We start from the raw sequence: 71,289 nt of genomic DNA on the forward strand, positions 1-71,289 counted from the left end.
TGGTCTTTAAGAATTTTATCAGTAACTACCATTGCTGACTCAGTATTCAGGAGAACTGCTTCACCATGAAGTCCAGATAATGAGTATGTGATAATGACATGTGTATGGAGCTTGTGCTATGTGTCAGACCGTATAAAATCCAGGACACATTAAGAGTAAGAGCTGTGCCTGGAGAGGACACAGGGGTTAGACCCTAGAGGACAGTATATGCAAAGGAGATCTATACAATTTGAATATAATTTGATAGGTATATAATTCTATCCTAAAACTAAATTTTAAATATTTTGAGGGGAAGAATTGTTTCATCTTTTTTCTTTTCTTCCCTTCTTCCTGCTCCATAGTATTCTCCTCTTCTTTTAGACAGTTTACTTAGTACACTCTTTATGTTGATTGCCCTCCATACATAATGATATATAATAAAGTTTTACAGATAATGGGAAGTATAAGGTTTAGAGTTATTGTAAAGCTACCGAATAGAATTACATGGCCTTTCATGCTTAGATTCCTTAAAATTAGTATAATGCATAACATTTTCTTAATAAGCCTTTTATTATGGGTTTTAATTTTTTTATTTTCACTGCTTATGTATCACAGACAGACTGTGATATAAATTGCTCACCTGAAGATGATTGAGAATTGGCACTTTAACTTATTTTTAGAGTGTCATTTGTAGTCCTAGATAAAACCACATTCTCCCCAACACTTGGTATCGTTAGTCTTTATTATTTTAGTTCCTGGTATTAGTGTATCTTATTTTCATTTTAATTTGATTGTTCCTGAAAACGGATGACCCAAGCTGCTCTTTTAAGCGTTTATTAGCATTTTTGTATCTTCTTTCTGTTCAAATGTTTACCCGTTAAAAAATTGTAAAGTATTTCTTTTTTTTATTATTGATTTAAATATTTGTATATTCAACATAAGGAAACTTTGTCATACTTATGTATTACAGATATTTTTCCCCAGTCTGTGGTTTGCCTATTAATTACCCTAATTAATGGTGTCTGGGTGCGGGCAAAACTTAGATTTAACATCATAAAAGCAACAGTTAGCTTTATGGAGAATGAATGCTTAGGATAATTATTATCATTATTAACTCCATTGGTCATCTTCAAAGGAGATTTTATGCTGTTTTGAATTCATTAGTACATTGTTTTCGATGTCTGAAGACTGATTCAGGGTTTCAGGGTTTGGGATGTATCCTATGTCCTAAACCCTTATAAGCTCCTGTATTTCTCTCTGTAGTAGTAATACAATAATTTTGGATGAAAACAAGGTAACTCTAAGTATTTAAATTCCTCAAATGGTGACAGGCCATTTCCTATATTTTGTAGGTGAAACTAGTGGGTAGTATGGTAACCAGGCAGACTTTGGTCTGCCCCTGGCAACTGATGGAATTCGTTAGCTGAAAGTAGGTACTCAATTGTATTGTGCTCTTTAATGTGGTCTTAACTTACATGCTATAATTAGGTTAAGAGGACAGGATTTTCAGAAAATTGTCTTCTGTAGCAATATTCTGTTACAGATACAAGAGCTTACTCAAATTCTGTGCTTTTTATTCATTTCAGGAAAAAGTCCCTACAATCAAATCAAGTAGCCTTAAGTGGAAGATTTCTGTGCTCAAAGATATGAGGGAGTGCCATCCTTTTCCAAAGCAGGGCTAGGAACTTTGGAAATCATATTTAGAAACTGAACTTTATTTGGTTTCTGTTTCAGCCTCTGCATGAGGTCTCCTGACCTGACTATTTTAATTTCCCAGTGGGGGAGTGTGGGTCTCATAATCCAGTGAGCCATGGGAGAGTTGGTGCTGCGTCAAGCAGGAATTTATTCCAGGCTCCCTCATATCCTGGCTGCTTGACCTTGGAGACGTTACTTCACTTCTTTGAGACTTAGTTTCTCCATTGCTAAAATTCAGCTAAGATTATACCCAAACTTAGAGGATTATGGAAACATTAATTGAATTAATTTATATAACTGGTGAAAAAAATGGACACTTTATTTATTATATAATTAATAAATTAAATATTATTTCTCTATCTGTGGTAGAAATAGTATGTTTGAACAGTAACCTTAATTTTTCTGTAACCTTAATTTTTCAGTAACCTTTCTTTTTCTGGTCATGTGGCAATGGCTAATTATTTCATGTCCCTTTATTCATATGTGTTCTTATTAATTAATTCTTTAGTGAATAGGCATCAAAGCAGTTATGTCTGTCTTCACTTAGCCAACTGAGAATTCAGAGTTGTTTATATTTCTTGCCACTGAGAAAATGGCCATGCCAATTTATATGAAATACTCTTATTTTAGCTTTTTTAGTTTAGTATTTAGGCAATTTACTTGATTAAAGTAATGTTTAATATTTTTCTTAAACAGTCACAATCCATATATGAAAATATATAAAACATTTCTCATTTCTGAACAAATATTCCAACGAGTGTGGACTTTTGACCCGGGGAGTTCATCATTCATTTCTATCACTTTGGAATGAGAAAGAACCCAGTATGGCCACATCCCATTTATTCTTCACTTAACGAAGTGATACATAAGAAAGCAATTGTTGACAGAGTTTATAAGTCGTAATTTTTGATGGCTTCCTTAGTTCAGTCTACAGAACAGAAGGGAATATTTAAATGAAAAAGAGAAACAGAGAACAGAAGAAATAGCCATGCATCTATTCCTTAACTGGCATTTTAAATGATTTTGAGAAATAAAAAATGGGATTACTTGGATCGGTGTTTATTAATTGAAATGGGGTGTACTTATGTGTGTGTGTGTGTGTGTGTGTGCATATGGATATGTGAAAAACATTTATATTTATGGAGGTACTAACAAAATTCATTTCACCGAATGAGAGATGCCGTAGCTTCATCACTCATCTTCCTGCTTCTGAGCTTGCATCTCATTTTTTGTTATCAGAAAGGTACCAGAGTCCATCTAAAACATAGGCCAAGCCCTGTCACTACTCAGTTGGAAACCTTCCCCATTGCACTATGAGTAAACGTCGACGTTCTCATAATGGTCAACAAGGTCCTATACTCTGCCGTCTCCTTACCTCCTTACTCTCTGCTCTCATCCTCTACCTCTTTTCCTTCTCTATAAGGTGATACTATTTTTGGCCCCTGCTTACACATGAAGAAACAGAGTCTCAGAGATTTCTTAATCTAGCTTGCATTCAGTCCATTGTTCATTTATGAAACATTGAATTTCTACTTTGTGCACAGCACTGGCCTGTTGTTCTGGGTATAAAGGCGGTTAAAATACTGTGTTTATTCCCATCAGCTTCAAGCTAGTGGGGGAGAAGGGTGCATACATTTAATACAATCAAGTAGTACATGAGGTACAATCATGAGAAAGTGCACAGGGCATTCTGGAAACCAGAAGAGCAGAACCAACCCCAACCTAGAGAATTAGAGCAAGGCTACCTACAGAAGAGGACCCTGAACCACTGTTAGGGAGGAGTAGAAGTTGACTAAATTTGGAGTGGAGGAGGGCATTCCAGGGAGAGGGCATGGTGAGGACACAGGCACAGAGTACGAAACAAGGTGATAAATGGACACTGGGAGATGGCGGGTGTTTCAGGACCATAAACTTAACACAAGGCAATAAGCGATAAACAGACCGTATCGCCTCTTCCACCCTGGGAAGCAGGGTCTGGAATGAGTTTTACTGTCTCAGGTCCAGGGAACTGGGATGAGCAAAGACACCAATTCCTGAGTATCAAGCTGATAACCCACCTCTACAGTGTGACTCGGCACTATAAAGTCACGTGCTACTTCATTTCTGAATTTTATTCCAATTCTTTATCAGCTCTAGTGTCCAAATCTAAATCCTATTGCATTTGGAAGAGGCCATGACAATAAAAATTATTCCCCGGTAGGTGCCCTTTTCCCTTCCTCCCGCCTCCTCTTCTCCCCACTCCACGTCAAAGAGCATCTGTATATACGTGTAACTTTCAGACCAATGATAGCAGGACACATGCTCCCGTCTCCCTGAATAATATCATTGCTGCCTGACGTCTTCTTGCTGGGGGCACTTAGGACTTCCAGACAAACCCCCAAATATTGGGTGTAGTTCTGATTAGATTTTAGTTTACTGTTTAGTTTGTTCTTTATATTGTTTGCATTTTCAAGCTCTAAGCTCTGCAAATAATTGCCCTAAACCATGTTAGTAATGTGCACTCAGCCTAGGGACAATTTCATGTACATCCCACTAAGGCTGCTTCTTGAGGATCTAGGATGATTTAAGTGTTCTGAAACACAGAAAGTACTGGTATTAGAGGGTGTTTGCTGTTTTGGAGCAGTAAGCAAATCTCTTGCATCTTTGTGGTTATATAACAAAATTCATAAAGTTTTGAATGGACATTACCTTTTTTTGTTATTTTACATAACCAAGGTCAGAAAAAAAATGCATAAATTTTTGTTGTTATAATTGCTGTTTTCGTGTAAGGGAAGTTTTCTCGTTTACCTGCATCCAACTTGCTTCATGAATATTCAGCTGTTGATGGAGCTGCAAGCTAATATCTATGGAAATGAACTCATTAATAGTATTTTCCTGGCTCCTACTTGGTTCATGAAGTATACAGACTATTTATGATATTTCCTATTTCATTTTCCTCTTGGCTTTTGAAACATAGTGGGATTATTGATAATAATTGTTATCTCAGATTTTCAGTTATTTTTTCTCATATTTCTTGAGTGCATAAGCAAAATCTTTCAGATATTTGCCTTTTTAAAGATTGTTAATGTATTTTTACAAAGCAAATTATGAATAAAAATTATAAGTGGCTTAAAGACAAAATAAAGATATTTTACATATTTATACATATATGATGCTAATCCTGCTGTTAGTGCATTGATTATCACATGTTGTATAAAAAACTGATTCTTCTTGAACCTTCAAGAAGAATTAATTAGAGATTAAATGTACTGTTATTTAGAGATTAATTTAGAGATTAATTAATCTAATTTAATCTAATCTAATTAATCTAAATTAATTTAGAGATTAATTAATCAGAGATTAAATGTACTGTATTTAATGAGAATAATATCTGGCAAGTATATTTGGTGATATAAAATAGGAAAAATTAGTAGTTCTAGCTAACAGTGATATATTGGTTTTTGATGTAATAGTTGCTTCACAAATATTAATTTATTTAACCTTTGCATGAAGGCTATAAGAATAAATACCATATTATTCTCATTTTACAGATATTGGGACTGCATCAGGGAGGTAAATGTACTGGTGAGATGTCTTGTATCTAGCATTTGGTAGACCTGGGGTTTGAATCCAGGCAGACTGGCTCCAGAATTCAAACTTTAAACCGCTTCACATTCTTTTTTTTTTTTTTTTAAGTTGACAAAGTCTGCAAACTGGACTGTCTGTTGTCTCAACACCTGTGCATTCCTTCCCCACTGATTGAAAGTACCACGTGCTTCATGGGGCATCTGGGGGGTCAGTTGGTTAAGCCTCAGGCTCTTGATTTCGGCTCAGGTCATGATCTTAAGGTTGTAAGACTGGGCTCCAGTGGGGCTGTGGGCCAGCATGGAGTCAACTTGAGGATTCTCTCTCTCCTCCTCCCTCTGCTCCTCTCTCCTCTCCCCTGTGCATGCTCGCAAGTGTGCTTTTTCTCTATAATGAGTAAATTAATTTAAAAAAAAAAGCACCACTGGTTTCAGATACAGAATTCCCTCCTACTCAGAGTGTTTTCTGGGCTCTTTTCTGTTCCACTGAAGTGTACTAGCCCCAAACTAACTGTTAACATTACTATACTTTAGTTCCTTTTAGAAGTAGAGTTCAAATAGAATGAAAATGGAAAGGAAACAGAACTACAGACTGAGAAGTGGATGGTATGTTGAATATCTAGACATGAAGAAAGGAGAGAAGGGCGTATGGTAAGTCAGAAGGGGCAAAAGGATGTTGGTAGAAAAGTCATATGTATCTTAAGGATAGGAATGAACAATTTTAGGAGTTCTGAAGAAAAGGTAAAATAGATACAGAAATTTCTAAATAACAAATTTAAATTTAAATTTAAAATTAGTTCAAGCATATATGTATCATGAAGCAAATTTAAAAAACCTTTCTTCTCTACCTTGTGGGATTTTTATAGTGAGCTAGAACAGAGTGTGAAAAAAAAAAAGAGGTCTGGATACCAGGCAGAGATGAATCCTTGTGTTGGGATCCTTAAGTCATTTCTCTGGGTTGTTTTCCAGCATTAAATACTTTTCCTTCCATCGCTGCTACATTTCCTTTTCTTTTCTTTCTTTTTTTAAAAATATTTTATTTATTTGATAGATATCACAAGTAGGCAGAGAGGCAGGCAGAGAGAGAGGGAAGAAGCAGGTTCGCTGCTGAGCAGAGAGCCCAACGTGGGGCTCAATCCTAGGACCCTGAGATCATGACCTGAGCTGAAGGCAGAGGCTTTAACCTACTGAGCCACCCAGGCGCCCCAGCTACATTTCCTTTTCATGGGAACTGAATTCTCAAATAACGACTTAAACAGGAATAGTGTTCTGCACTTTAAATTTGGGAAATGACCAGTTTCCTGTGCCAGAGAAAAATTTGTGCTTGAGAATATAATCTATATAGTGTGCTTTGTACTTCCTGCTTAGCCTTTTCTTTCATTGTGCTATGTTTTTTAAGTTATCTGATATCACTGTGAATTCCTGAGCAGCACAATGTGAAGTATTATATTAGAACCACAATAGTCTCCTGGCATCTCTGACTAAATATTTGTGCAATATTAAAAATAAGTTAATTGAGCCGACATTTTATTGAGGAAACATTTTCACCAGTATGTTCGTATAAGCTTATGAATGGCCCTTGGAAATTCATTTTATCCCATATCGATCACCAACACCGGAAACATACTTTTATCTTATTAAATGGCACCCAAAATTCTGAGATATTGGAAATACCCTTTTTTGTTATTAATTCAGAATGTAATGAAAGGTTCATTATTTTCATCTGACTTTGAGCTCTTTTACAAATATTATGACTTGTAATACATAAAGGAATAGATTTTAATTTTTGTTCTATAATCTCGCCTAATGCACCACATTTGTTTAATGGTTCTCTTGGTGCTATAAAGAGTTGATAGCATTCAGAAGAGCTAAGGCAGCTCCAAGGATATTAGTCTTCTTTTCTGTACCTGACTTTTCTGTAGAACTTTTTTCAGATTGGCCTGTCATTTTACTTTATTTTAAACTATTAAATATTTTTGTAATAAAGTGACTTTTGGCAATAAATTTCTCTTGGCTTATATATTCCAAGTATCATTTGATTCATGATGATCTTGTGTTCCTTATATTGTTTTGGGTGATGTCTTTTTCCGGAATGGTCAGTGATACACCAAACTTCAGGAAAAAACCAACTAAATAAATAAGATTAAGAAGTGCCCAATGTTTATAGTCTGCTTTTTTGAAACCCCTCAGAGCTAATCCTCCTCAACACACCTATAAACACCTACCACACACCTATGCAGATACAGGATGTCTCATAGGCAGGGAATGCAGCCAAGGCTCTGAGCCTTGGTTTCCTCACACATTAAATTAGGTTAATAATAATAGTACTTTGGGATGTTTGGGTGGCTTAGTTGGCCGAGTCTCTTCAGTCATATTTTCTACACATTTCAGAAATTTAAAAACTAACAAATGCAAAGAAGGTAGAAAAAATTAATTCAAGACCAAACTGTAAGTGTTTATAGAGACTGCAGCCCATCTATCATCCTTGAGAGGACTTAGAGCACAAAGTACTAAGAAAAGTTGAACAATGTATGTGGAGTAAGGCCACACTATGGCTTTGATTTCAGTGATGTGCTTCATGATCTTGGTATGGACAGAACTCACACAGGCTGATAAAGTAAAATGACAGGCCCATCTGAAAAAAAAAATGTAAACTTTATGTTAGAATTAACATCTAATATAATTGTTAATGCTTTGGAAAAACAGACGTTAAGTCAATAGGCTCCAGTTTACTTCGTGCTTTTTCTTCAAGCTTTTTCTCTTCTCATTGGGGGAATTTTTCACTCTAATACTTTAAGACCAAGTGCCATTTTAAAACTTAGAACTCTGGGGGCTCAGTCAGGGGACCATGCGACTTGATCTCAGGATGCTGAGTTCAAGCCCCATGTTGGGTGTAGTGATTACTAAAAATAAGCAAACTTTGAAAATAAAATCAAATAGAAGTGTGGAATTGTAAGGGCCTGGTTGGCCAGAGAGCGCCATTTCCTTGTGGGCTTGGGTTGACCCTGCCCCTCCCAGAGGAACTTGCTTGCAGGCCCCGGATATGGGGGCGGGCCAGGTTGGATGGAGACATCCAATCAGTGTGGTGCACATATATTTGCTGTGGTGAATTGGGATTCAATTGGCCACCCCTATTGCTGACTCAGGGTGAATGTGCAGTTTTCCTTGTGTGTTGCATTCTCATTGGCCACCTGTGTGTAGGCCGGGCTCAAGCACCTCTATAAAGGTTAGTCTGTGAGGCGGGGGAGTAGTAATAGTCTTTGGGGTAGTAGTGGTAGTGTGGTAGTCCTCGGGAGCATGGGGTCCTTGGGACCAGCATCATCGGGAGCATTGTAATCCTCAGGAGCGGAGCGTCATGAACCTCGTCTGGGAGAGGCCTCGCCGCCTCCTTTGCTGGGGAGAGGCCTAGCTGCCTCGCTTCCCCGCCTCCCTCGCCGCCTCGCCGCCTCACCGGGGAGCGGCCTGGCCTGGCCTAGCCTTGCCTCATAAGAGGAGCAGCCTGGCCTCGGCTCGCCTAGCCTTGCCAGGTAAGGGGAGCGGCCTGGCCTCACCTCGCCTTGCCTCGCCTGGTAAGGGGAGCGGCTGGGCCTCGCCTCGCCTCGCCGCCTCGCTGGGTAAGGGGAGAGGCCTGGCCTGGCCTCGCTTCACCTCGCCTGGTAATGGGAACCGCCTCGCCGTGTAAGGGGAACCTCCGGAGTCGGTGTCCTTGTTGTGGTCGCCTCTTTGTAAGAGAGGGCCCCCACTGGTTGGTTTGATTTTCGATGCTTGGTGGAAGTAAAGCTTTGCTTGACTTTCACTTTGTGTTGGTTTTTGTCCTTTGATCCCGGACCCTAACAGAATGATTACTATTAAAGAAAGCTTTATAAAAGGTAACAGGGCCTTGACAAAACCTCAAGATTATGTGCTGAAAATTTAAAGGGCTACAGAGATTTCTAAGTCACAAAAATCAGTAAAATGAATTTTATATAAATTAGATGACAATATTAGTGTTGAGAATAAAAAACAATTGCCGTTCAGTTTTGGTCTGGGGCTAACAGGGAATAGTGATGACTGCAGCGGGTGAAGGGAACTAACTTGTGGTTGCTTTTGCTCCAGGCTATTGCTACCATTCAGGAATGTGGAACCTGGGTTGATTTTTTTTTTTTCCCTAGCATTTGAAGAGGGACTGTAATGATTGATTTTTATGTAAATGTTTTTATTTCCTTAAAGGGTAGCAGTTGAAACAATATTTTAACCAATTGTGTTACGTTCAAAATACCTCTACTGCTTTCTATCTCCGCTTTAGACTTAACTCACTGCCTTAAGTCAATGGAAGTTAAATATCCAAGAAAGATGGCTATTATTAATCTACTTTCATGGGCTGAGCGGTGAGGATGAGATGTAGGAATTGAAATCACAAAAACACACAAGAGAAAACCAAAAACTTAACAAAATAACAAAAATTGGCAAAAAACACACTTCAGAAAAGCTTGGTATGCTTTGAAATCACTTAATAAGTATTCTGATTCTTACTCTCCTTTCCATTTTATGCATCTCCGAGATTCCATTGATCATGGTTTTGGTTTTTCCTTCATCCTCTGTCCATTTTCACTAGTGGCTCTCTAACCACCTATTAACCATCCTTGAAATCTTGTGCCTTGTATGTGGTTAGATTACTGATTACATGCTGATCCTTCATGAATTCTTGCCCCTGAGAAGTCCTGAAGAGCACAATTCTGTCATGCTGCCTTTTAACACATTGAGGTCAAACAGAAGACACTAAATAATGTTTTAATTATCCTCAAATCCTGAAGAAATTTCAGCCAAGGAAGTTTAAAAAGTATCATTGTATGGTGAAAAATGATCTTCTTCTAGATGTTGGTGATGTTAATTTTGAAATAATAGTTGTTTTGAGAAAGAATAAAACATCTTTTCGTGGGAAATTGAGTACATATTGACAGGCTCTCAACAAATAGGACGTAATAAATCCTTTTGGTTCTGAATCATGAAAAAACACCAACATTCCAAGATTTTTTCCTCTGGATATTGTCTGGATATTGACATACTGTTTGGTATCCCTGTGATCTTTTTAGGCATCTATCTGAGTAACCCAGGGTGACATGTATTTTCCTTTAATGGTTTGTAGAGAGATAGATGCCCAAGAGAGAGAGAAGCAGACTCGCCGCTGAGCATTGAGCCCGATGCGGGACTCGATCCCAGGACCCTGAGATCATGACCTGAGCCGAAGGCAGCGGCTTAACCCACTGAGCCACCCAGGCGCCCCTTGTCCCCAAATTCTGAAGGATATATTCCCAGGGAGAAACTACTGTGAACCAGGGTTTCACCTTTTACAACTAAGCTATTATTCTCAGGAGTTACTGGGTTTTAAAATTCTGGTTTCCTATAAAAAATTTAGTTCTAATCAACACCTTGTTATTTTATTAACCTAATGTTGCCTTCACAATATCTTTTTTTTTGTTTTTTTTTTTTCATGCAGGTATTCTTACACTGAATGAACCAGTGTGCTGCATCAAAAATTGATCAAAATATAACAGAAGAAACAGTGAAGGTGAGAAGAGGCACAGTCTGCCCTCAACCCAAGCACACATTCCCTTTTAGTTAAAATTTCTTCTGTGGGATGTTACTCTAGGCTCTTGAGCTTCTCCTCAGTTCCACTATAAGTTCTGTGCCAGTCACTTGTGTGGACGACCCTGAGATAAAGGGAAAGAGGGTTTGGGAAAAGAAACAGAGTGATGAGGACGTAGAGGCGTAGAAGACATGGAACAATTTTTTGCTGAGGCCTTTGGGCAGTTGGAAAAGAGGAAGAAAAACAAACACATGACCAAGAACCTCAGTGTCTGTGAGCAGGGGGGAACAGAGCCCTAAGTGGGAGCATTGCCTGAGGTGGCTTAGGAAGCAAGATGTGGACAAATGTGACTTCAGTCTTTGATCACCAAAGAGTAAATGATTTGGGTGGTTCCGTGGTGCAGAAAATGTCTGCATAATGTCTTCAACTCAGAAACACATGTATAAGCCTTTCCTTTTAGGCTGCAGGAAAGGAAAATAATGAAGAGTTTTGTAAAGGGGGAGGAGGTAAATGAAAATTAATTGCACTACTGTTATTATTCATTTAAGCTGCCTAAATTATTATTGATGTTTATTTTTGGTGCTGATTTGCTGTTTTATTTACAAAAAAAAAAAATTCCCAAGGATTTTTATAGGCTCTTCTATTTTTTTATAAATTAAAAATGAACTTTTAAATTCTCTTACCATGGGAGCATTTTAGTTTGTGTGCTTTTGGTCCCGAGCAATAGACACTTATTATTCAAACAAGTTGAAGACACATCAGCTCTCATTTGGGGACTCCAGACAGAAGAGACGGTTCAGGACTTGTGACTCAGGGAGGTCGATAAGATTGCCAGGTTCTGTCTAGCTCTTCACTTTCATCCAGGTTATCTGCTTTGCCCCAGGGCTGGCTCTTCTCATCCCTGCAAAATGACCTTGTAGCTGTCCAAGCTATCACTTCCAGACACAGAACCTTTCCAGAGGGGAAGCTGTCCATTCCAGGATACTGTTCCAGAGACCAAAGAAGCCTTTGCCCCCAAAAGCCTGCCAGCAAATCTGCCTGCACTATGTTACCTGCTGCCCATTCTCACTAATGGGTTGGGGACTGTCACGCTTGGATTTAGTTATTCAGGCTTTTCCTGAGAGCCAGGAATGGGTTCCTGGTTCCCAGAGCTGTGTAGGAGTAGAAAGGATGTCCAGACAAAATTGGTCCTCTGCCCTCTGCGTGGGTAGAAAGGATAAGCATGCCCTGAAATTTTCAGCTTGCAAAGAGAATACTATCCTCTCATGGACTTTTTTTTTTGACCTGCTTCACTATTGCACTTATTATATTTATTTGTAGATGCTGTTCTCAAATATTGAAGGTATCCTTGCTGTACCTAAGGAATTTTTAAAAGGCGTGGAAGAATGCCTGCATCCAGAACCTAACACTCAACAAGAAGTGGGAACCCGCTTTCTTCACTTTGTAAGATCAATTTCTGTTTATTTTAGAAGCTCTGCCCCATCCCCCAGATTTTAAGGTTCAGCTTTTGGCACAGTAGCGTGTGAGAACTCAGTGTAGAAGTAAAATGTGACACCGAAAGTTTGGGGTCTTTTAAGGCCAATGAAATCTTCCACTGAGAGCCAGGAAAGGGGTGAGGTCCTCACATCATCCATTTTATTCAGTGAAGAACAAACAGCCTTTTCTTTTTTCCAGCAAGTTAGTTCTTGGCATCCTCTGTAGCTTTGAATCCTAATGAATATTCAGGCTGTTCATAATGAATGGATTTTTATGTTTCCCCCAAACATAGAGCATTTCCCTTTTGAGGCAGAAAATCCTTACTCTTACAATGGCGTGATGAGCCTTTTGTGAGTCAGAATGTTGCCTTGTTAATGGGCTGGTAACAAGCCTGCAGGTGAAGGAGCCCTGTCACTCTAGGTACACAGATGCAGGAGTCTCTTGTTTTTCAAGGGTAATTTCTCAGAAGGTCTTACTGAGTGGTGCAGAAGAATAACCAGTCAGTCCTCTGTTGCTTCAAATTACACATCATGCTCGTGTAATCATTTTCGTCTCTTTGGACAGGATAGTTGAAATTATTTGTGCAATTGATTTATAAAGAAGTCACCTATAAAATGAAAATTATTTTCAGAACTGAAGGGCATTCATAGCAAAAAAAAAAAAAAATAGTGCTGCTATTTATAGCATTCCACTGATGCTAATTTTCACCCACCTGAATTCCTCTCTGTACCAAAATGCCATAAAATTGATGTTTTATTTAAAAATGCAAAAGAGTATTTTGTCACAGAAGTCAATTTTTGTTTATTTTTATTTCTATTTAGCCTTTAGAAAGTTAACGGTAAGTAATTTTTAGGTCTGTAATTCTGTCTGGAGTGGGCAAAGCTGCATATGTTCTTTTTATAATCAGGAAATATTTCATAAAGGTACTTAATATTAAATGGAGAGAGGCTCCTTGGCGCAGGAAGATCAAGCCGTACTTTCCTTGGGTATGACTGGAAACCACGCATGTTTGTGTGCACTTACTGCAGACTGTTCCTCTTCATGAAGGAATTCACATCTTCAGCCAGCTGGAGCATCAGCTGCCTTAGTCCAGGGCCTCATAGGGGAATCTTGCACTCTGACATCCATTTCCTCAGTAACACACTATGAATCTGTCATCCATGTATTTAGCTAAACTATTTCTGAAGCGTATTTCCTTCTGGGTCATACCATCTCTTGAAATAAGTAACTCAATATATTTTTTGCTGGCTATATAAAATAGCACTCAGTGTTGCTTTCCAAATGTATGTCATGGAAATTCCAGAGGGTGTACTTTGGTTCTAATATTTGATCAATACATTTTCTGTGTCTTCCTCTTATTGGAGTTGCTTTGGTAGATACTAATCCTAGCCGCTGAGAGAAAAATCTAATGACAGAAGGAAGCTTAGAGGTCATGATGGTGAAATTACTCCCTTTTTGAATGTACCCCTTCTGTGGCAAATACGAAGGTTATTTATCTTGTTCCTACTTGATCTCTTTTAATGAAAGCTATAAACACTAGAAGATCTTTATGTTAATCCTGAATCTGCCTACCACTGCCCATTATGGATTGCCCTTGCAATGTCCACCAAGTGGTCTTAGTTTTGTGTTTTGGAGCTACACAGTGTTGTAAGTCCCATTACACTATGACAGCTGTCTGAAAGTAGCTACCATTTCTTTACTTTATTATACTAACAAATGATTCTACTTGAAATGACCTCTCATACTTTGTCACAGAGAGTCTCATATTTGGAGACTCTAAGTCCATCATTATCTTAGTCACTTGTTGCTGACTATTCTCTTGTTTGTCCATGTCCCTCCTAAACACAGCTGTCCAGATTGGTGCATGTGAACTGCAGGGTATTAGGTCCCTCTATTCCTGCATGATCAGGCACATGCTTTTCCCTGTTCCTAAAATGCTTTCTTCCCTCACCCTGCCTGGGAATGATGCATTCATCTCTCTGAACCTTGCTCAGATACTACTTTTTTTTTTTAAAGCTGTATCTGGACCGTCTCAGGAAAGCTAAGTACTCTCTTCTCTGTAATTTGCTACCATTTGACTCATTTACTTAGTATTGCATACCTCATATTGGACTCTAGTTCATATAACCTTTTTTCCTAGATGATTCTTCTTGAATCAGATAAAATTGGTAAATGAAGTGTGCTTAGATACATGCACGGAGTAGAGCTCCCAAAATATAGTAAACGCTTTGGACACATAAAATATGTTCACAAACATCACACAGGTTGATCTTTCCAAATAGGTATTACCATGACTCTAACTTATCCTTATTCAAATTCACAGAAAGACAAGTTTGGTATCTATGATGAATATTGTAGTAACCATGAGAAGGCACAGAAATTGCTTCTCGAACTTAAAATAAGAACAATCCGCACATTTCTTTTGGTAAGTATATATATGAGTGTTACTATACGCTGTGATTTGTTGCTAGGCTCTCTAAGGAACCAAGAACTAGTGTCAATGTGGTGCAAAAATTACTCATGGGACAATGCTTTAAATGTGTCTGGGCTAGGAGACTAGAGTCCCAAAGGACTCTAATCGTAAGAAGGGAGAGTTGGCAGAAGCTCATGGATGGGAAATCACTGATAATGGCCTCTCCTGGCTGACTATGAATTGTTTGTGAGAACCTCAGATTCTTAGTGAGAGAAGATACTTATGCCAGAGTTCATCATTGCTTGTATATCCCTCAGCTCCCTAGGTTTCATTTGCTTTTGCTAAGAGAGCTGTAAGTGGGGCCATCACAGGAAGGAAGCGATTTGTGGGTATAGTAGAAAAGAAATTTAAAGATTGAACTTTCTCCTGCATAAGTTCCTTACTCACTTCACTTTATTCACAGAAAGAATAAGAATATATGTTTTTTTTAAAGATTTTATTTATTTATTTGACAGACAGAGATCACAAGTAGGGAGAGAGGTAGGCAGAGAGAGAGGGAGAAGCAGGCTCCCTGCTAAGCAGAGAGCCGGATACGGGGCTTGATCCCAGAACCCTGGGATCATGACCTGAGCCGAAGGCAGAGGCTTTAACCCACTGAGCCACCCAGGTCCCAAGAATATATGTTTTATTTCTTTAGGATAGCACAGAGAAATGCATATTTTGGTAGTAATTTGGACAATTTAATTGCCCGTGAGGACCACATTGTAAGTGTACAATTCAATACTATTTAGCCAATTGTGGAGTGGAGGAACCATCCCCACTATCCAGTTATAGAGATTTCTAGCACCCTGAAAAGTCCCTCATGCCTGCTCATGGCTCATCTCTACAACCCCTGTAAACTCTAGGCTATCAATTGATTTACTTTCAATCTCTGTAGTTCGCCTTTTCTGGATAGTTCTTAAAAATGGAATGGTTCAGGGCACCTGGGTGGCTCAGTGGATTAAGCCACTGCCTTCAGCTCAGGTCATGATCTCAGGGTCCTGGGATCGAGCCCCGCATCAGGCTCTCCGCTCTGCAGGGAGCCTGCTTCCTCCTCTCTCTCTGCCTGCCTCTCTGCCTACTTGTGATCTCTTTCTCTGTCAAATAAATAAATAAAATCTTTAAAAAAAAAATGGAATGGTTCAATGTAATATTTTACACCTGGTTTCTTCTACTGAGTAAATGTTTTGAGGTTCATCTCCATTGTAACATGTATCCATATGCCATTCATTTTTATTGCCGGATAGTATTCGTTGTATGGCTATACCATATTTTATTTATCCATTTGCCGGTGTATGGACTTTGGGTCAGCAAGCAAGTATGATTAATGATGGGCCTTGAAGATCTTTTCAGAGAGAGGTATTAGTATAGAAAAAGTCAGGAAATGTCCAGTTTGAACTGTTTTATCAACGATGGTGAGATGAACATTCATGTACAAGTCTTTGGATATTTTCATTCTCTTGGATGGATGCTAAGAGTGGAATTGCTAGGTCATAGTAATTGTATATTTAAGAAACTGCCAAAATGACTGTGCCATATACACCAGCAATGTACGTTTGCAGTTTCTTTATATTTTTGCAAACACATGGTATTACCAGTTGCAATTGTAGCTGGGTTAGTGGATGTGTAGTTTATCTCAAGATGATATTTATTTGCATTTCTCTCATGACCACTGATACCAGGCATGCTTTCAATGTTCTTATTAGACATTCATATATCCTGTTGGTGAAATGCTTATTCAAATCTTTTGTTCCCTTTTTAAATTGAGATGTTTATCTTATATTGAGCTATAAGTGTTCTTTATTTTGGAACACATCTTCTGTATCTGACATATAATTTGTGAATATTTCCACTCAGTGTGGTTTGTTTAAAAATGTTATCTTTTGGACATCAAAATTCTTACATTTTGTTGAAGTAGGATTTATTAAATTTTTTCCATATGAACATATTTTCATTTTATTTAAGAAGTCTGTATTCAGGTTTTATACTTACTTTGTTAATTTTTTTCCCAAGTATTTTGCTCTTTTTGATGCTGCTGTGATTGGAATGATTTTTTCTTTTCTTTTTTTAAATTTTTTATTTATTTATTTTTTTTAATAAACATATAATGTATTTTTATCCCCAGGGGTACAGGTCTGTAAATCGCCAGGTTCATACACTTCACAGCACTCACCATAGCAGATACCCTCCCCAATGTCCCATAAGCCCACTCCCCCTCCCCCAAGCCCCCTCCCCCAGCAAACCTCAGGTTTTTTTTTGTGAGATTAAGAGTCACTTATGGTTTGTCTCCCTCCCAATCCCATCTCATTTCATTTATTCTTCTCCTATCCCCTAACCCCCCATGTTGCATCTCCACGTCCTCATATCAGGGAGATCATATGATAGTTGTCTTTCTCTGATTGACTTATTTCACTAAGCGGAATGATCTTAATATCATTTTTTGGACTGTTCATTGCTACCATATAAGCATTTGACTTTTATTTATTTTTGTTTATTGTATATTCTTGTATCGTGTGCTTTAAATTCATGTATTAGTTCTAGTAGTTTTTTTGGTAGACTCTTTAGGACACTTTACATATAGAATGAAGTCATCTGAGAGTAAAGACAGTTATATTACTTCCTTTTCAATATAGATGTCTTTTTTCCCCCCTGGGTTTTGCGCTGGTTAAAACCAGTTTACTATTGAATAGAAGTGATAAGAACAGACATGCCTGCCTTGTTTCTGATCTTGGGGGAAATCAATCAGTTTTTCATCATGAAGTGTGAAGTTTACTGTTGTCACAGATGTCCTCTTCCAGTTGAAGAAGTTCCACTATATTCATAGTTTGTCAAGAGTTTTTATTGGGACCTTTTTGCTTTTTCCAACATAGGTGTTTAAAGCTATGATTTTGTCCTACACACTGCATTAGTTTTATTCATAAAATTTTACATGTGTTTTCAGTTTCATTCAGTTATTGAAAAGGTCTCGTTTCTTTTGTAATATCTGTCGTCTATTCTTTATTTAGAGTTTGTCTTGGAAGGCAGTTCTGCATGGGACTGTGTCCCTGCACATTTTCTGAGCGGAGGAACTGACTGCTTTTGTTCTGGCTGATCTTTAAAGGATGTTTATATCACGATATAAAGGATGTTTATATCAGAAGGTAGAGATATTCTTTTCCTCCTAAGTGGCGGGCAGTCATGCCTGCTGCCCTCATGAAAGATGCATGGTTCTTAGCTTCAGGTCTCCTTTCCTGGTATCCATGTGCATGGGCCACCTGGTCTTTCTTATGTTGCTATTTGGGAACTGAGCCTTGGCAAACTGGCCCCAAAATAATGATACTCTGGCTACTGCTATTGCTTTCAGGGAAAAAAAAAAGTCCTGTAGCTCTGGCCTAGGAGTTTCATGTGTTCTTCCAGCATCCAGAAATCTCTGGCCGGTTGACTTTTGAGCTTGTCAGTAGGGTAAAATCTTAGAATGATGAGTTTTAACATTCCGTTACTTTATTTCCCAAGGTTGGAATTTTCCAGATTTCTTCCTGTAGTTGACTTTTTAAATTTAATTCTATTTTGGTCAGAGAACATAATTAAATCATTTAAATCTTTTTAAATTCATTAAGACATTTTTATGGTTTAGCATAGGGTCTGTCCTGGAGTTTTTTGTTTTTTGTTTGTTTGTTTTTTTCCCCCTCTCTGTATGCTCCATGTGTGCTTAAAAACTATGCATATTCTGTAACTGTTGGGTGGAATGTTCTATAAATGTTAGGTCAGTTTTGTTCATAGTGTTGTTCTTCTCTTCTTTCTCTTTTCCTCTAGGTGTTCTGTCAGTTATTGAGGGTAGGATATTGAAATCTATAGGTATAATTGTTAAATTGTCTGTCTTGCCTTTCAATTATGTCAGTTTTGTTTTATATGTTTTGGGGCTCTGTTGTTAAATATATATTCATTGAAAGTGCTTGTATTTGTATTTCTATTGATCATAAAATGTTTTTCTTTGTCCCTAGGGATATTTCTTTTCTTAAAGTCTGTTTTGGCTGATATTATTATAGCCATGACACTTCTTGTACTGTTTGTGTATCTTTTTCCAGTATTTTCCTTACAAACTATTTAGGTCTTTGAATCTAAAACATGTCTCTAGGAGACAGTATATAGTTGGATCTTGCCTTTTTTTTAAAATTTTACTTTATTTAAATTCAATTAGCCAACTACAGTACATCATTATGGATCTTGATTTTTTTATCCAGCCTGATCATCTCTGACTTTTGATTGGAGTGTTCCATTCATTGATCTTTAACTGAATTATTGGTATTGTTGTATTGACAGGTACCATTTTATTGTTTTTTCTGTATGTGTTTTTGTTGTTGCCCCTCTGTTCCTCCTTTACCTTCCTTAGTGTACTGTTTTATTTCCTCTTTTGATTTTTTTGAACTATTTTTTGGGGGGGTGATTGCTCTAAGAACAATATTCATCTTAATTTATCAAGTCTTATTTCCTGAAGTTGGTGGTTGTTTTTTGTTTGTGTTGTTCTGTTTTGCCTTTTTGTAACTTTCCTGGACTTGATTTAAGAACCTTGACTCTTGTATGTACAACTGCTCTCTCTACTCAATTTTTTGTTCTTTAATTTAGCCTCTCTTTTTAGGGGTCACTCCAGTAACTGCTTAACTTAGTTCTGCCGGTGGTTTGTCAGAGGTGACCAAACATCGTTAATCATCTTGTCTATGGATCTATGTGTTACTTTAGGGGGGGTGGTGGAGACATTCAGAGAGTAGGCAGTTTTCAAGTCAGATCTAGGTTTTTCTTTCCATGGGGACACCGCTTCCCCCTTGGGTCTTTTCTACAGATGCACAGCCTGATATCTGCTCCAAAGAGGGCTATAATCTCAGGCCAACGGAATTGTAGGTATTCTCCATTTTTCTTATATAGTGTGCTAACTTTATTGACAACGCCCTCAGGAGTGAGATATTTACTTTCTGCAGCCCCACCTGAAAGCAGGTTTTCAGGGTCTATCACTATGTCAGGGCCCCTGTGATGCGGCCACTGCAGGAGAGCCACTGTGGAAGCACCATTTTGATAGGGCCACTGTGCAGGGCGAGCTGAGGAGGGCGGAAGCATGAGGAGGCAGGGGGAAGGTGGGAGAAGCTCTTGTGAGAATGCTATAGACTCCCACCTTTCTTACCAGAAATTTCCGCAGTTTTTCATGGAAAAAACACTTCTCTGTTTTTTTGTTTGACTTTAGTTGATTTCCAGAGCCCTGAAGTTGATATTTTCGACAATTTTGCTGAGGTTACAGTTGTTTTTTTAGGAAGAGGATTTACTGATCTCTTTTCTCTGCCACAGCCAGAAGAGGCTTCTATGCCACTAAAATTTTAGAGCTTTTTAGGAGGTGTTAAAGCTTCATTGTCTTAGTGAATCCAGTCTGTTCTCAGCACAGTTGACTCTTTGATCCCCTTGATCTAGTTTATTGACTGAATTGTGTCAAGCCATGCCAGTCAAGTCCGAAGAGTGTTGGTTTTTAGATGATCCTGCAGCATAGTCTGGTAGGAAACCTGGCTTTTATAATACCTGCTCTGGTACTAAGTGATCTCTAATTACCTGAATGACTTTAAGAAATTGATTTTATCGCTGGTGTCATTTTCCATCTCCATAAAATGGGGGATAATAACAGTCACCCTTGGGAAGACAGGTAAGAGTTTACAGATTTGGTGGTGGTATTATTTGGGTACTTGGGTATGCTGGCACAGTTTTCATCATCAGGGAGATCTGTGGGAGCTCATTTAGAAGATATTCTTTGTAGACGCATGGAGAGAGAGTTGGCTTTCATAAGCCAGTCTAAAGTGACAACCCACCTCTGCTATTATGAAGACAGTTCATGATCTGTACAGTCCTCTTAGACAAGGAAATAACAGTGTGTTAAGCAGTCATGAATTTCTTAGGGTACCTCAACACGGGGCTAGGGAAAGGGGTGGCTGTGTTTATAAGGGGCGCTAACATATGTAAGGATGCTGAAACATCACTGGAAATACAGTGAGATGTACATAGTTGTGTTTCATATGGTTCCTCTGGGGACAACACCATGTGGGGTTGGAAAAAAATATTTTGATAAACTGATTGCAATGGGGGGATGAAGCCCTCAAAGAGCATGCTTGAGTCAGAACACTTCTTTGCTCCCCTGTCTTCTAAAGTGTCTGGGTGAAGTTAAAGTCATGATGTTAGTTTTCCTGACTCAAATACACTTGGCTAAAGCCAAGTTGCTCACAACAGTCTTTTCTTTTTCATCCTTTCCTGCTCAGCTCTTGGTCTCTCTTCTCAATGAATGTAGGACAGTAGTCTCATCCCTTGTAAAATGCTGGTATAAAGGTTGCTAAATTATCAGTATGATATCTGAGGAGCCCTTTTCTCCGTTTATTACATATTTATCGACTACTTTCTTTTTGCCAGTCCCTCTGATAGGCATTGTAGGAAAAGGATTTGGCACAAGTTTCTAATCTTTTTCTTTTTTAAATTGATACTTAAATTATAAAATAAAGACCAGATGCTTCAGAGGATATAGGCTTTTTTTTTTAATCAGAGTTGATTTTCCTTCTATTTCATGATATTCTGATTGCTGCTTTTGAGATTTCTCCATTCATCTTGCCTCTCTGGTGATCATACCTGACCTCCTTCTCAGAGACTGACTGGCCATTGTCCCTGGTGTGGTATTATAGCTAAAAGTGACTGAGTAATCACTTGGTTAAAACATGACAGTTTTACAGGCAGGAAAACTAGCATTCTGAAATCAACCCAAAGTTACATCACTAGTCAGTGGTGAGGATGTATAGAACCTGGTTGTCTTCAGGCCCTGCTCTTTACAACACAGCACAACACCACAATTCAGCTACAACACAACTCCTTTTATAAGCAGGATTGATCTGTATATCTTTGTGTCTGTTATTTATTTATCCATCAGTCCATTCATCCACCCATCTGTCCATCCATCCATCCATCCACCTACCCATCATTTATTCCTCCATCTCTATCCTATTTCTTTTTCCTCAGACTTTAGAGGATAGTACATAAAAATTAATTTTAAAGGTATGTATTTAAAACTTATTTTGGTTTCTATAACTAACGTGATACGAAAATACTTCTCTTTGTCTTCTGTCAATGTTCTTTGTGATTTCACAGGCTCATCTCAGAGAAAGAAGGTATAAAGACAGGCTTTCAAAAGATTTTAGCAGAAAGTTTTATGATAGAAGAAAATTTCATGGCTCCAGCTTTAAAAAATTGCGATTAATTATTTTTATTTCCACTGCAGAACTGCATGCTACTTGGAGGACGGAAGAATACAGATGTTCCCCTGGAAGGATATTTAGTAACACCAATACAAAGAATTTGCAAATACCCTCTCCTTTTGAAGGTATTTTATGTGTTTATTTCACGGTAGTATTTTCTTGTATCTGCATATTTTGCTGCATATTTTGCTTTAAAATGTTTTTCTTTTAAATAATCTGATTTTCTAAAGAAATGGCAGATTATACTTACTAGGGAAAATAGCTATTTCATCACATATATATGGATTAGGAAACAAATCTTTTAGGAAAAGAGACTTTTTAGTGCTCTTTGTAGAAAACTTATCCGTTTGAGTTTCATTTAGAGTAAATGCATTAGTTTCAAGATAGATCCCATTAAATACCTTATGACAAGTTTATATTGCATATTGTCTACAGGGTTCGTTATCTTAAGTAAATCTACTATTGTTTTATTTTTTGACTTCCCCTTACACTGGTCTCCTCTTGATGCTAATGAACTTAAAGTGAAAGTTACCTAATTTCACAGTTTGGTTTTTGAATCAGTATTACAGGGAATGTTGTGGGTCACATGGGACAATAAATGGTAGGATGTAGAACGACGGTGCTAAGCAAATACTGCCTGTGGACCCATTAATGGTCGTAGGCCATTGTCTCATTACAATGACTAAAAGTGTTACTGTGAAATACACATTTTAATGTGCTAATTATGCTTGTACTGTAAGAATATGTGAATAGATTAGAATAGCAATTCTGGAAATGGTGCTTCTTGGAACTAGAACAGCAGTTTGGGTTGGCGGTTGAGCACAGGAACTCTGAGTTCAGATCCTAAGTATTCTGCTTACTATGACTGAACACATAACCTAACTTCTTTTTTTTTTAAAGATTTTATTTTTATTTATTTGACAGACAGAGATCACAAGTAGGCAGAGAGGCTGGCAGAGAGAGAGAGAGAGGGAAGCAGGCTCCCCGCTGAGCAGAGAGCCGGATGCGGGGCTGGATCCCAGGCCTCTGGGATCATGATCCGAGCCAAAGGCAGAGGCTTTAACCCACTGAGCCACACAGGTGCCCCCACATAATCTAACTTCTTAAAGCCTTGGGTTTTTATTAATGAAGCAGAAAAAATGATGATGAAATTGTAGCGTATGTCTGCAAGGATGTGTATAATGGATGTGTATGTCTGTGTATGTGTGTATATACATATATACATACACACATATGGAAAATGTATTACATAAAAATAGTAATTCAACTTTCATGCAAATCATTTAGCACAGTATGTATTCCGTATATGTTAGTTATTATGTACTCCGTATATGTTAGCTGCTATTATTCATATATATTTGATTCTGATTTATCTTAATAGATGAACTACTGCTTGCTCTCTAAATTTTTAAAATATTTCAATATGTTTTGCACATATTAACTGGTGTTCTTATTGATTTACTTTTTGAGAAACAAATGTAAGGAATTTGAACTTAAAATACATTTTTTTAACTACAACTTCCATGAGTTGCATAATTGGGTTTTTGTGTAAAATTTCTTTGAAAACAATTTCTCCTTATTAAAAAAACAAGTCAAAATTGCTTGCTTAAGCCACAGAGGGAAGCTAACATGGGGATCTTCAGTTCTGCAGAACTTTAATATGGTCTTCAGTTCAGGAAGATTGGGGCAAACGTGACTCCTATCTTTCTTTTTTTTTTTTTTTTAATTTATCAGAGAGAGAGCGAGAGTGAGCACAGGCAGACAGAGTGGCAGGCAGAGACAGAGAGAGAAGCAGGCTCCCTGCTAAGCATGGAGCCCAATGTGGGACTCGATCCCAGGACGCTGGGATCATGACCTGAGCGGAAGGCAGCCGCTTAACCAACTGAGCCACACAGGCGTCCCGACTCCTATCTTTCTGAGAGTCCTTTCAGACTCTTGACTTGGTGACTCAGATCACGTCAGCTGTTCCTGGACCTGATTTTGGAATCCCAGGCATTTTTTTGTTGTAAGAGTCAGAAGGGATAGTGCTATTAAGAGAAGGATATCATGCTAAGTAATTGTTCTAAATCACTTCTGGATGGGGATGACCACCAGATAGGGTTGGCTGATCTGACCTCTACAAAGATAGAATAATGGACCCATCCTTGCTTAGGAAGAAAAAGATCAACTCAGAGCTCCTTCGAGAAGTGGAAAGATGACATCTTTCCCCTTCTTTGGATGATTATCTTCACAAAGAAACATGAAGAAACTATTTATTTGTGTAGTAGATATGTTGGTGTTGATAATTTTTTTGTTGTTGTACCATTGTGCCTATAGTCTCTTTCATTTTGGTTGGTTTTATTTATTCAGAGAAAAGCATTAGGAGTTAGGCTGTGTGTTATACAATCTATCAGTCATCGTTGTGGAACTTGAAATTATTGGCGTGGCCAACCAGTTAATGTTGATAGAAAGTAACTGACAAAATATTAGTACTACTCATTTTTCTTGCTGTTTCACATTGTCTACATTCATATCTCAACTTCACAGATATGCACTGGCACAATTCCATAGGACCTCAAATCACAGTCTGCAGACTGACTTGACCACTTCACATAATTTACAAATACTTCTGCACTTTAGAATTTTTAGAGAAGCCAGCATATCTCTTTTATGGATTTGTGATCCAACATAAGTTTTTAAATCTTGTCTTGGGAGTGATGTAATGTGCACTCTTCTGGTGCTAGCCCTGCAGAACGGAATGTGAACATACTGAATGCAGGGTCAAAGTTTATGGCAGAAGTTTCAACAGCAACAGACCTCAAGAGAGTATAACAACTGCATAGTTTCCCACTGGATGTTAAGAATGAAGAAACTTATTTTAAAGACTTGCCCCAGGATTTCTGTAATTGTGTTAGTTAATGTGATGATGGCAACTGTAGTAAAGAGAAAATGACTAATTAAAAAGCAATGTGGTCACAACTGTCTAGACAGTGGGTGAAGATGTTTATTTCGTGCTTCTAAACAACAAACAAAACCTTTTAATATATTTAAAAGATTAAAGATCACGCTTGCTCTGATATCCTGAATGGACAAAACCATAAAATGCCAAAAAAAAAAAAAACCCAAATCAAAACAACAACAAAAAAAGCTTTGGACGGGCCTATGGCAATTCATTCACTGTAGAAAGTGAAACCGAGTTATTGGTGTAAATAGCATAAATTGCTCCGTTAGTGATGGAGTATCATGGAACTTGTAAGTTACTTATTTTGCTAGAGTATAAGACATCATTTAAAAATTTTGCTTTACTCATGGCATGTTTTTGTAGTTTCTCAAAAGTGTTTTAGGAAATAAGGCATTGAAATTATTTTTGAAATTATGGGACATATTTATTTAAAGACTTACTGTTCCGCTAAGACTCTAGGAAGACATACAGAGTTCTATTTCTGTTGGAGCAGAGGTCAATCTTATAAACAAATTACATGCTGCAGGTGAGATACTTGAGAATTCAAAAGGAGAAATCTAATTTAGTTTTTAAAACAAAATAATTTTAAGGCCAAAAAATTAAAGGAGCTGCAAAATGTGTGTCAGGGTAACGTACATTCATTGATCTGAATTTCAGTGGAGTTTGTGATGTCCCTTCTGAAGGTGGCTCTCACGATCTCTGCAGTTCTCATTTCCTGGTCATTCTGAACCTGCTATACCAGAAAGCTGAAGATCAAAGGGCGATTTGTTTTTTTTTTGTGTGTATAAACAGGAGTTGCTGAAGCGGACTCCAAGGAAACACAGTGTCTACGCAGCAGTAATGGAAGCCCTCCAAGCCATGAAAGCTGTCTACCCCAACATAAACGAGGCCAAGAGGCAGATGGAGAAGTTAGAAGTTTTAGAGGAATGGCAGTCTCACATTGAAGGCTGGGAGGTACATTTACTCTACTCAACAGTGGAGCTTAAAATAGTTGTGTTATGTCTTATGCTGCATGTAGAATTGTTGACATTGGATGGAGCCATAAATGGTCATTTTCCCAGATAATGCCAGAGGGCTATAACCATTTCTGCAAAGTGCTGTCATTATTATTTTTAAATCTCTTTAGAGTGGCAAGTTAATTGACTTAACGTCAACCTGAAAGCTTTGTCATAGAGCCTTCTAATGTTGTGTGGGTTATAAGCTTTGGTGTTTCAGTATTTGTGCATCTTGATTATCCTTTTCCCTGCCTTCCTTTGGTCAATAAGTACATAGCCTGAAACCTGGAGAGAGTAAGGAAGGGGAGTAACGCCCGGTATGTGTTCTATGATACTGTTATTTTCAGATTCTAAATTAGGTGTTTGATGATGAATTTCATGTTAAGGTCACTTAATCTCTTAAACTGCATTTCTTTGCAATTATTTCATCATTTCTAAATGAAGAAACTGTCTTATGATGTGATTTTCAAGGTCCATTCAAGATGAAAAGTCTTACGGATTTATGACTCATTAAAGAAAGATTTTTTTTAAATGATAAAAGAAGCAAACAAAAAGTGATATTCAGACTCTGTTATATGTTTTCATCCATGGTAACTTTGAATCCTTGTTATTTCATGGGGTTGGAGCCCTATGTTATTTTAGTGCTATATAAAGCATAAACTGAAATTTTGTCTTTAAATTGACTTAATTGAGATGAGATGAGCTTTCAGCTGGTATCATTTAGTTTTATAAAGTAAAGCAATTAAGACATTTTTTAAAGGGATAGAGAAGATTTAAAATGTTTCCAACCAAATAATGTTTTCACACAAATTCGAGTGAATTGCTTTGTATCTTTAGGACCTTATAATTGATTTGTTTCATATCTTCAATATGTTGGTTTCCATTTAGATCTAAAATTAAATCCATTCAAAAATTATATCCATTCAGATTTGCAAAGAAACCTCAAACGTTGACCTCCGGGATTTCCCCAGTTTATCCACCCTTCACCATGAAATTTTCAAATCCAGCTGGGATGGAAGTTTTCTCTTCATCTATATTCTTTCATTTCAAGTGTCCAGGGGGACCTCCCATTTCAGCATGAATGCTAATTATTTCAGTCAGTTAAAATGGTTGTGTGTTTTGCAGTTGATTCATGATGATAATTCCTTTCTTGGGGAGCGCTTGTCCTGCTGGGTTGAGAAAAATGGACTGAAGTTTGCTTTTGTCGTTCTGTTGTCACGCGAGCATTGGAAGAAAAACTGAACATGCTTTAAACTGCAGGGTTTCTCATTGATATTTGCCAGGCCTTTTCCCAAAACAAAACCTCACAGGTTCTTCTCGGTACTCTAGGGGAATGGAATCTGTCATAATTTTGTTCCTCCTCATGTATATTCCAAAAAAAAAATTGTATCTACTGCAGAATTAAGAGATTCTTTAAAAAGTTGATATTTCTTGCTCTGGGCATGGCAGTTACTCAGAGGAAGAATGTGTGTGGATCATGTTCCGTTACTTACAGCCCCTAACAGGGGGTGCCTCAATCTCACCAGCGCTCTCTGTTTACAACAAACAGTTGAAGTGCAAGAGAAAAATGCAGCATCGGGACAGAGGAAACTGGCTGCAGGAAATCAGATTTAACTACAGTCCCAGCAGGCACAGAGGAGATCATATGAGTTCAGGTCCCCAAAAAGGGCAGTGACGCAGATTCTATTGGAGTAGGATTTGAATATAATTGCATAAGACACAGCCAGGCTACTTTGGGGGGTTTTGGGACATTGAGGGAACGGAGCTTGGAGAAAGGCCCAGCTAACTGGTTGGCAACTTTTGATAAGAACATGATTCCTCATCTCAGTCCACCAGCTTGGAGAGAGGGGGAAAGCTCTTATAATACTCACACCTGGTCTGTTCCTGGAAGCTTTGGAGAAATTGCTGATAGGACTCCCGATTTGTCCAGGAGAGAGGGGTAGTCTTACAGGATGAATGCAGGCCCTGGGAGGGAAGGAGGATAGTTACAGGGCTTTCTCTGAATTGCAAACAAAGATTACTGCTCAGCTTGCAGAGAGCTTTGTGTATGTTTAGAGTTAGCTCTAGTGGGGTTAGGACACGACCAAGGGCAGATGTCAGGTGGCATGCTGGCCAAGAACGGAGAGTTCCTTAAAAAGCCTTTGAGGTGAGAAGTCTTGAGCTAAGAAGGCTGCAAAACAACTCCCTGTCTAGTTCCTTCCCCAAGCTCCTGCAGACCCTTGAGGACCACCTGAGGGATGACACCCTCGCTCCAGTAACTATAAAATTTCTTGAATGGGATCTGAATCTGATACAGCATGAATCAGCATTGTTTTCACCTTAGGTGGATTATTTATTTCATGTAAGTCAATTATCCAGTCTTATTTTCTCATTAATCAAAAGAAGGCTTTTTAGAGTAAAAACTGTCTGGTATCTTGCCTGTCTAATATTTTGTGCTATAAATTATCGTTACATTCCTTTATGTTGAATTTAGGTAAACAAGTGATTGAAATCTATGGTCCCAAATTAGATAACACAGAGTTGAAACATGATTTTCTCTAGTCCGAACTCTAACCCTTACTTTGGGGATGATGCATCAGACCTCTCCCACATAGTATGTGGATTATTACAGGAGTCAAATGAAATAAGTGGAAGTGCTTTGAATACTATAAAATCCTACGCAAATGAGAAGTATTTTAAAGCTCGGGTTCAATGGTAGGATTTTTACCGTTGAGAAATTCCTATTTGTCTAATACAAGCTCCTGACTACTGAAGGTATTATATCACTTCACTTAAGGTTAGATAGCTCCAAGTCACAGAAACAAAAAGAAAAATTAATTTAAAAAGATACGGAGTAGCTCACAGAATCAGTAGAAAAGCTACACTCTCAAGGGTGTCTAGGCAGCCAAAACTGGTAGGTAGGTTCATCAGTGCCCTGAGTAAAATGGATAGACTCTAATAATGTTTTCTACCGTTCTATTACATCACTCAAGATTCAAGATCAAAATCTAAGATTCCTGTAGTCTTGCCTAGGGGAGGACAGAGGTCCTTGTTGGCCAGTCAGCCACTTTCCTTTTGAGGAAAGGCTAATCTTCCATTGTATGCAATCTTGGTGAGCCCTTAACAGTTCGCTGAGGTTTTATAATCCCCATTACACAGATTTAAAAAGTGAGGGCCCATATGATTTACCCCAAGTGCTTATAGCTAATGATGGCAGAGTTTAAACCTATATTCCTTGTCACCGTGTAATATTGTATCTACTCAGAAAAAAATTAAGCTAATTCTTTAGATTACATTGATTGCTTGCCATTTAGAAGTAAATTGACTATAGAAATTAGGTGTTTGTCATCATTTACATAGTGACTGTCATTACAGAAGATCTGTAGTTTAATTGCTCAGATTTGAAGTTCTGCCTTTTATTAGTATAATTTATGATATCTCAGTTTTATGTCTTCTCCAACATTCAGAGCATTGCACAGGATATTCTGCCAAAGGTAATTGTAGGGCAGTGATCAGTGTGCTTGGAAAGGAAGTTCATTAGTTGTTTAATCAGAGTCACTGATTCATTTCATAGAGCAGGACCAGTCGCCGTCTTGGTCTGCTTTTTGGCTGATTGATAGTATTGTAATGGTAACTCTAATCTTTGGAGTCCTAATGAACTCTGTCAACAAGGGAGTATCAAAAAGCATTATATCACTTGGTAATTCAGCTTTATATCCGTGATAGCCTTGTTTGGAATAGATCTCTCAAATCTGAAAACAATCATATTAAAAGATAAGAGGGAGAATTATTAAAATATGAAGGTGCTGGAAAAAATAAGATCAAAATAGTTACTGCATTTTATGAAATAGAAACAGAATAGAAATTTGACACCTCTTGGCTTTCTGCGTGGAGAAATATAATGGCACAAAACCGTTTTAACATCCATTTCCTGCTTTTTATATATGATTGTGTCTGACAGTATATTGACTTCAAGTCATGTTCTCTTACTTTATGAGTATGAGTCTAACAGAGGTTGTGATGAGAATTTTTTTTTCTTTTCTACAAGGTGATTTGGTAGATACAAATTTGTCTACTGCCTTGAGACAGAACTGATTTATAGATGGCCCTTGTTGCTTAAGGATAGGTGGTTTGGGAAGAAGGCCATTGAAAGTCAATCTATGTAGAAAGGGAGCAGAATTTCCTAAGTGGGAGGGGGGAAGCTTGATTGGGACTTCATTTCGATAAAACGAACATTTATGTTATTAGTTTTATCTAATAGATGACAGAATCTAGGTTAAAACATCATTTAATAAATTGAATCTCAAAAAGAGTGAACCAAATGCTAAATCTTGCTGTGGGACATACATTTTATGACATTCTATGATAAAATGATGTGATATTCTTCATTTCATGTTTAACTTTTCTAGTAGATTTAAAAGGTTTTTTGAAAGAATATTCAAATGCTTCATTCATTTTCTTGAGACACTCCTTTGATACTGAAATCATTCTCTTATGAGACGCCCACCTAGTTGTCATTCTTGTCAATTTTCTTTTCTTCCACCGTGAGTGGGTCTAGCTCTTGTTAGATCTTCATCTGTCAGTGCTTTGTATATGATTGGGGGAAGTTTCAGGGCCTCCTGTCATCCTCCTCCTTTGCCAAGATTATGCCTTCTCTCTGCAGTCTGCGTTTTTCCAGTATTGACATTCAACATTGAGTTGACAAGATGAATGGGGTAGACTCTGGTGTTAAGCAGGGAGCGCTGACAGTGGGGTCAGATAATTAGTGACTAGTTTCCTATTATAGTGATTTTTTGCCTCCTCATAGCTGCAAAGAATCAGTAATGAACCCTTCCATAACATATTAAGAGAACTTAACATAAAAAGATTTACCTTTCAAATAATCCAGATGTGGTTTAGCAATAGTATTTTCATTGGGTCTTTTTCAGAGGTGGGGCTTTGTTCTATTGTTGCAGTGCTTCATAAATCATTTTAATGTTTGAAGACACACTGGAAATTAGAAAAGGGGCCATAAAATAAATCCACACGCTCCTGACTGTCTTTTCTGGGTGTTGTCATTTTCTGAAAGCATACTTTGTCACCTAACTTGTGTCCACCTATGGAAATTCATCATATTCCACATTAAATTAAATTACATTAAATTCTGTAATGGCACTTTGAATTTACTAGTCTTTCATGTATACTGACTATATAATTCACACCTGATTATACCTCCAATTCATAGAATCAAAATTATTCAGCTTCTTAACAAATTAGATTCTGAATTATCACCATTTTCTGGCTGGATCTTGACCATGAGACACCCACAGTGGGAAGAGGAGCCATTGGTGAGGAGGGTTGCCAACATGGACTGCCGCTGGGTCCTGGCTTTAGTGACTGAAGTCATGGTTTGCTCCATCCATTTCAGACTGATCTTTTCACCCTATCAGAAGGTGATACTGAAATGGTGTACTTTGTAAGTCTGACAAAGAAAACCCCTAAAGAGTGATTGAAACCTGAAACCACGACATGGAATGAACTATATAGTTAATGATAAACAAATAATCATACACACACAGCTATCTCTAAGAGTGTTAATTCAGGCCAGCTCTCATTTTGTTGCTATTCTGTTACTGCAGTGATCACACTGCATTTAATTCTATGCTTTCATATCTGTTTCTTCCACTAGAATCTGGAACAGGGGTCATGTCCCAAGCCTTTGCACCTGCTGGGACCAAGGAGGAGGGATGAGATAGGTTTCCACAGACTGGATTAGAAAGAGAAGCTTTTGGAAGGAGAGGCACTGGATGAGTAGATTGCCACCCATAGTGCAGTTATTAATGGGTGGTTACTTCTCCCCTTGAACGGCCACTCAGCCTCCCTTTCCTGATTTAATAAAAGTGGTCAGGATTAAAACCATCCATGGAACGTCCTTGCTGGGGCTTTGCTGTATTTAGTTCTATATATATATATAATTCATCACAGGTGTGATTTTACATGATAAATGTTGCTTCTTAAAGGGAAATGCATGTTAAAAAGGATAAATCATCTAGATGAAAAAAGTACATTATTTTGGTTATTTTTTAAGGGATTGCTGAGACAGCAAAAGTCTGAATCATATGGGCAAACACATTATTTAAAAATATCTGTACTGGGGCGCATAGGTGGCTCAGTGGGTTAAAGCCTCTGCCATCGGCTCAGGTCATGGTCTCAGGGTTGTGGGATCGAGCCCCACACCGGGCTCTGCTCAGCAGGGAGCCTGCTTGCCCCCTCTCTCTCTGCTTGCCTCTCTGCCAGCTTGTGATCTCTCTCTGTCTATGTCAAATAAATAAGTAAAATCTTTAAAAAAATTCTGTATTGAATATGTACATATACATATTACATTATGGGCAATAGCTTTCAGATAGTCCAAAATTAATGATTTATACAAGCCCTCTTACTTTTTTTTTTAATATTTTATTTATTTCACAGAGAGAAATCACAACTAGGCAGGCAGAGAGAGAGGAGGAAGCAGGCTCCCTGCTGAGCAAAGAGCCTGATGCGGCGCTGGATCCCAGGACCCTGGGATCATGACCTGAGCCGAAGGCAGAGGCTTTAACCCACTGAGCCACCCAGGCGCCCCCCTCTTACTTTTTAAAATAATTCTTTATACCTTGCCTTCAAATGTTCGTTTATGACTCTATGATATATCACTGTACTGTTAAAATAGCTTATTTTAATGGGCAATATTTTTTTCACAGACACATGAAGTTCCATCTTTGTAAAAGTATTTCTATAGGGTATTTTTTTTTCCCATAGTGAAATAATCTGCCGCCTTCAATATCTACTTGGTGACCCATGAAAGACTGTACAAAACTGATCTAACCAAACATCTTTCCCTTTCTTTTATTTTCCTTCCTCCTGTCCTCCCACCATATTTCTTTCCTCCTTCCTTCCTTCCTTCCTCCCTTCCTCCTTTTCTTCCTCCCTCCCGTCTCCCTCTCTCCCTCTTGCTTCCTAAAACTTTACAGAGAAGCCAACTTGCTAGAGATTTATACAAGGAAAAAATGTTTAACACATTGTTTGGCATGTTATAGAAATGTTAAAACCCTGACTTTAGTATTCATCTAGAGAAAAGTGTTTATCATACATGATTGTTCAATGACTAAATATGGAATTGCCAAAGAAAAGATTTCTAGATTTAAAAATTAGCATCAATTTTCAAAATGAAGATAAAACACTACCTAGGTTATGTAACATTATTTAGGTATAAGTGAATATTCACCAGTGATGAAATATACCAGAGATGACCATGTGGTATATTTGCGACCATGGTAACACGATCAATGCCTATCTGCCCTGGGACTAGGAAGCAGTCAGGACTACCTCAGGCAGAGACCTGTGCTCACCTCTATCTCCCTGTCAGCAGGGTTGCCATAGGATGCACTTGAGCACCTGGAATCAGGTACTCAAAGCCTCCAAGGCAATTTTACTTAGAGTGTTCCACATGCATCAGCATTTACTGGAATGACGTGGGACCTACCCCAGCTTTACTCAGTTTCAATCTCCGAAGGCAGGACCAGGGAACCTGGGAATTTCAAGAAGCATATCAGGTGTGTCTCCCAAACTCTAAACTTTGAGACCCATTGCCCTAGAGGCTTTGCTGTCTTCTGATGATCTGCCTGGCTTGTTTTACTGCTTCGACATTTTTTATATTCTAGTTCACTTGCCTGACGTTGTCATTTTGATAGACTTTAGTGCTCCTGACTCTTACCTAGTAATCTGATGTTCATCGCCATACTATATTTCAATTCCTTCCGTGAATTTTGTAGCTTGACTTCTTTATTTCTAACCCCAGAAGCTCTCCTGGGATTTCTAGGTAAATGAAAAAAAAATTGCATGTAATTTCGAAATATCATACATTTCATTTACTTTAAAGATAAAGTCGTGAGGGTTTTGTTTTCTTTTGTTTTAGCTACAGAGAAAGGTAGATTTATCATGTAAGCAAGGGGAAAATAACACAACATTATTTAAAAAGAGACGCTTATTAAGTGTCTACTTGTACATGGGATGGATTTGAAGTGAGAGGCATATCATGACTATACAGAAGACGGTATATACACTTGGTCAAATTTTTGATATTTCTAACATTGTATGTCTCTGTAGTTAAGAGATTCTTACTGATTTCTAGTTGCCATTGTCCTAGTAATAATGCACAGATTCAATCATGGTAAATCAAGGGCACAATGGTTCTTCTTGACCATTTACAGCTTATACACATGGTATAAAGAGAAATGCTATAGGCCATTCATTTAGAAGGAGATTTTTTAGACAAATGTGTATGTTCAACACAGATTCCTTCTAAGTGCGTAAGCAATCCTCCTGGATTTATTTAATGGACATTTCATGTGATAGTAGTAGTTCACTATTATCTAATACTATTACTATTCTACTCTGGTAGAAGATAGTAAAGGTACCTAATGTACTGATTCTTAAAGCTTGCTGTTAAATATTAAAGACATATCATTACAGGGATAGAAACGTCTTGGTAGGATTTAGTAAAATATAATAGGAGTGATGTTATGTTTATATTGTGAGATATACTTTAAAAGATAACAAGATTGTTGGGCTCTATGTCATTACCCCACAAAGTTTCATTAATAGATTATTAAACAGATGCTTTGGGCTGTTTTTGAAAAGAAGTGTTTTACCTCACAGAGGTCAATTAATATTATTCTGGTTTTTGATCAGGAGCTAGGAGCTAATGGGAACTTATGGTAATGACTTAAACATAATGTAGTTTTTAAAGATTTTTTAAAAATTGTATTTATTTGAAAGAGAAAGAGAGCACAAGTGGAGGGACAGGGACAGGGAGAGGCAGGCTGAGCCTGACCCAGGGCTCCATTCCAGGACCTTGGGATCATGTCCTGAGCTGAAAAGAGACAGTTAACCAACTGAGCCATTCAGGTGCCCCCAACCATAATGTATTTGTAATATTAGTAAGGGGTTTTATAGTTTGCTATGCTACCAATCTAGATTAAATCAAAAGTCAAACTAAGCATACAATAGAGGAAAATGATCCAGAGGCGTTGTTGACTAATGGAGCACTTGGAATTACCTGTAAGATGGAATTGCCATAAATGTGTTAATCCAATCTTATAGAATCAAGATATATATTGTAGGGGTCTGGAGAAATACTGATATCACTATATGATTTATTCGCCAGCTTGCATCTGGGTGGTCGTGTTCACTTCTGAAGATGTTCCGTATTGAGGGAGACCCTCACAAACTGGAGAAGGTTCAGAAGAGATCTTCAGGGATCTTGCAGATCTTTCCATAGTTTGGCTATTGTGGACATTACTGCTGTAGACATTTGGGTGCATGTACCCCTTCAGATTACTACATTTGTATCGTTAGGGTAAATAGCCAGGAGTGAGAGTGCTAAGTCATAGGGTAGCTCTATTTTAAACCTTTTGAGGAACCTCTATACTGTTTTCCAGCGTGGCTGCACCAACTTGCATTCCCACCAACAGTGTAGGAGGGTTCCCCTTTCTCCCCATCCTCTTCAACATCTATTGTTTCCTGACTTGTTAATTTTAGCCATTCTCATTGGTATGGTATGGTATCTTACTGTGGTTTTGATTTGTATGTCCCTGATGCCGAGCGATGTTGAGTTCTTTTTCATGTGTCTGATGGCCATCTGGATGTCTTCTTTGCAGAAATGTCTGTTCATGTCTTCTGCCCATTTCTTGATTGGATTATTTGTTCTTTGGGTGTTGAGTTGGGTAAGTTCTTTATAGATTTTAGGTACTAGTCCTTTATCAGATATGTCATTTTCAGATATCTTCTCCCATTCTGTCAGTTGTCTTCTGGTTTTGTTGACTGTTTCCTTTGCTGTGCAAAAGCTTTTGATCTTGATGGAATCCCAATAGTTCATTTTTGCCCTCAATTGCCTTGCCTTTGCTGATGTTTCTAGGAAGAAGTTGCTGCAGCTGAGGTTGAAGAGGTTTTGCTACCTGTGTTCTTCTCAAAGATTTTGATGGATTTCTGTCTCACAATGAGGTATTCCATCCATTTTGAGTCTATTTTTATGTGTGGTGTAAGTAAATGGTCCAGCTTCATCCCTCTGCATGTGGCAGTCCAATTTCCCCAACACCATTTGTTGAAGAGACTGTCTTTTTTCCTTTAGACGTTGTTTCCTGCCTTGTCAAAGATTAGTTGACCATAGAGTTGAGGATCCATTTCTGGGCTCTCTATTTTGTTCCATTGACCTATGTGTCTGTTTTTCTGCCAGTCCCATACTGTCTTGATGATTATAGGTTTGTAATAGAGCTGAAAGTCCAGAATTGTGATTCTGCCAACTTTAGTTTTCTTTTCAACATTCCTCTAGCTATTTGGGGTCTTTTCTGGTTCCATATAAATCTTAAGATTATTTATTCCATTTCTTTGAAAAAAAATTGATGGTATTTTGATAGAAATTGCATTAAATGTGTAGATTGCTATAGGTAGGTAGCATAGACATATTCACAATATTTGTTTTTCCAACCCATGAGCATGGAACACTTTTCCATTTCTTTTTGTCTTCCTCAATTTCTTTCATGAATACATTATAGTTTTCTGAGCACAGATTCCTTGCCTCTTTGGTTAGGTTTATTCCTAGGTGTCTTATGATTTTCGGTGCAATTGTAAATGGGATTGACTCTTTAATTTCTCTTTCTTCTGTCTTGTTGTTGGTGTATAGAAATGCAACTGATTTCTGTGCACTGATTTTTTTTTTAAATATTATTTATTTATTTGACAGAGAGAGATCACAAGTAGGCAGAGAGGCAGGCAGAGAGAGAGGAGGAAGCGGGCTCCCTGCGGAGCAGAGAGCCCGATGTGGGGCTCGATCCCAGGACCCTGGGATCATGACCTGAGCCGAAGGCAGAGGCTTTAACCCACTGAGCCACCCAGGCGCCCCCTGTGCACTGATTTTATATCCTGACACTTTACTGAATTCCTGTGTGAGTTCTAGCAGTTTTGGAGTGGAGTCTTTTGGGTTTTCCACATAAAGTATCCTATCTGCAAAGACTCAAGAGTTTCACTTCTTCTTTACCTATTAGGATGCCTTTAATTTCTTTTTCCTGTCTGATTATTGAGGTTAGTACTTCTGGTATTATGTTTAATAGCAGTGGTGATAGTGGACATCCCTTCTGTGTTCTTGACCTTAGAGAAAAAGTTCTGTTTTTCTCTGAGAACGGATATTGAGAATGGATATTTGCTGTGAGTTTTTCATAGATGGCTTTGATGATATTGAGGTATGTACCCTCTATCCCTACACTGTGGAGAGTTATGATCAAGAAAGGATGCTGTACTTTGTCAGACGCTTTTTCAGCATCTATTAAAAGTATCATATGGTTCATGTTCTTTCTTTTATTAATGTATCACATTGATTGATTTGCAGATGTTGAACCAACCTTGCAGCCGAAGAATAAATCCCACGTGGTTGTGGTGAATAATCCTTTTAATGTACTGTTGGATCCTATTGGCTAGTATTTTGGTGAGATATTTTGCATCCATGTTCATCAAGGATATTGGTCTATAATTCTTTCTGATGGGGTCTCTGTCTGGTTTTGGGATCAAGGTAATGCTGGTTTCATAAAATGAGTTTGGAAGTTTTCCTTCCATTTCTGTTTTTTGGAATAGTTTCAGGAAATGAAATTCTTCTTTAAATGCTTGGTAGACATCCTTAGAAGCCATCTGGCCCTGGGCTCTTGTTAGCTGGGAGATTTTTTTTTTAAATGACTGCTTCAGTCTCCTTACTGATTATGGGTATGTTCAGGTTTTCTGTTTCTTCCTGGTTTAGTTGTGGTAGTTTATATGTCTCTAGAAATTCATCCATTTCTTCCAAATTGTCAAATTTGCTGGTGAATAGTTGCTCATAATATGTTCTTATAATTGTTTGTATTTCTTTGGTGTTGGTTGTGATCTCTCCTCTTTCATTCGTGTTTTTATTTATTTGGGTCCTTTCTCTTTTCTTTTTAATAAGTCTGGCCAGGAGTTTATCAATCTTACTAGTTCTTTTAAAGAACCAGCTCCTAGTTTCATTGACTTGTTCTACTGGTTTTTTTTTTTTTTTTTTTTTTTTTTTAGTTTCCATTTCATTGATTTCTGCTCAGATCTTTATGATTTCTCTTCTGCTGGGTTTAGGCTTTCTTTACTGTTCTTTCTCTAGCTCCTTTAGGTGTAGGGTTAGGTTGTGTCCTTGAGACCTTTCTTTTTTCTTGAGAAGGGTTGTATTGCTATATACTTTCCTATCAGGACTCCCTTTGTTGTTTCCCAAGGATTTAGAACAGTTGTGTTTTCATTTTCATTTGTTTCCATGATTTTTTTTATTTCTTTAATTTCCTGGTTGACCCATTCATTCTTTAGCATTATTCTCTTTAGCCTCTATGTATTTGAGTTTTTTTTCCAACTTTCCTCTTGTAGTTGAGTTCTAGTTTCAAAGAATTGTGGCCTGAAAATATGTGGGGAATGATCCCAATCTTTTGATGCCAGTTGAGACCTGATTTGTGGCCCAGGATGTGATCTATTCTGTAGAATGTTCCATGTGCACTAGAGAAGTATGTGTAATCTGTTATTCTGGGATGCAATGTTCTAAATATAACTGTGATTTCCATATGGTCCAGTGTGTCATTTAAAGGCTTCATTTCCTTGTTGATCTTTTCCTTAGATGATCTGTCTATTTCAGTGAGGGGTTGTTAAAGTTGCCTACTATTATTGTATTATTATCGATATGTTTCTTTGATTTTGTTATTAATTGGTGTATATAATTGGCTGCTCCCATGTTAGGGGCATAGATATTTAAAATTGTTAGATCTTTTTGGACAGACCTTGTAAGTATGATATAGTGTCCTTCCTCATCTCTTACTACAGTCTTTGGCTTAAAATCTAATTTATCTGATGTAGGGATTGCTATGCCAGCTTTCTTTTGATGTCCATTAGCATGGTAACTTGTTTTACACCCCCTGACTTTAAATCTGGAGGTGTCTTTAGGTCTCAAATGAGTTTCTTGCAGACAGCATATCGATGGGTCTTTTCATTCTTGTTCTTTTCTTTTTTTTTAAATCCATTCTGATACCCTGTGTCTTTTTACTGGGGCATTTAGCCTACTTACATTCAGAGTAACTATTGAAAGCTATACATTTAGTGCCCTACTATTGCCTGTAAGGTTACGGTTACTGTATGTTGTCTTTGTTCCTTTCTGGTCTGTTACTTTTAGGCTCTGTCTTTGATTAGAGGACCCCTTTCAATATTTCCTGTAGGGCTGGTTTGGTGATTGCAAATTCTTTTAGTCTTTGTCCTGGAAGCTTTTTATCTCTCCTTCTATTTTCAGTGACAGCCTAACTGGATATAGTATTCTTGATTGCATATTTTCCTCATTATATTGCTCTGATTATATCATGCCAGTCCTTTTGGCATGATCTCTGTAGCTTGGTCTGCTTCCAATCTAATATTTTTACTGTTGGAGTTTACAGACCTCTTGTCCTGGGCTGCTTTCAGGATTTTCTCTTTGTCACTGGGAATTGTAAGTTTTACTATTAGATGATAGGGTGTGGGCCTATTTTTATTGATTTTTTAATTTTTTTTTATTTTTTTATAAACATATATTTTTATCCCCAGGGGTACGGGTCTGAGAATCACCAGGTTTACACACTTCACAACACTCACCATAGCACATACCCTCCCCAATGTCCATAACCCCACCCCCCTCTCCCGACTCCCTTCCCCCCTATTTTTATTGATTTTGAGGGAGCTTCTCTGTGCCTCCTGGATTTTGGTGCTTCTTCCCTTTGCCCAATTAGGGAAATTAATTCTCTGCTATAATTTGTTCCAAAATATCTTCTGCCTCTCTCTTTCTTTCTTCTTCTGGGATCTCAATTATCCCAATATTATTTTGTCTTACGGTATCATTTATCTCTCAAATTCTGCCCTTGTGGTTCAGTAGTTGTTTGTCTTTTTCTCAGCTTCTTTATTCTCCATCATTTGGTCTTCTAAATCACTTAATTCTCTCTTCTGCCTCATTTATCCTAGAAGTAAGAGCCTCCAATTTTTTATTACACCTCATTAAAATCTTTTTTGATTTCAACTTAGTTAGATTTTCATTCTTGTATTCCTCCAGAAAGGGATTTTTTTCTCCAGAAAGGGATTATCTAGGGTCTTCCATGCTTTTTTCAAGCCAAGCTAGCACCTTGATAATCATCATTCTGAACTGTAGTTCTGAGATATTATTAATGTTTGTATCGATTAGATCCCTAGGCACCGGTACTGCCTCTTGTTCTCTCTCTCTCTCTCTCTCTCTCTCTCTTTTTGTGGTGAGTTTTTCCACCTTGTCATTTTTTTCCAGATAAAAAAGATGTTCTCTCGAACAAAGGGTGGCAGTGATCCCAGAAAATTATATACTAACCAAGTCAGAAGAGACCCAAAACTGGGAGGAAAACAAAGGAGGAAAAAAGGAAAATAGAAAAAAATTATATATATTAGACTGGTGAATAGAACAGACAAAATAACGGTAAACATGATGAAGGGATGGAATATGACTGTAAAGCTGAAAATTTAAAAAGATTCTAAAACAGGAAATGATAAATTCTTTGAAAAAGGAGGAAAAAAAAGAGGAAAGAATGTGATCAGGCTGGAGACTAGAACAAAGACATGTGCTAGATTTAGGGTATATTTTGATCTATTAGAAGAATCTGTGTTCCAAAATTTTAAAGAAAAAAAACCTGTATATATCCAAAAAATAAAGTTAAATACAATGAAGGGATAGAATATGAGTACAACAATGAAAATTTAAAAAGACTTTTAAAAAGGTATTGATAAGATAAAATAGTTAAAAAACGTTAAAATAAGATGGAGGAAATTTTTACAAATAGAATAAGGAAAAAACAAAATTTAAAAAGTTAACTTTCAAAGACTAAAGAATCATGGTAAAAAAGTCATGAATTCTATGTGTTGCTTTCCCCTAGTTCTGGAGTTCTGCAGTTCTTATTGAGTAGGGGACTTGTTCTTGGTTAGATGTTCTTGATTATCTACTGGGGGAGGGGCCTGTTGCCGTGATTCTCAGATGTCCTTGCCTGAGGTGGAACTGCACCAACCTTGCCAGGGGCCAGGTTAAGTAATCTGCTCATAACATTGTATAGGTCCTTGTGCAAGAATCAATGTGATGTTTCCTTATTTCCATTTTTAATAGTATTCTATTGTAATTTTTTTCTGAGGTAGGGATAGTACTTAAGTAAGAAATCATTGCCACTGAAATTGGGATTTATATTCGAATTTGATGACAGTTTTTACTTAATTATCACATGAGGAAGGATATGAAATTGTATAAATTTTTGATAGATCTCTAGTTATATGTCCACCTTTATGATGAAAGACGAGAAAAAGGGAAATGTCTTAAATCTAAAATATTTTGTAATGGGTGGTCACCAGAGGGGAGGTGAGTCCGGGGGAAGCGTGAAAGAGATGAGGGGGATTAAGAATACATTTATCGTGATGGGCACTGAATAAGGTATGGACTTGCTGAGTCACTATATTATACACCTGAAACTACTATAACACTGTTTGGTAACTCTCCTGGAATTAAAATTAATTTTTAAAAAAAAAAATTAAGTTAAATACAAAAACAAAAAATAAAATATGTGTGTAGGGATGCCTGGGTGTCTCACTCATTTGAGCACCTGCCTTCAGCTCAGGTCATGATCCCAGGGTCCTGGGATTGAGCCTCCTTCTCCCTCTGCCTGTTGCTCCCCCTGTTTGTGCTCTCTCTGTCTCTCTCTCTCTCTCTGACAAATAAATAAGATCTTTAATAGAATAAAGTTAGTAAAAAATAAAAAATAAATAAAATGTGTTTGTAATGCAGATACTCAGCACAATCACATTCTCTTAACTTCCCATTTGGGAAATTTCTTACTGACATGTATGAGTTATCACTGTAATTTAAATTTTTATAATCAGATAAACCATATCAATGATTACTGTGGAAATATGAAATTTACAATTCGTGGTCTGATTTTTAAATATCAAAAACAAAAATAAAAGCATTGAGTTGAAAAAGAATCAGAAATTTATCCCTAGATTTAAGGACCAGACATATTGAAAACAGAGCATGCTTACCAGCTATCTACTGAAAACTTTTTTGTTTTTTTTGTTTGTTTGTTTTTTGTTTTGTCTAACTCAGTGCATTAGTTGTGATAGTTTAGGATGTAGAAACAAATACACTTCCACTTTTATAATGGCTCAAAGGACAGACTTTTAATCAGCTCACACAACAGTCCAATGCTTGTACTCTGCTTCATTGGGCAGCTTTCCTCTGTTCATGATTCAGGTTCTTTCCATCTGTGTCTCCTCTCAGTGGTTAGTTCTTGTGTGTAGACTTAGTTTTGTCACTAGTCATCTGAGCTTAGCATGCACTCAGTGAAGGCTTATTTAAGGAACAAGTGTGCCTATGCTAAATTTTACCTTGGGTTGAAGCTGTATGGAAGGTTGCTCTCTTTAAATAGTTTTTTTTTCTTTAATTTCTTCTTTTTTCTTCTCTCCATCCAAGGAGTGGATAAATAAGTTGAGACCCGTTAAAAATTTAGAGAATTTAATGTACTTTGTGATATATCCGTGGAGCTCTTTTCCCATACCAGGGGAAGAGAGGAGGGGGAGAGAAGTGTTAGAGACATGAATTTTATGCATCAGTTTGAAATCATCTCCTTATAAAAGAGCATCGGTAACATGTATCATCCATGCTTATATATGCCTACATGTGTAAGAAAGCTAAAAGAAGACCCAGAGTCTCCTAACCACAGTTGTATCTGCTGAGACTGATGAGGAGGAGTCTGGGAGGAAAAGAGACCTCCATCCAGTGTATAAATATTTATGGTGTTTCAACTTTTATTCTGTCCATATATTGTATCTTGAAATAAAAACAGACTTTTAATGAGAAAAAGAATTACACACAAAAGTTTCTGTTAAGTAATCAGACATTATCTCTCTCTCTCTCTTTTTCTTTTTTTTAACCTAGGGATCCAAGATCACCGACACCTGCACTGAGATGCTAATGTGTGGCGTCTTGCTGAAAATTTCTTCTGGAAATATTCAAGAACGGGTGTTTTTTCTTTTTGATAATCTTCTGGTATATTGCAAAAGGAAACACAGGTAAGGTGATAAACAGGTACTACTTCAGAAATAACTTATTAACCTTGGAAAATATTTTTTAAGAAAAAAGAAATTATCAATCTCACAGTTTCAACCTTTTCCTCTGTGCTCCCGGGAACTCAGGATCTCCTCAGTAAAATTCACATACTCTTAGCCTGTTTTCTGATTCTTCTCGTTACCTTCTTGTAAAACCTGACTGAAATGTGATTGTCGTTCAATAACACTACCTTCCCAGGAAGCTTTTGGAGGAAAAAAATTTTTTCTGTTGCTACCCAACATGCCTCAGGCTCTGTAGGAAAGGTGAATATGTCTTCCGTGTTTCCCAGTGCTGTTTCCCAGTCATTTCCTCCCCTTCCTTGGAAATATTTTCCTTGATTGCCCCATCTAGTATAGCCTCCCGGCAATTTTATATCGATACCTAGAAAATTCTTGCTAATAGTTTCTTCATTATTTATTTATTTGTTGCCACCTTTGCTGGATTAGATGGTAAAGTCAATGAGAATACTGGTCTTGCTACTTATTCTGTGCTATTTCCCTAGAGACTGGACCTGCCATGTACCCTGTAATAGACACTCAAGAGGTATTTGTTGAATAAGTGAATAAATGAATGAATAACTGAATGAATGAAACCCATGCAAGTTCCTGGTATAGCTTAGTTATCATTAGTTTAAGTAATTTAATGTAGCAGTGTTACTGATGTATGTTATTTTTTTTAAAGTAGAGATATAATTTTTTCTTCAGGAGGTACTTAATATATAGGATGTTTCCTTGAACTCCTGGTGAAACGTTTTACAGATTATTTAAGCAAAATAATAAAGCTGAACTTAATTGGGAAATTTCCTGAGCCTTTCTTTACTTCTTCCTAACCATATCTAGGATACTTTATTTTCAGTTGAAAGGTACTAAAAGGCTTCCTGAAATTTAAAGGTGAAACAGATGGGTTGAGGATGCTGGGTTTGCATGAGTGTTTATTCTAGGTTCAGAAATGAGGACAGTGTAACCAAAGATTTTTGGTAACATGAAAATGAGAAACTCAAAAACTGACTGATTTCTGAGGCAAGATTAAGGGAACGTCATTCTTCATCTTTTGAAATGGGATTTCCTAAGTCAATGAACAAGATGTCAAGAGCAAGTTCTCTGAGCTGGCAGCTGTATTGATGACATGGGAGTTCTGCCTCTTGGATTATAGTATCAGAATGCCCTAGCAGGAGACATGAGTGCAAAAATACAGTGATACTGAGAAAGCATAGAACTACCCATGTGTCTTGCTGAAAGGGAACAGGTTAGGGTTAAAGTCAAAAGACAGTTATGGGGTGCCTGGGTGGTGCAGTTGGTTAAGTGTCTAACTCCTGGTTTCGACTCCGGTTATGATCTCAGGTTTGTGAGATTGAGCCCCATATCAGGCTCTGCATCAAATTGGTGTCAGCTTGAGTTTCTCTCTCTCTCACTCTGCCCTTTCCCAATCTTACACATGCTCTCTCTCTTTAAAATAAATAAAGGAGTAATGAATCTTTCAAAAAAAGATAGTTGTTGTTAATCCCTGCCTTAATGAGCTTTTTTTTTTTTAAAGATGCTTTTTACCACATATGAAAATGAATTGACTATTTTTTTTACTATGCTCTTCTAAATTCTTTGTATTTTGCAGCAAGATTGGGACTCATAGAAATACGTTTCAGGAAGATGTAGAAAAGGCTGTTAATTTTACTTGTATATAACTCATTAAGATATTATAACGTGCTTCAAGTTGTTTAGGTACAATTGTTTTTATCCAGCTTTATGGAGGACTAGTTGACAAGTAACATTGTAATATATTTTAATTGTACTACATGATGATTTGATATACATCATGAAAGGATTTTACCTATGAACTCAATTAACACATCCATCTAGGTGCAATTATTAAAGGCATCCATTTGAGAATGAGTTTTTTTTTTATTACAATTGATCTCATACATGCCTGCTTTCAAGTGCAAAGCTTTTGCAAGATTAGCCATGTACAGTGATGATATCATTTATGGTCTTATGACTTTCCTTGTTAAATTGGTAAACAACAGAAAAGATTTTGTAAAATTAAAATCCTGAAGGTTTTTTTTTTTTTTTTTTTTTTTTTGAGAGAGAGAGAGATAGTGAGCAGCAGGAGGGGCAAAGGGAGAGGGAGAGAAGCAGACTCTCCCCGTTGAAGTGCAGAGCCTGACATGGGGCTTAGTCCCAGGACCCTGAGATCATGACCTGAGCCAACATCAAGAGTTGGACGCTTAACTGACTGAACCATCCAGGTGCCCCTAAAATCCTAGTTTTTGAGCAAATATCCTTAATGGGTATATAATATGGACAAAATGCATAGTGACTAGAAATGGAAATACTGCATAAAAATGATTGTCTATTCACTTCCCGAATTGAAGTAGTAAGAAGATACCATCTAGTCCCTTCATTTTAGGATACTTCATCCCCTTAACCAAGTACTATTGAAGCTCTAAAGATTATTTAGTGAGTATGAGTAAACTGAACCTTTTCCACATTTCCACAATATTTTAACTGCAAAACCTGGGGACTTGATGAATTGAATTCTAGATTTACATTCACAAAAGACAAGAGTGCTGATTCGGAATCTCAGCTCTGGAATTTACTAATGCTATTAATCTCAGGAGAAACTAGTATTAAAAAAAAATAATGTATAATAGTTAATACATAAAGCATGATACGGCTTAGTTTGGCTTGTTAATGAGCTCTATAAGTATGATAATGTATTTTGCTTTCTGCAATTTATATTTTGTATACAATATAGTTTGTAAATTATTTATCCATATGTATAGGAATAGTTTATTCATTTAACTGTTGCATAATACTCCATTGGTTGAATATTATCACAATTATATTGATAACAACTTAATTACTCACTCTCCCATCAGTGGACTTTAGGTTTTTATTTGTTTTAGTTTTTCTGCCATTATGAATGTTCCTGCAGTGTGTATCTGATGACCACTAAAACAATTAATTAGAAGGGAAATCAGAAAATTGGGATATCAAATATTCTCCATTAAAACATAGAGCAAAATTATTTTCAAAGCAGAAGCTTTTCAGTTGATACACTTTAATAGAACCACCTTCTTTTTTTTTTTTTTAATTTTTTTTTAAAGATTTTTTTTTTTATTTACTTATTTGACAGAGAGAGATCACAAGTAGGCAGAGAGGCAGGCAGAGAGAGAGGGAAGCAGGCTTGCTGCTGAGCAGAGAGCCCGATGTGGGACTCGATCCCAGGACCCTGAGATCATGACCTGAGCCGAAGGCAGCGGCTTTAACCACTGAGCCACCCAGGCGCCCCAAATAGAACCACCTTCTGAAGGGAACGAAGATCTCTCTTTTTAAGCCAAGTGTTAACAATATTGATCAGACACTTAGTGGAATTTCATACTGAGTGTTACTATCTATGGGTCAAGAGAAATTTAAAAGCCTATACAGAACTCACAAGATCACAAAGCAAATTAATGCTTTGGAAAATAGGACCCAGTGTTAGATTCCACACCATGATTCTTTGCCTGTGAATAAAACTTTTTTAAAAATGATTGAAGTATGATGTATCAACTTATAAGAAACTCTCTTTTGCAAGAGACCACAATAATATGTCCTACCTGGGAGAATAAGCAATTATCTACATACTAAACTTCTCGGCATTCTTCTCTATCCTGGCTTTCTATGATGCCAACTTGCATACTATATGGACTGAATCCCTAATTGGTAGCATTTATTTAGGGTTATTAGCAAAGGACATTTAGAGGTGACTTTCATAATGAACATAGGAGTGCAAGATGGTGAAGGCCTGGGCCGACAAACCCTAATCAGGTTAACTAATCTATTTAATTAGTTTCTTTTAGTAGGGATGAAGGACTAAGTTCTGATGAGGCTTTAGACAGATGACCTAGGAACATAGATTCTCTTTCAAGGAAGGAACTCAGACTGGGACAGCACCTTGTGACCCCTCCTTGCGCCTACTCCTCCTGCTTCAGGGCTGATATCTAACTGCAAGGGTGGGGAGGAGAGGGACACTGAAGTTGGTGAATATTTATGCCTTCACTTTTGTCAGATGTGTCTGTACAACAAATGGAACAAATGAGTAATTATTTCAGTATATTAAATTATTAGGCAGACTTTTGTCAATGAGTCAAATGGAATAGTTCAAGTTAATTGAAATCTTTTGAGTGACTAGGTATTCTGAAATCCTGAATCATTTCTTAGAATCTTTCCTCTTTAATGAAAAATCCTGTTGTTAAAATAATCTTTCCTGAATGTTCAGTGATTCAACTACAAACACATTTAGCCACATAATTCATTATTATAAATGTTCCTCTATAAACCTGGATATTTTAACTTCGTGTTACATTTAAAGATTAAAGACCAGTCTTAGACACACTATACCAAAGTTCTGGAATGTTTGAGAGAGGAGGAAGCAGGCTCCCTGCCGAGCAGAGAGCCTAACACGGGGCTCCATCCCAGGACCCTGGGATCATGACCTGAGCTGAAGGCAGAGGCTTTAACCCACTGAACCCCCAGGCGCCCCCATGCTTAAAACTTTTGATGACAAGTTTAAATGTTCCCCCGCCTATTTGAATATATTATAAAAATACTAGGTATTTTTGCATACTCTAGGTATAAGTAAAATAATTTTCTAAGTAAAGGACACCATCAGACACTGATCACAATGATTTAGCTCAAAACTTGCAGAAGAAATAATTGCGTTTGGAATGAGACTAAGCTTTTAGCTAGTGTGTAACTATTTAAATCTTTTGAAAAATAAACTTGATTACACTCTTACTTATAATGTTTTATAAATTGAATTATATCAGTTATACCTTAGAATACAAAAAAATAATGCAATAATGATATGACATGTAGAAATGTGAAAATTTGTTTGTTTTAATATATCCATGTTATCCATTACTGCTTATGTTGAAGGAAGATGGTAGCCATTGAGTTTGTCTCCAAATTTCTATTCCTCCATTGTCTAGACCCAACTCTCATTTTGGTTAATTCTAATTTAATTATTCTTTGAAGATTCTTTCTGAGATATTAGTTTGAACATGATGCATAAAAAGTATCCAACTTAAGACCTACCTAGGAAAGCTGTTGTACTTTCTGCAGTTAACTTCCTTGGTAATTTTCATAGTATACGCTTAGACATTCATTCGGAAAGTAACAACAGTTCATTTATATTCTTTCTTAAGAACTAATTTATTTGTGTAGTTGGAGAGAGGGCAAAATGGTAACCTTTAGAAAATGTGATCTGTAGTGGTGTTAGGCAAACCACAAATTTCAATACAATGGTCAAATTTGAATTGAATAAGATGGAAATTTTTTATTTTTAAGGTGTTCTTTTTTTAAATTAATTTATTTATTTTTATTTTCTTATTTACAGCATAACAGTGTTCATTGTTTTGGCATCACACCCAGTGCTCCATGCAGTACGTGCCCTCCCCACTACCCACAACCTGGTTCCTCAACCTCCCACCCCACGCCCACCCCCCACCCACCCCCCCCCCGCCGCCCCTTCATAACCCTCTGGTTGTTTTTCAGAGTCCATAGTCTCTCATGGTTCATCTCCCCTTCCAGTTTCCCTCAACTCCCTCTCCTCTCCATCTCCCCATGTCCTCCATGTTATTTGTTATGCTCCACAAATAAGTGAGACCATATGATACTTGACTCTCTCTGCTTGACTTATTTCGCTCAGCATAATTTCTTCCAGTCCCGTCCATGTTGCTACAAAAGTTGGGTATTCGTCCTTTCTGATGGAGGCATAATACTCCATTGTGTATATGGACCACATCTTCCTTATCCATTCATCCATTGAAGGGCATCTTGGTTCTTTCCACAGTTTGGCGACCGTAGCCATTGCTGCAATAAACATTGGGGTACAGATGGCCCTTCTTTTCACTACATCTGTATCTTTGGGGTAAATACCCAGCAGTGCAATTGCAGGGTCATAGGGAAGCTCTATTTTTAATTTCTTCAGGAATCTCCACACTGTTCTCCAAAGTGGCTGCACTAACTTGCATTCCCACCAACAGTGTAAGAGGGTTCCCCTTTCTCCACATCCTCTCCAGCACACGTTGTTTCCTGTCTTGCTAATTTTGGCCATTCTTACTGGTGTTAGGTGGTATCTCAATGTTGTTTTGATTTGAATCTCCCTGATGGCTAGTGATGATGAACATTTTTTCATGTGTCTGATAGCCATTTGTATGTCTTCATTGGAGAAGTGTCTGTTCATATCTTCTGCCCATTTTTTGATATGATTATCTGTTTTTTGTGTGTTGAGTTTGAGAAGTTCTTTGTAGATCCTGGATATCAACCTTTTGTCTGTACTGTCATTTGCAAATATCTTCTCCCATTCCGTGGGTTGCCTCTTTGTTTTGTTGACTGTTTCCTTTGCTGTGCAGAAGCTTTTGATCTGGATGAAGTCCCAAAAGTTCATTTTTGCTTTTGTTTCCTTGGCCTTTGGAGACATATCTTTTTTTTTTTTTTTTTTTTTAAGATTTTATTTATTTATTTGATAGAAATCACAAGAGAGGCAGGCAGAGAGAGAGGAAGGGAAGCAGGCTCTCCACTGAGCAGAGAGCCCGATGCGGGACTCGATCCCAGGACCCTGAGATCATGACCTGAGCTGAAGGCAGCGGCTTAACCCACTGAGCCACCCAGGCGCCCTGGAGACATATCTTGAAAGAAGTTGCTGTGGCTGATATCGAAGAAGTTACTGCCTATGTTCTCCTCTAGGATTCTGATAGATTCCTGTCTCACGTTGAGGTCTTTTATCCATTTCAAGTTTATCTTTGTGAATGGTGTAAGAGAATGGTCGAGTTTCATTCTTCTACATATCGCTGTCCAGTTTTCCCAGCACCATTTATTGAAGAGACTGTCTTTTTTCCATTGAATATTTTTTCCTGTTTTGTCGAAGATTATTTGACCATAGAGTTGAGGGTCCATATCTGGGCTCTCCACTCTGTTCCACTGGTCTATGTGTCTGTTTTTATGCGAGTACCACGCTGTCTTGGTGATCACAGCTTTGTAGTAAAGCTTGAAATCGGGTAACGTGTTGCCGCCAGTTTTGTTTTTGTTTTTCAACATTTCCTTAGCAATTTGGGGTCTCTTCTAACTCCATACAAATTTTAGGATTATTTGCTCCAGCTCTTTGAAAAATATCGGTGGAATTTCGATCGGAATGGCATTAAAAGTATAGAATGCTCTAGGCAGTATAGACATTTTAACAATGTTTTTTCTTCCAATCCAAGAGCATGGAACGGTCTTCCATCTTTTTGTGTCTTCTTCAATTTCTTTCATGAGTGTTCTGTAGTTCCTCAAGTACAGGTCCTTTACTTCTTTGGTTAGGTTTATGCCCAGGTATCTTATGGTTCTTGGTGCTATAGTAAATGGAATCGATTCTCTAATTTCCCTTTCTGTATTTTCATTGTTAGTGTATAAGAAAGCCACTGATTTCTGTACATTGACTTTGTATCCTGCCATGTTACTGAATTGCTGTATGAGTTCTAGTAGTTTGGGGGTGGAGTCTTTGGGGTTTTCCATATAAAGAATCATGTCATCTGCGAAGAGAGGGAGTTTGACTTCTTCCTTGCCAATTTGGATACCTTTTATTTCTCTTTGTTGTCTGATTGCCGTTGCTAGAACTTCTAATACTATGTTGAACAAGAGTGGTGAGAGTGGGCATCCTTGTCGTGTTCCTGATCTCAACGGGAAGGCTGCGAGCTTTTTCCCATTGAGGATGATATTTGCTGTGGGTCTTTCATAGATAGATTTTATGAAGTTCAGGAATGTTCCCTCTATCCCTATACTTTGAAGCGTTTTCATCAGGAATGGATGCTGGATTTTGTCAAATGCTTTTTCTGCATCAATTGAGAGGACCATGTGGTTCTTCTCTCTTCTCTTATTGATGTGTTCTATCACACTGATTGATTTGCGAATGTTGAACCAACCTTGCAACCCAGGGATGAATCCCACCTGGTCATGGTGGATAATCTTTTGAATGTGCTGCTGGATCCTGTTTGCTAGGATCGTGTTGAGAATCTTTGCATCCATATTCATCAGTGATATTGGTCTGAAATTCTCCTTTTTGGTAGGGTCTTTGCCTGGTTTGGGGATCAGGGTAATGCTGGCTTCATAAAAAGAGTCTGGAAGTTTTCCTTCTGCTTCAATTTTTTGGAACAGCTTCAGGAGAATTGGTGTTATTTCTTCTTTGAAAGTTTGGTAGAATTCCCCAGGGAATCCGTCAGGTCCTGGGCTCTTGTTTTTTGGGAGGTTTTTGATCACTGCTTCAATCTCATTACTAGATATCTGTCTATTCAGGTTGTCAATTTCTTCCTGGTTCAGTTTTGGGAGTTTGTAGCTTTCCAGGAATGCATCCATTTCATCTAGGTTGCTTAGCTTATTGGCATATACCTGTTGGTAATAATTTCTGATGATTGTTTCTATTTCCTTGGTGTTAGTTGTGATCTCTCCTTTTTCATTCATAATTTTATTAATTTGGGCTTTCTCTCTTTTCTTTTGGATTAGTGTGGCCATTGGTTTATCGATCTTATTGATTCTTTCAAAAAACCAGCTTCCATTTTCATTGATATGTTCTACTGTATCTCTCGTTTCTACCTCATTGATCTCTGCTCTAATCTTGATTATTTCCCTTCTTGCATGTGGAGTTGGTTTGATTTGTTGTTGGTTCTCCAGTTCTTTAAGGTATAGAGACAGCTGGTGTATTCTGGATTTTTCAATGTTTTTGAGGGAGGCTTGGATGGCTATGTATTTCCCCCTTAGAACCGCCTTTGCTGTATCCCATAGGTTTTGGACCGAGGTGTCTTCATTCTCATTGGTTTCCACGAATTGTTTAAGTTCATCTTTGATCTGTAACATACAATGGTAAAAATATTAGATTGGCAGCCGACTTATCCCCAGAGACCTGGCAGGCCAGAAAGAGCTGGCGTGATATATTCAGAACAGTAAATGAGAAAAACATGCAGCCAAGAATACTCTATCCAGCTAAGCTATCATTGAAAATAGAAGGAGAGATAAAAAGCTTCCAGGAGGGACAGGGTCAAGATGGCGGGGAAGTAGGAGGAGGTGCCATTTCAACCTGTACCCTAAAGTGAGCTGATTACCTACCAAAGAACTCCGACCACCCATGAAATCAGCCTGAGATCAGAATTATACACGTCTGGATCTCTACTGGAGCAGAAGACGCCAGTGGCAGGTAAAGCAGACTGGGAGCATCGGACTGATATCGGAAGATAAACAAAAGGGGGAGGGAGCCACCAGAGGTGACCCATTGGAAAGTAACACCCCAACACGAGAGTGCTCTGCGTCTGGGGACCAGCATTAACTTGGAGTCTGGTTGAAAGCACTCAAAAAACAAACAGCAAAGGATCGCGGTGGGGGGGGGTAATAGTGGGAACCTGGGCGGTTAGGGTCAGGGACCTAAGTTCCTGGACCCAGGACAGCCTCCCCTGGCGCGGAGCCAGGGAGAGTGTGGAGGAGAAATCAGGTCTCCATCCCTGAGCCGCCAGTGCGCCTGAATGCCAGCGCGCCTGAGAACGAGTGGGGTCTGGCTCCCGTGAGGGGCTGGGAGCCTGGCCAGACGGCAATCCTGAAACGCTCGAGTCCCACACCCTCCCTTGGGATAGGTGCTCATAGGCGCTAGCCTGGAGCTCTGGCATCCGGAAAAACCAGACATTCCCAGCCCGGGACAGCGGGAAAATCTCAGTGCACGATCTCTGCTCGGAACCTCTCTGGCGGTCTGGAGCTGCCTAGACAGCCACTGCTGCCCTGGTTTTGGGCACAAGGAGGAGCTCTTTAAGGTGTTCTTTAGTGTGAATTGATTTTGTTAAGGAAATATTTCAGCTGTCATTTTCAATATAAATATTTTAGACCATTTAAAGGTATTAAACTCGTTGTTTTTTAAATTAAATTTTGCTTATACTTTCAATGCCATTCCAATCAAAATTCCACCGATATTTTTCAAAGAGCTGGAGCAAATAATCCTAAAATTTGTATGGAGTCAGAAGAGACCCCGAATTGCTAAGGAAATGTTGAAAAACAAAAACAAAACTGGCGGCATCACGTTACCCGATTTCAAGCTTTACTACAAAGCTGTGCTCACCAAGACAGCGTGGTACTGGCATAAAAACAGACACATAGAGCAGTGGAACAGAGTGGAGAGCCCAGATATGGACCCTCAACTCTATGGTCAAATAATCTTTGACAAAACAGGAAAAAATATTCAATGGAAAAAAGACAGTCTCTTCAATAAATGGTGCTGGGAAAACTGGACAGCAATATGTAGAAGAATGAAACTCGACCATTCTCTTACACCATTCACAAAGATAAACTCGAAATGGATAAAAGACCTCAACGTGAGACAGGAATCTATCAGAATTCTTTAAGTTTTGTTGAATTTAGCAGTCAATTCAGATAGCTTAGCAAATCATTTCAAAGGTAAAATAAATGTTTCATCAAGTTGAACCTTTATTTTTTCAGAATAGCTATGCGTATAGATAAATCTGAAGTGAAAAAGGAAGGAGGGAAAGAAGGAAGGAAAAAACGAAGAAAGCAAAGCAAGCAGACAAGCATGTTCTGTTAATTTGTTTATGTTAACAGGCTCTATTCTTAATAAAAATTATTCTGTTACTGACAAATGGTAATTCCTCCTCCATTGTAAAAAATAAAAATTCTAGTAAAAAATTTTGTAGTTAGAAGACTGAAAATAAAAATCACACAAATCTTGTGATTTATGTAGGTCCCATGATAAAGCCACCCATTAACTTCCTTTTGACCCCTTCTCTTTCTTTCCCCTATGCTCCAAATTCAGGGTTTTTTTTTATGGTTTTATTTATTTATGTGTGTGTGAGAGAGAGAGAGAGAACTAATGCACATGGGGAGGGGCAGAGGGAGAGAGAGAAGCAGACTCCCTGCTAAGCAGGGAGCTCGATTCAGGACTCCATCCCAGGACACTGAGACCATGACCTGAGCCGAAGGCAGGCACTTAACTGACTGAGCTACCCAGGTGCCCTGTGGTAGAGAGCTCTGTATCTGCAACCCCCTGCCCATGCTTGATGTGCAATAAATTTTGGTCTCATGCAGGCAAGAGTGAGTGAGGAGACTTTTTCAGTTACCTGTCCTTGGTTTCCTTCTCGATAGGTTTAAAATTAGGAATGGAGCAAGACACCTGGGTAATGATCTCGGAACAGGGCGAGAAACTCTACAAGATGATGTGCAAACAAGGAAATCTGACCAAAGACAGAAAAAGAAAACTGACCACATTCCTTAAATGCTTCCTTGAAAGGTAAGGTCTATAGTCTGGGTACATGGATTTCTTTCATATTTTCACTATGTCATGTATCAACTACCCTTCCTTCAATGATTTGCTTTTCTTCTATAAAAAAAATATTCCGGGGCATCTGGGTGGCTCAGTGGGTTAAAGCCTCTGCCTTCAGCTCAGGTCATGATCTCAGGGTCCTGGGATCGAGCCCCGCATCGGGCTCTCTGCTCGGCGGGGAGCCTGCTTCCGTCTCTCTCTCTGCGTACTTATCATCTCTGTCTGTCAAATGGATAAATAAAATCTTAAAAAAAAAAACATTCCTCTGGGCATTTTTTAATATCTTTTTACTGTCAACATTTCCTGGATGATAGTGAGGTGAAGGAATGGACCTAGTGCCTGCAATCATGGAAGATTTTAGACATCTATCCATCCATCCCTGACGTCAACCATTTCAGATGTATGGTGTTCTGAGGGGGAAGCAGACACTGGGGTCAGGCAGGGCTGGCAGGAAGCAGGTTCACTGAAGGGGGAGGAAGTCTAGCAAGGATGTGAGTACAGGGCCTACAAGTCAGAGAACCAAAGAATGTAAGACACAGAGTCCAAACCCGAGATTCATCAGCACTTTGACAACTGGGCTCATGTTGAAGGACCATCGATGAGGAATCTGAAAAAGAGGGTCCTGCAAGGGGCCTGGCACAGAGCAACAGGCAGAGAGGTTGCCTGGGTATTGAGCATAGACCCACTGTCAGTCCTCTGGGGTCTGCGGCAGCAGCACGTGGGAGTCCCTGCCCGGTGAAGGGTGCAGAACCAAAGGGAAGGGCGGCTGCCTTAAGCCATGCCCCGTGTTGGCTGTTTCCATATATTTCTAATCCTCAGATGCATACTCTGCATTTATAATCTTTATATTTTTTAAAGATTCAGAAACCAGCTCTCAGGGAGTTTACCAGGCCCGCCTTCATACAACCAGTGAATGCCAATGTCAACTCTGTAGAAGCAGACTGGAGTGGTAGTTCAAAGCCCACACTTCGCAGTCAGACTGTCTCCATGCAAATCTGGTCCTACCTCTGGCTAGTTGAGCGATGTGGGAAGTTTAAATGTCTTTTTCCTCTCTAAACTTGAAGATGATCATAGTGCTTACCTGTAATGCCTACCAGAATGTCTTCTCGATAAGTTATGCAGATACCATAAAATAACCATAGGCCACACCGGCTGCCAACCCAGGTAGAAGAATATAAGCCAGGAAACCCTGGCCTGCAGGGCAGCATGGGGCCCCTCCTTCAGGGGCTGGGGTCCTCACAACAGAGCACTCAGCTGCCAGCAAGCTGCTGTTGCTGTCCTTGGTAGGCCCCCAGCCGACAGCTCTTGTGGGAGAGAAACCCACCTCTGGGGCATAACTTCCGGGGTTGTCAGAGGAACATGCCTGTTTATAGGAGTCACTTCAAGCTATAGCTTCTCACCAAGAATGTATTCATATTCCATATAGCCATCAGGAGTCATTTTGGCCATGATCAATGCTGCCTGGTAACCCAGCAGATGCCCTGCCTCTATCAGGTTCCAGGGAAACAGAGCTCCAAGGCTGACCCAGGGTCAAGTTTTCCTAATTAAAGGAGCTGGAGTCTTGTTAACTAAAGAGTTAACACGTGGGTGGAGTGTGGAGAGGGTGGCTGGGTGATGGACAGTGGGGAGGGTTTGTGCTCTAATGAGCGCTGTGAAATGTGTAAGCCTGATGATTCACAGACCTGTACCCCTGGGGCAAATAATACATTATATGGTAATAAAAATAATAATAATACTTAAAAAAAAAAGTTAACATGATCTTACACGGCCAAAGTGCTAGTTAGTTACAATGATATGTGAGCGTTCTCCACAGTGCCTGATACACAGGAGAGACTTGGTAAATTTTAGTTTGTTCATTGTGGCTTTTTCCATAACAGCACACTAGCTTAGTTACTAGTTACTAATTATAGACCAAGTTTGAGATTGTTTTTGACTGGATCAGGATCCTTTCGCAGATTGTTGATGGGATCTTGTGATTTCTGTAGGTCCCATGATAAAGCCAGCCAGTAACTTCCTTTCTTACCCCTTCTCTTTCCTTCCCCTATGCTCTTAATTAATAGAAGTTCTTACAGTGTGTTCTTTTCCTCATTTTAATTTGGCATATTCAGGAATCTGCTGACATCAGAACAGAGAATGATGCTTTCGCTACATACCAACCAGCTCAACCCATTTGTCAACCACTGACGTTTCATAAGTGCTCAAAATGTGCCATACACTGTGCTGAGCTCCTGACATACATCAGCTCATTTAATCCTGTGACGGCACTGTGGAGTTGATACGCTTTTTTTTCCCCAAGATTTTACTTAATTATTTGCGAGGTGGGGGGAGCAGAGGGAAAGGGACAAGCAGACTCCATGCTGAGTGTAGAGCCCGATTTGGTGCTTGATACCAGGACCCTGAGATCATGACCTGAGCCAAAGGGAGATGCTTAACTGACAGAGCTACCCAGACATCCCTGGAATTGGTATTATTATTTTTGTGCTATTGAAGAAAAAACTGAAGTTTTACTTCTTTTAAAAATTTTCTTTCTTTTGGATGGCTTTAACAACTTCTTCTGCCTTAAAATGTACTTTTTAGACTAGATATCCATTTTTAGAATTCCATGCCCCTCGGTTATTTGACTTTAGCCATAGGTGTTGCCTTTGGTTTTGAAGTAAATGGAAAAGTAATTTCCTGACACCTTGTATAGCTTGGCTTCTCTGACCTCTGTGCAAAGTTGAAACCATTCTAAAATGTATCCATTACTTTATGTAAAATTCAAATGTTATATTTTTATAACATGAGCACAATAAAATATTTTATTATAAAATGTTTCTCTATTTAGTGTTCTTTTACTGATACCACATGGCCCAAAAAACAGTACCAAGCTGGTGCTTTCCTGTGTTATAAAATATCATCCTACTTATCTGTGATGTAGGGCTCCACCCCACACGCCAAAATGGTAAAAGATGTGGTTTGTTCATCCTCCCTGGCCTTTCACAGCCACAGCAGATGGATGTGGTAGACAGTTCTGATGGGTGGTTTTGTGCTGGAATATTCCTTTTTTTAAGATTTTATTTATTTATTTGAGAGAGAGGGAGAATCAGAGAGAGAGAGCACAACAGGCGGGAGGGTCAAAGGGAGAAACAGATGTCTCAGTGAGCAGGGAACCCAATGTGGGGCTCGATTCCCAGACTCCAGGAACATGACCTGAGCCAAAGGCAGATGCTTAAGCGACTAGGCCACCCAGGTCCCTCCACCCCCACCCCCCAGATGACATTTAAATTCAAGAATGAATTTATTAAAAACCGTATTTATTAAAAAAAACAAAAAACGTATTATTTATTTGTTTATGTATTTTTAAAGGTTTTATTTATTATCTGAGAGGAGAGAGAGAGCACAAGCATCGGAGGGGCAGAGGGAGTGGGAGCAACAGACTCCTTGCTGAGCAGAGAGCAGGAGGTGTGACTGATCCCAGGACCCCGAGATCATGACCTGAGCCAAAACAACCAACTGAGCCACCCATGTGCCCCACTAAATAACTTCAAAATTTGAAAACAGTATAGTAAAACTATTGGTGTGTACTAATTTTATATTGCTGCAGAATAAATAAATAACAACACACCTAGTGCCTTGAAACAACACCTATTCATTAGCTCATAATTCTTTTTTTTTTCCATTTTATTTATTTTTTCAGCGTAACAGTATTCATTGTTTTTGCACAACACCCAGTGCTCCATGCAAAACGTGCCCTCCCCATTACCCACCACCTGTTCCCCCAACCTCCCACCCCTGACCCTTCAAAACCCTCAGGTTGTTTTTCAGAGTCCATAGTCTCTTATGGTTCGCCTCCCCTTCCAAAAAATTTTTTTTTAATAAACATATAATGTATTTTTATCCCCAGGGGTACAGGTCTGTGAATCGCCAGGTTTACACACTTCACAGCACTCACAATAGCACATACCCTCCCCAGTGTCCATAGCCCCCTCCCCCTCTCCCAATCCCACCTCCCCCCAGCAACCCCCAGTTTGTTTTGTAAGATTAAGAGTCATTTATGGTTTGTCTCCCGTATAGCTCATAATTCTATACGTCAGAAAGAAGTTGAGGGGTAGCAATGCTGGGCTGTCTGCTTAGGGTCTCACAAGGTCGAAATCAAGGTCAACATCGAGTGCTGAACTGCGGCTGGGCCTTATCTTAAGGGTCTGAAGAAAAATTCACTTGCAAGCACATTCAGGTTGTTGACAGAATTCAGTCCCCCGTGATTGTAAGAATAAGTCCTACTTCTGTGCTGGCTGTTGGCCAGGACCACTCTCAGAAGCTGCCTGTGTTCCTTGGTACATGGCCCCTCTATCTTCTAAGGCAGCAGTGAGCAGTGGCTCACTGAATCTTTCTTGTGCTTTTAATTTGTCTCTTACTCTTGTGCCACCAGCCTGAGAAAACTCTCTGCTTCAAAGTGCTCAACTGACTGGGTCAAGCTCACTTGAATAATATACATCTTTTGAGGTCAACTGACTTGGAATTTTAGTTTCCTATACAAAATTCATCCATACCACTACCCAGATTAAGATTTGGTTACAAAACCAAGGGATGGGATTCTTGATAGTGGGGTAAGAGAACACGTTTAGAATTCCTTCTACCATATGGGGTGTGCAGTTTTTTGGGGTTTGCCTTCTTAGAGTTCAAACACACTGGTTTTCTGTGCCTAGAAAGCCATATTCCAGTCTATCTCTTATATTCAGTCATTATTATTCTGTTTATTTTGTCTGTTTGCTATCTTTAGGATCTTGTTGTATTCTCTTTACAGTTAAAACTACTCTCAGGGCGCCTGGGTGGCTCAGTGTGTTAAGCCGCTGCCTTCAGCTCAGGTCATGATCCTGGGATCGAGTCCCACATCGGGCTCTCTGCTCAGCAGAGAGACTGCTTCCCTTCCTCTCTCTCTGCCTGCCTCTCTTGTGATTTCTCTCTGTCAAAGAAATAAATAAAATCTTTAAAAAAAAACTACTCTAAAAATATCCCTTTGTGTTTATTAGAGGTCTCAGTAAGTTGAATAGGTGTTATATAATAGGGTTTAGGTAAGCATGAATGAATGGACATGAGTTTTCTAGGATAGAGTAAAATTTAAATAATTTGGGGCTTTGCATATGTGAAAAAATGTAAGCTTAAATGCACTGCAAATATTTCTTTATATCTGAGGCTCCTTCCAATGCTGCTTGATGAAAGCATGGTAGAAATAGACTTCTTGGGGAGGAAGGTGTGGGAAAACTCTTTAACTATTTCACTGGATTTCTATTGCAGTGAATTTGTGTCATGGCTCTTGGAAATTGGAGAGATTCACAGGCCTGAGGAAGATGTACACTTTGGACAAGCATTATTAGAAAATGGAATCACCCACCATGGTAATTATTTTGTTAATTACTAAGTTATTCTCTTTGGTCACCAGTTGGAAGCATCTTGATTCTGTTAATCAATCTGGCTTATAGTAAATGTCTACATTATAGGATGCTTATGTATTTTTAACATTTCAAGTACCTAATATATATAGAACTGCAGTTCTGGGAATTTTGTGGAGTATGGGTTTATGGTGATATATTTGCTAATTTTAATGTGAATGGCTACGAACAGGCAAAAATTAGAAATACGGGTAAGTATTTACCTGGGATAGTGGAGGAAGACATGGCAAGTTCTTTTTAATTTTTTTTATAGATTTTATTTATTTATTTGATAGAGATCACAAGTAGACAGAGAGGCAGGCAAAGAGAGAGAGAGGGAAGCAGTCTCCCTGCTGAGCAGGGAGCCCGATGTGGGACTCAATCCCAGGACCCTGAGATCATGACCTGAGCCGAAGGCAGCGGCTTAACCCACTGAGCCACCCAGGTGCCCCGTGGCAAGTTCTAATTGGAGTATTTGGGGCTGCATTATGAGGGAAAGGGCCTCATGTAAGGCATTGTAGAATGAGTAGAACTCTGACAGGGCAGAAGGGAAGAAAACTGAAAACTGTTGGATGTGGGAGATGAGGAGTGAAGAGCAAGATCAGGTTACTGTGAGATTTCTGTCTGGTTGACAGGGATGATTATTCAGGAGAAGGAGCAGGGTGGGAGAAGATAAAGGGTTTTTGTCAGGATCGTTATAAGACATCCACAGGGGAACACCCAGCAAGAGGTTGAAAATATATGTGTAAAGCTCAGTGTATACAATCGTGGGAATCATTTCAAGAGAGCACCAGTTTCCTGAGAAGATCAGTAACAAAGAAGAATGCAGTGATAATGGGACTGAGAAGTAAAGCTTGAAGAATTTCTAATGCAAAATGTGGGAGAGGAGAAAGAGGGAATTATGAATAAACATAGGTATTTGACTAAGCTACTTCAATGTTCTTTTTTTTTTTTTTTTCCCAGTTAGAGTGGGATGAAACTGAACTAGATTCTCCCAGGTTTTCCTCACCATTCTGGGTGCCCTGTGAATTCTTCCACCAAAATAGATCACTAATCAGACCACTTTTGTCACTTCCAAGATCCCCACCTTCTTCCCAGTTACAACTTCTCCTTCCTTGCTCCTGCTTTTGTCCACCATCCCTATGACACAGCCTCCAGGAAACAGCTGGAGACCTTTTAAAACAAATGTAAGTGCAAAGAATTCTCCTGCTTATAATCATCTACTGGCATCCCATTACACTCAAAGAAAAGTCTGGAACCTCTTCCTTACTATGGTCCAGATCTCTTACCATGGCCCATAAGGCCCCACATAATAGGGCCCCTGACTTCCTCTGTGAGTTGGCAAATAATGTTGTACCCAGCTCATTACACTGTGGCCCCTATGGTTTTCTGTCTCTTCCTTAAACACTCTGGGATGACTCTGCATTTAGGATCTTTGCTCTTGCAATTCTCATTCAACTATGATTTATTAATTCCTAGTATATACCAGGGAGTTTTCTAGGTGCTGGAGGGACAGCAGTGAATGAGATGACAAGAGTCGCAGTATTCATGACTTATGTCTTCAGTGACACTCTTTGAGAATCTTATCCTATTACCATAAACTGTGTTTTTAATTTTTGAAATTATCTTCATGAACTTATCACTCTCTAAATTATCATGCTATTTTATTTGTTTATTTATTATTTCTCTCTTTACTTCCCATATTGATTCTGGCCCCCCATCAAAATAGAAGTACTATAGGAACAGGATACCTGGAGTGCCCATCACATGTAGGTGCTTGATAAATATTTGCTCAGTGAATGAAGAAAGGAGTAATTATATTGTTAGTAAATAGATGATAATAGTGATAAATTGTAGGTGATTTTGTTCTTGATTCTTTAGCACTGTGAAAACACACCACATATCGTCTAGTGTGCTAAAACACATCATCCAAAAATTATAAGTAAAAATGAAAAGATGTTGAGTTAGAGGACTTTCCTCTTGGATGCTTCTCTTTCCTTTCTTCTAACCCCAAGCCCAAATGTATATGTGAGTCAAGAAGGGAATATGTTGTGTTTTGTCCTGCAGTCTACTGAAGCTCAAGTAGGTGGATTGTCGAGAGGTTTTACATACAATCATAGACCTTCAGAAATCTGGTGATTCCTTTCTCATTTAGGCTACATACTTCCAGGAACTATGTCTTCCCAGTAGAGCAAAGAAGGGAAAATCTATGTATGAACTATTTGTTTATTCCTTTCCTTACTGACTCTTTCCTTCATTCTGTGTGTAAGATATTATGCTACCTAGCATAAAATTATCATGTTATGGCCTTTATTTCTTATGGCCTAATAGTTTTTTGGTTTTTTTTTAAAGATTTTATTTATTTATTTGACAGAGATCACAAGTAGCGAGAGAGGCAGGCAGAGAGAGAGAGAGGAGGAAGCAGGCTCCCCGCCAAGCAGAGAGCCCGATGCGGGGCTCAATCCCAGGACCCTGGGATCATGACCTGAGTGAAAGGCAGAGGCTTTAACCCACTGAGCCACCCAGGTGCCCCATGGCCTAATAGTTTTAACTATCTTTTTACCTTATTCATCAAGCAATCCAGGTGTTGACATATTTCCTTTCAGAAAGGTAGAAATCCACCAGGATGGGATAATTAACTTTTTGCTGAGAACACTGAGAAGGAAAACTGTATTGGTTAGCAATAGATGCTCTAACAAATTTAAACCTCAGTACAGTCCCATTCTAGAAGGTACATTTTCTCTCAGTATTTCTTTGGTGTTAGTTGTGATCTCTCCTCTTTCATTCATGATTTTATTGATTTGGGTCCTTTCTCTTTTCTTTTTGATGAGTCTGGCCAGGGGTTTATCAATCCTATTGATTCTTTCAAAGAACCAGCTCCTAGTTTCATTGATTTTTTCTATTGTTTTTTTGGTTTCTATTTCATTGATTTCTGCTCTGATCTTTATGATTTCTCTTCTCCTGCTGGGTTTAGGGTTTCTTTCTTGTTCTTTCTCCAGCTCCTTTACGCGTAGGGTTAGGTTGTGTACTTGAGACCTTTCTTGTTTCTTGAGAAAGGCTTGTACCGCTATATATTTTCCTCTCAGGACTGCCTTTGCTGTGTCCCACAGATTTTGAACTGTTGTGTTTTCATTATCATTTGTTTCCATGAATTTTTTCAATTCTTCTTTAATTTCCTGGTTGACCCATTCATTCTTTAGAAGGATGCTGTTTAGTCTCCATGTATTTGGGTTCTTTCCAGCTTTCGTCTTGTGATTGAGTTCTAGCTTCAGAGCATTGTGGTCTGAAAATATGCAGGGAATAATCCTAATCTTTTGATACCGGTTGAGACCTGATTTGTGACCCAGGATGTGATCTATTCTGGAGAAGGTTCCATGTGCACTAGAGAAGAATGTGTATTCTGTTGCTTTGGGATGAAATGTTCTGAATATATCTGTGATGTCCATCTGGTCCAGTGTGTCATTTAAGGCCTTTATTTCCTTGTTGATCTTTTGCTTGGATGATCTGTCCATTTCAGTGAGGGGAGTGTTCAAGTCCCCTACTATTATTGTATTATTATTGATGTGTTTCTTTGATTTTGTTATTAATTGGTTGATATAGTTGGCTGCTCCCACGTTAGGGGCATAGATATTTAAAATTGTTAGATCTTCTTGTTGGACAGACCCTTTGAGTAGGATATAGTGTCCTTCCTCATCTCTTATTATAGTCTTTGGCTTAAAATCTAATTGATCTGATATAAGGATTGCCACCCCAGCTTTCTTCTGATGCCCATTAGCATGGTAAATTGTTTTCCACCCCCTCACTTTAAATCTGGAGGTGTCTTCGCGTCTAAAATGAGTTTCTTGTAGGCAACATACTGATGGGTTTTGTTTTTTTATCCATTCTGATACCCTGTGTCTTTTGATTGGGGCATTTAGCCCATTAACATTCAGGGTAACTATTGAGAGATATGAATTTAGTGCCATTAGTAGCCTGTAAGGTGACTGTTACTGTATATTGTCTCTGTACCTTTCTGATCTACTACTTTTAGGCTCTCTCTTTGCTTAGAGGACCCCTTTCAATATTTCCTGGAGAGCTGGTTTGGTGTTTGCAAATTCTTTCAGTTTTTGTTTGTCCTGGAAGCTTTTGATCTCTCCTTCTATTTTCAATGATAGCCTAGCTGGATAGAGTATTCTTGGCTGCATGTTTTTCTCGTTGAGTGCTCTGAATATATCATGCCAGCTCTTTCTGGCCTGCCAGGTCTCTGTGGATAAGTCTGCCGCCAATCTAATATTTTTACCATTGTATGTTACTGATTTCTTTTCTCGGGCTGCTTTCAGGATTTTCTCTTTGTCACTAAGACTTGTAAATTTTACTATTAGGTGACGGGGTGTGGACCTATTCTTGTTGACTTTGAGGGGGGTTCTCTGCATCTCCTGGATTTTAATGCTTGTTCCCTTTGCCATATTAGGGAAATTCTCTCCAATGATTCTCTCCAATAGACCCTCTGCTCCCCTCTCTGTTTCTTCTTCTTCTGGAATCCCAATTATTCTAATGTTGTTTCGTCTTATGGTGTCACTTATCTCTCGAATTCTCCCCTCATGGTCCAGTAGCTGTTTGTCCCTCTTTTGCTCGGCTTCCTTATTCTCTGTCATTTGGTCTTCTATATCACTAATTCTTTCTTCTGCCTCATTGATCCTAGCAGTGAGAGCCTCCATTTTTGATTGCACCTCATTAATAGCTTTTTTGATTTCAACTTGGTTAGACTTTAGTTCTTTAATTTCTCCAGAAAGGGCTTTAATATCTCCAGAGAGGGTTTCTCTAATATCTTCCATGCCTTTTTCGAGCCCGGCTAGAATGTTCAGAATCGTCATTCTGAACTCTTGATCTGACATAGTTCTCTCAGGTAAAACCAGTCACTGGTGGAGGATGTTGGAGGCACCAGGGTTTTTTGTCCTGGAAGACAGGCTCACTTTCCTTCAGTGCAGGGCTCTTAACAGTCATTTTGAAGGAGTGTTGGAGTTTTTGGATTGTTTGTTTTAAATGGGCCTGTACACTCCATGTTTTCCCTTACATTGGTGTGCATGTCCTTAGATGCAAGTCAGTTCCATGACCACTCCTTATTGCAAGAGAAAATTAGAAAAGTAGTGTAGGTTCATGCCCAAGGGAAATAAAAGCTAAACCAATTTGGTAAACAGCGATCCAATGCCTGCCACTGAAGTATAGCTCTCTGGTCAGTATATAATCTAGGGAATTATATTAAAGCCAGAGTAATTATTATACAAACGTGATGATGTTTTATACTGATATCAGCATATAATAGTCATAAAAATGACTTGTCACTCCACCATTGAACTGCTTTTATCTTTGTCAAATCCCCATTGGACAAATTGGTGTCAGTCTATTTCTGGGTCCTTGATTCTGTTTTACTTAACTATCTTTATTCTGTTCCATTTGTCTATCCCTTCACCAACACCACACACTTTTGATTAATCTAGCTATAGATCTTGAAATTGGGTAGAAGGAATCTTTTAGTTTCCTTCTTCAGTTTTATTTCTCTTCTTTTTCTAGGTTCTGAAGCAGAGAGCTTATTGTTTTGAGACGCCTTTTGTTTTTAGACAGGGAGAGACTGAGAAAGAGAGAGAGAAAGGGAAGGGGTACAGAGAGAGAGAGAGAGATTATTATGCAACCTCCATGCCCAGCACCAGCACAATGCAGGTTCAGTCACACAACCCCGAGTTTGATCATGACCCGAGACAAAATCAAGAGTTGGACTAACTGACTGAGCCTCCCAGATGCTCCTCCTCCTTTCTAACATATGCATTGAGTGCTCTACATTGTGCTATCCTATGATTTAGCTGTGTCCCACAAATTTTCATATGTTGTATGTCCATTTTCCTTCACTTCAGTGCATTGAGATTCTATCTTTGATCTTTGATCATCTAGAATGTTACTTTCTCAGTGTTCGGATATTTGTTATATTTCTCATTTGGATACCTAGTTGGCTTTTTTCTTTAAAAAATTTTTTTTTAATATTTTATTTACTTGACAGAGAGAAATCACAACCAGTCAGAGAGGCAGGCAGAGAGAGAGAGGAGGAAGCAGGCTCCCCGCTAAGCAGAGAGCCTGATGCGGGGCTGGATCCCAGAACCCTGGGATCATGACCTGAGCTGAAGGCAGAGGCTTTAACACACTGAGCCACACAGGCGCCCGCCTAGTTTCCTTTTTAAACAGAAACTGAGTGGAAGTGTTGGGTCACTATACTGTGCACCCAAAATGCATATTATACTGCTTGTACACTGGAATTTAAATCCAGGCCTTGAAAAAGAAAAGGAACTGTGAACTGTTTTCAAGAGTGAGCTCTATCATCTTCCATTCCCAACAGCGATTCAGGAGCGATCCAGTCATTCCACATGCTGCCTTGCATGGGGTAGTGGGGTCTCTCTCTCCCTCTCAGATGCATTTGTTTTGCATCATGGTGATAGGTGTGCAGTGAGAGCTCATTGGAGTTTACATTTGAATTGCCCCAATCGCAACTTTTTATGTGATTTCCATCTGTATACTCTTTGGTCAAGTGTTTCGGTCTTTTGCACAATTTTTTTTTTTTTTTTTTTTTTTTTTTTTCCGATTGGATGGCTTGCTTATTTGGGGGTCAACATTTGAGATTCTCTACTTCAGACAGGAGTCCTTTATCAGGTATGTGGTTTGCACCAATTTTCTCCCAGTTTGTAGCTTCCCTTTTAAAGTCTTCTTCACAAGGTGTTTCACACAGGACAGACTTCCAATTCTGATTGTCGGATCATATATAATGAATGAACTTTTCCTGTATGGCAAATGATTTGATGTCCAGTCGGAGGATTCTTTCCCTAGCTGTCCATTCTGGAAATTGTTTCCCTATAGGATTTATCATTTTACATGTAAGGCGGTGATAAATTTTGAATTAATTAAAAAAATTTTTTTTTTCTTTTTGAGAGAGTGAGCATGACATGAGCGGGGCTTGGGTGGAAGGAGAAGGGAAAAGAGCATCCTTAAGCAGACTCCCCAGTGAGCTTGGAGCCTGATTTTGTCCCGGGACCCTGAAAGCATGACAAGAGCCGAAATCAAGAGCTGGCTGCCTCAGCAGCTGAGTCACCCAAGTGCCCCGACTTAAGTTTTGTACAGAGAATGAGACTTCGATTGTGGTCCTCGTCCTCTTCGTACTCAACTTCTACCTCCTCCTTCTCTCTGCCCCTCCCTCTTCTTCTTCTCCTTCTTCTTCTTTGCCTCTGGAAGTCCATTTGCTCTAGCACCATTTATTCAAAACGCTGTCACTCCTCCACTGAACTGCTTTTCCCCTTTGTCCCTTTCAACCATTGACATGTTGGTTGTCGGTCTCTTTCTGGGTTTGATCCTGTTGCACTTATCTATCTTTATACTGTTCCATTTGTCTATCCCTTCACCAACACCACACACTTATGATTACTGTAGCTGTATGTTTTGAAATTGGGTAGAAGGATTCCTTTGGTTATCTTCCTTAGTTTTATTTTATCCTCTATTTATAGGCTCTCAAGCAGAGAGCTTATTGTTTTGAGACAGGGAGAGACTGAGAAAGAGAGAGAGAGAGAGAGAGTGACAGGGAAGGGGTCCAGAGAGAGAGAGAGAGGGATTATTAAGCAGCCTCCATGCCCAGCACCAGCACAATGCAGGTTCAGTCCCACAACCTCGAGTTTGATCATGACCCGAGTCAAAAATAAGAGATGGACTAACTGACTGAGCCTCCCAGATGCTCCTCCTCCTTTCTAACATATGCATCGAGTGCTCTACATGGTGCTGTCCATTGATTTAGCTGTGTCCCACACATTTTCATATGTTGTATGTTCATTTTCCTTCACTTCAATGCATTGAGATTTGATCTTTGATGTTTGATCATCTAGAATGCTACTTTCTCAGTGTTTGGATATTTGTTATCTTTCTCCTTTGGATACCTAGTTTGCTTTCTAAATTTTTTTTAATGTTTAAATTGTACTTCTGAGAAATTGATTGATAGGGTTGTATTTGTTTCAGGTGTACAATATAGCGATTCCTTTCCCCTACCCCAATGGCTGTCAGCTGCTGTTGTAAGCATTGATGTGCGTTGGAGACTCAGGTGCACCTCCCCCACCCCTCCTCCCTTCAGCTCCTGTTGCCAGGCACTGGTTTGCGTTGGAGACGGAACCCTCGTAGAGGTTCCAAGCACTTCCTAGTGGCCCAGAAGACACTGGTGATCGGAGACCAAGCCACAAGGCTCTTTGGAGCCAGCTGGTGGCCATCCAAATGCCTCCCCACACAGTTCTGGAGCCGCTGTGGGCTGTCCTGGAGCAGCTGTGGGCTGCTGGGTTGGTGATATCCGAACGTTGGCCACATGTGCCACGAGTCTCTGGGTTTTGCTGGGAGATCCTGGTGTGCACTGCAGTGGTGGTGTTCCTGGGAAAGAGTGCATTCAGCTTCCGAAGAAGAAAGGGGCAGTGTGCCCAGAATGAGGAAGTCACTGGAAAAGGCATGGAGAAGACCGAACCGGACGCACAAGCCCGTGGAGCTGTCGCATCATCCGAGCCGAAGGCCAGTCCTCTCCCATTCCAGCTTCTTGCTCTGGCTGCCCTGAATCAAGATGCCGGGTATTGGTCAGTGGGAAACACCACGCAACTGCGGAAGGGAGTTCGGGAAAGGCTGTTGAAGAGCCCTCAGCAGCTGCCTCATGAAAATCCCATCTGTGGAGCAGCCCAGGAAGATGGAGAAGCCCTGCTGAGGAAAACACCAGAAGGCTTCAAGGACAGCCTTGATCTGCAGGCAAGTGCAGACCCGCTGGTTCAGGAGATTGGCAGCTGTGGACAGAGAGTGCAGGACGAGGCAGGGCAGGCAGGCAGGCCAGACCTTCCTGAAGGAGGAGTGTGGCAGAAGGCCAGCGGTGAGGGCCAGAACCAACAGCACACCCTCAGCCAGATCCTCCTGAGTGGGATGCGTGTGCTTCAGCCATACCCATGGCTCCTTTGACTTGAGATCCACCCCATTCTTTAGCCTGATGCTCCATTTTCCCTGGAGCCGTATGAGTGTGAGAGAATATTTTTCAGTGTTAAACATAACACAAATAAAAATAAAAATATCCAATTGCTGAGACTACTGCTACTGAGAATGTATTTTATTAAGGGATTCTATGCCAAGCAAGGGACGGTTTGAAGTGTCTTTTCTCGATCACTTAATCGTCCCAATAATCCAGTGTGTCATGTCTGAGTGACGTTCAGACAGGGGAAACAACTTGCCCCAAGATCACACAGCTAGTGAATTTCAGAGCTCCCGTTCCAAACCAGGGTTGTCTAATGATCACCTGCTGTGCCAATAACTTCTACTACTATGCCTACTACATTTCTTCTTCTTTTTCTTCTTTAGAGAGACAGAAAGGGAGAAGGCACACGCACACACACAACACACACACACACACACACACACACACACACACACACACACACAGGCAGGTGGGGGAGGGGCAGAGAGAGAGATTCCTAGACAGGCTTCAGACTCACGTGCTGAAATGGACGCTGGACTGGATTTTCAAGATCACGTGATCAGCCCTGAACCGAAATCAGGAGCCAGACACTGAACTGACAGGCACCCTTGTGCAAGGAACTTCTAGGTAAGCTGCTGAAGGATCCCAGAAGGGCTTGGTTAAATGTTCTCCTAATTCACATCCTAGTAAGGATGCAAATATTATAGTGGTGGCTAGCTGAAGTCAAGTCCCACCAAAGTAGGGAGGGCAGCCTTAAAGGGTCTCCAATGATTCGCATCTTGGATGCACATCATTTTGTGTTCCATACTCTACCTCTTGATTAGAGTGAGGAACTAGTGACTCACTTCTAAAGGACTGAATATAGCCAAAGTGATAGGATGTCACTTCGGAGTTTAGTTTACAAAGAGACTGATCTCCTCTTGGGCTTGCCCGCCCTTCCTCCATCCCTCATCTTTTCCCAGGGAAGCCGGCTGCTCATTGTCTGCTCTATCATGGAGAGGCCCATGGGGCAAGTAATGAAGATTTGTTGCATCGAGCTATGGAGGACCTCTGGCTGCTCACATCCCCCTGAGTGACCTCAAAAGCAGATTTCCCCCCAAGAAGCCTGGAGATGACAGGATCCAGATGTCATCTTGACTGCACCCTTGTGAGAGATCCTGAGGCACAGGGACCTGACTAGTTGCACTTGGATGGCTGGCCCACAGAAACCATATGAGGTTATCAATATTGTTTTAGGCCCTTTGTTTTGCGGAAAACATTCAAGAAAGACAGGAGTGTGAATTCAAATGTTTGGCTTCTGACCCACGCCCCCTCTCCTGGGCTTGAAATTCCAGGGAAATCAAGAGATGGTAGAAAGTACTGAGAGATGAGAGTAAACAATGGAAGAAAGAGGACCTCTATACTGTTTGCAATGTATCTCTCTGAGAGGACGTCCCCTCAATTGATCCTCCCGTGTCGATAGGTGGCAAATGCAGGAGGATACAACTGGCAGGGTGGTCCATGTCTGCTGAGAGCACTTGACCCAGCCCCGCAGAGCCTCCTAGAAGGCAGAGAAAGTGCCCAGAAGTTCCCTGGGGCCCCTAGAGAAGGCACAGATATTAGATGAGTTGAAAGCCTGGGACCTGGTCATTGTACTTCTGGGCTAGAGGGGAGTTGGCCTGTGGAAGGGCCACTGCCCGCAACCGCTGTTGGACCAGACCCCTCCTGTCTGCTGCGGGACACTGGGGGTGAATAAGAGAATGAATTCGTGGAGAAGAGATGGTGTTCTAATGCTTGGCAGGTTTCAACTTCTTGAAATCATTGACATTCCTTTTCTCCTTGTCCCCAGGACCACTATGAATGGGAAGGGGCCTTCAAAGAAGCAAGATGAGAACATCTCTTACAAGGCTGTCCAGTGTCAATATCCAACCACTGCAGTCACTTCTACCCCCTTGGCAGCCCCACTGCTTCCATCAGGACACAGATCCATTCCTGTACAGGTTTTTGAGCAAACGAAAGGTTTTTTTTGTTTGTTTGTTTGTTTACAGCATAACAGTGTTCATTGTTTTGGCATCACACCCAGTGCTCCATGCAGTATGTGCCCTCCCTATTACCCACCACCTGGCTCCTCAACCTCCCACCCCCCCCGCCCCTTCAAAACCCTCTGGTTGTTTTTCAGAGTCCATAGTCTCTCATGGTTCATCTCCCCTTCCAGTTTCCCTCAACTCCCTCTCCTCTCCATCTCCCCATGTCCTCCGTGTTCTTTGTTATGCTCCACAAATAAGTGAGACCATATGATACTTGACTCTCTCTGCTTGACTTATTTCGCTCAGCATAATCTCTTCCAGTCCCGTCCATGTTGCTACAAATTTGGGTATTCATCCTTTCTGATGGAGGCATAATTCTCCATTGTGTATATGGACCACATCTTCCTTATCCATTCATCTATTGAAAGGCATCTTGGTTCTTTCCACAGTTTGGCGACCGTAGCCATTGCTGCAATAAACACT

General features: G+C 39.1%; 1 protein-coding gene across 1 annotated transcript; it reads left to right on the plus strand.

Moving 5' to 3' along the window:
• Window positions 1-14,685: 14,685 nt before the first annotated feature.
• Window positions 14,686-60,139, plus strand: LOC123936300 (phosphatidylinositol 3,4,5-trisphosphate-dependent Rac exchanger 2 protein-like). The gene is made up of 7 exons (XM_045996928.1): window positions 14,686-14,704; window positions 22,002-22,103; window positions 25,712-25,873; window positions 42,899-43,032; window positions 54,217-54,361; window positions 59,669-59,769; window positions 60,130-60,139. The coding sequence occupies exons 2-5, from the start codon at window positions 22,008-22,010 to the stop codon at window positions 54,344-54,346; spliced, it is 522 nt and encodes a 173-aa protein (XP_045852884.1). The 5' UTR covers window positions 14,686-14,704; window positions 22,002-22,007; the 3' UTR covers window positions 54,347-54,361; window positions 59,669-59,769; window positions 60,130-60,139.
• The last annotated feature ends 11,150 nt before the right edge of the window (window positions 60,140-71,289 follow it).

Source organism: Meles meles, unplaced genomic scaffold, assembly GCF_922984935.1.
Source record: "Meles meles unplaced genomic scaffold, mMelMel3.1 paternal haplotype, whole genome shotgun sequence".
NCBI lineage: Eukaryota > Metazoa > Chordata > Mammalia > Carnivora > Mustelidae > Meles > Meles meles.

Coding starts and splice junctions, on each gene's coding strand:
- LOC123936300 (XM_045996928.1), top strand. CDS start 22,008: ATGCTACTTGGAGGACGGAAGAATACAGATGTTCCCCTGGAAGGATAT. Junction 22,104..25,711: donor AATACCCTCTCCTTTTGAAG/GTATTTTATGTG, acceptor GTGTATAAACAG/GAGTTGCTGAAGCGGACTCC. Junction 25,874..42,898: donor CTCACATTGAAGGCTGGGAG/GTACATTTACTC, acceptor TTTTTAACCTAG/GGATCCAAGATCACCGACAC.